This window comes from Schistocerca americana, chromosome 4 (assembly GCF_021461395.2).
Source record: "Schistocerca americana isolate TAMUIC-IGC-003095 chromosome 4, iqSchAmer2.1, whole genome shotgun sequence".
In the NCBI taxonomy this organism is placed as follows: domain Eukaryota; kingdom Metazoa; phylum Arthropoda; class Insecta; order Orthoptera; family Acrididae; genus Schistocerca; species Schistocerca americana.
In genome coordinates, this window is record NC_060122.1 from 760,793,325 (window position 1) to 760,865,413 (window position 72,089).

At 44.3% G+C, this 72,089-nt stretch overlaps 1 protein-coding gene across 1 annotated transcript; it reads right to left on the bottom strand.

Moving 5' to 3' along the window:
• Positions 1-2,112: 2,112 nt before the first annotated feature.
• LOC124612953 (endoglucanase E-4-like) lies at positions 2,113-28,244 on the bottom strand. The gene is made up of 8 exons (XM_047141469.1): positions 28,090-28,244; positions 26,150-26,311; positions 23,103-23,381; positions 19,636-19,813; positions 12,615-12,774; positions 9,096-9,260; positions 5,885-6,024; positions 2,113-2,372 (listed from the first exon to the last, which is right to left on the bottom strand). Exons 1-8 carry the CDS (start codon positions 28,139-28,141, stop codon positions 2,159-2,161), a joined length of 1,350 nt encoding a protein of 449 aa, XP_046997425.1. The 5' UTR covers positions 28,142-28,244; the 3' UTR covers positions 2,113-2,158.
• Between the last annotated feature and the right edge of the window lie 43,845 nt (positions 28,245-72,089).

A 72,089-nucleotide genomic window follows, 5' to 3' on the forward strand; every position in this document is an offset into this window, starting at 1 on the left:
GGTGACTGTATTCGAACCTTGTTTTTCTTCTGAAGTTTTTGCCCCAACACTTCCTTCCATTACCACATTGACAATTCCTTGACGCCTTTTTTTTTTAGTTAATTTTGTCATAAATTTCTTTTTTTTTTCCTAGTTCGATTCAGTACCTCCTCATGAGTTATATGATTATGTAACCGTGTACTTTCCGTTGCACCACATGTCAAAAGCTTCTATCTTCTTCTTGTCTGAGTTGCATATCGCCCACGTTTCACCTGTACACAAACATCTTCAAAAAAGACTTCATAACCCTTAAATTTATATTAGATACTAGCTGAGAATCCAGCGTTGCCCGGATATGTATTTATTGCAGTCTTCTATTAGTCCATGCCCTCCACCCCTTCTCTCTGTCCATCTCCTCCCACCCCTTTCCAACTATATCTTCTCCTAGCACCTCTCGCTGTCCATCTACTAATTTTTCTTTCCTCTGTTCATCACCTCCCCCTCCTTTCTCTGCCTTCTCTCTGCCCATCTGTTCCTCCACCCAGTCTCTGCCCATTTCTTCCTCTTTCATTTCACTATCCGTCTCCTCCTCTCCCCTCTCTCTGTCCTTTTCCCCATACCCTACTCACTCTCTCTGCATCTCCTCTTCCATTCTCTCTCCACATTATCACCCGCACCCCAACAGGAGGCTGGTGGCTCTTATCCTCACAGTATTTCTTTCCATGTCGTAAAAAATATATATATACCAAATTTGACTGAAGTCGTTCCAGGGGTTTATGATGAGTTTTTACCCGTGGCTTTGCCCGCGTGCGCGCATATAAGATATATTTCACATATATTTAACTTACTTCACACCCGTTTGAAAATATAGTTCACATGTATGTTAGCGATTTCTGCTCTGCTGTTCATTTCCACACAGTTCAATGTTTATTGCGTCGTATCTCCTGAGCTATGTGTCGTACAATGATATAATGTTGCAGTTACATCCAGTGGCATATGTGGCTACTGTCTGCGAAATGTGTTGTGAACAGAGTTAGTAGTAAAGAACTAATAAATTAAAACGTCATGCTTGATGCGGCACTTTTACTGCATGAACAGCGAAAATGTAGTAAGCGATAAACTTTTTTTCTTTTCATAGTTTTTTGGGGGTTTCATAGAGGTTTGAAATTATGTGAAAAGTTTGTTTGCAAGTCACTATGTGTTCTTGTTCTCAAATACTAGATGAGTAACGCATGGGTATTCACCCGTTGTGGGCTATGCTGCTTTTTCACCCCTACCCCACCCTCCTTCCGTTGATAGGTAGGTAGTCCTTATCCTCACAGAGATTCTTTCCAGACAATAAGTGATATGTGTATTAAGTTTCGTTGAAATCGGTCGAATGGTTTCGAAGGAGATCGAACATACATACACCCATACGCCTATACATATATATATATATATATATATATATATATATATATATATATATATATATATATATATCCGCCTTTATGATATCTGTGGATTAACAAATTCCAGAAAGGCTTTTCTTGCTATTACCAGTTTGCGTTTTAAATCTTCCTTACTTCGGCGATCATCAGTTATTTTGCTACCCAAATAACACAATTCATATGCCACTTCTTGTGCCTCGTTTCCTAATCTAATTCTCTCATCATCGCCTAAGTTAGTTCGACTTCACTGCATTACCCTTGTTTTTCTTTTATTGATGTTCATCTTAAATCTCTTTTTACAACAGTATCCATTACTTTATGCTGCTCTTCCATGTCCTCAGCCGCCTCTGACAGAATTACAGTGTTATCACCTGCAGTAAATTGCTGCTTTCAGACTTCAATTCATATTGTGCTATTCGTAGCAAGGCATTCTACGAGTCGTATATCTGATGATGGTGCACTGAACATTGAAACCAGTCGTGTATTAATAAAAATACTTCGCCATCGAGAACGAAACTTTTTATAATACTAATAGTTCGGCGATAACTGCAGTGAAAACGTCCCATTTCAAATTAACTTTTTGATTTTAATACGTTTTTATGTGTCAAATGAGGGTGACAAACGCAACCACCAAAACGTTCATCTGTCGGTGCTGGGGAGTGAGGGAACGTGGGGTGTGAGGGAATGAGAACAGCACGACACGTTTGTACGCTAGCAGACTTTTATTGTAGGAAGGGCAGACTTGGTTCTCACAGGTTGTACTTGATGAGGGCGGCCAGGAGACCCTGGAAGGGTGCGTTGTAGTCGAGTGCGACCTCGTTCTTCTGGGCGTCCTGGCGGGTGTCGACGTAGTCGTCGTTGGCGCCGGGGCCACCCACCAGTGCGCCGTTCAGCACGTGCGCGTTCGCCTGGGCGCCGTTGAACGTGTTCCAGTCGCACGTGGCCGGCGCGTCGGGGCACGAGCTGCAGACAAAACGGAAAGACAGGTTACTCCAGTGGGTAAACTCATTCTAGTCACTACAGCCGATAAAAAGAGAAGAAATTGAAAACAATGTATTATATGCGGACAATGCAGTTGTCTCACAGCTCCTGGCTTTCTTTCTTTAAAGCAGAAATCACTGATGGTACTGATTCGCTATAGTCGACATATTTGTGTCGAGAAATTAGCGAGTGTATTGGTATTTAAAACAACTGTAGATTTCTTCAATCTCAGTTGCATACTTTTAATTACATGACATGTTGCGATCTCTGTGGATCATCTTCAGGTACACGTAATCTGATATGAGTTTCTGACGCTCACAATACGGGTTGCTGACGCAACTACTTAGATCTGAAGATGATCCAGAGAGATCGAGACATGTCATGTGATCAAAAATATGCAACTAAGACTGAAGAATGAATGACAATTGTTTTAGGTACTGATTCAGCCGTTGCAATGCATCTCTTTGGACTAATAGCTAACTACACGCATTAGATTCTCGTTAAAGTAGAATCTCTGTTCCCTCAGGTATTTGGGCAACTCCCCCTCCCCCTCAGAAGATAAAAGTAGCTTGTTGTTCAATGTATGCTGCGTGCACGACGATCAAGAGGTTCTAATATTTTCCAAGTGGAGTTAAATCAGCAGGCAACAAAATTTCCACAACGGATGTGTGTGGGAGAGTGTCGTGTACAGTGCTAAGTGAAAAGCTGAACTCATGGGTCAAGTGGGGATTTGTCAGCAGTTCGCGTTTCACATACCAGCCAGCAACGTTCATCTGCTACGATCACTGTTACCGATACACAGAGAAGATTATGCAAGATATAACCTCTTGATTGTATTCCTCAGCAGTTAAAAGACAAGCATTGCCCGCTTCTTAGAGAGATTTTACTCTTTAGCCCTTCTCACCGTTCTGCCAGTTGATATCTGCAGGTAAACTAGGGCGTGTACAACGCATCTGACAACTCACTATGTGACACTCTTAGTACGGGACCATTTGAATATACCTGGAAGTAACAGACACAGTATATTGTATTGCAATATACTAATGTACGTGCACTTCAATTGTTGTCCATAATGTTAACGACATAAGTGAACTATTTGGCCAGCAATGAAACCGATCATTTTTATTGTCTCATCATAGTAGGTGTGATCACTTCTAACAGTGCATCATATCTACATCGCACTGATTTAATAGATTATCGACAAGTTGTCGGCTGTGATGGTCTCGTAAGTTGTCGGCTGTGATGGTCTCGTAGTGAAACTCGTGACTGGTAAATGAGACGATCCTAGTTGAACAATGGGAATTTTTCACTCTGCCTTTAACCTAACTTTCACCACTCAATGATGTGAAGATTCACCAGAAATGTCTCGAGATTCGCATTCCACGTTAAACTGTAGGTCCTCTTTCCCCAGTAGGACTAATAGGGCTGGTTAGGGATACGGAAGTCGCCGAAGTGGCGTCCAGCTGAAAGACTTACAACAGGGCTTTGAACCACACGAAATTATCGTTACTATTATTGACAAGTTCCGCTTGTACTTTTAGCCATTTCTAATAATGAAGAACGTACAGCTCTGGAATTGCACTGAATCAGCCAAATGAGTCCCAGATATGTTCAACTGGGTTCGAGCAAGAGAAAAACGATGCCTATTCCTTCTGCAAAATTGAGTGAGCCTTTAATTGTACCAGCATGAGGTAGAACGAAATATGTAAGGATAGTAGCCCCCATATTTTGAGACTCCAGTGCCGGCAGACTGAGATAATAGTCTGTGGGCTGGTTTTCTTTGATTAATCTGGCTGTACGTTAGTTACATTAACAGTAAAAAAGAGCAGCTTATGGTTGTAGGTTTCTCCTGTTTTCGGACATATTCAGTTAATTCGAAACTATTCGGCTACGACCATGCAGCAAATGGACTATCTGTAACACTGAAACCAAAGTGAGAATGGTAGTGTATAGGGCTGTAGGTTTATACCGTGGATTTCAAGTCTGTCAATTCCGAATCCCCCCCCTCCCCCCCCCCCCCCATTTTTGAAGAAGAACTGTGTGGGAACGTAAAGTTTCAGGAAACAGCCGAGCCATTATGTTCAGCGAATGCAGTCGTCATTTATTTTCGACATTCATATCTGTGTACGCACTAGGGCAGCGACATTTTACTCCACTGAAACAGTTAACAAGTATTTCGCGAGCGTCGACTGCATGAAACCATACTTGCTCTTTGCGTTCACGCAATTGGGAAACTGTAAAAGAGCAAAACTTCATTTGTATCCGTTACAAATGAGAAGCGTTCGATACAGTTTGTCATTGTCGCTTAGTAAACATTCCGTGCCTCTGGAATATCAAACCAGTTCTGCGGCTGGACAAAAATCTCTTACTTTACATCACTCAGCATTTCGTTTTCCACGGAAATACACTGCCAGGACAGAAAACGGTGTCAGTGTAACAGGACTGTGAGTGTACACCACGTGTATAAATTATTTTGTGCATAACATGGCTCGCTCTTTGAGGAACTGGAAGAGCTCCAGATCACCAGCGTCTTGAACAAAAATTTCCTGCTAATTCCAACGAAAACGAAGCAGTATTATGGGCGTAAATAAGCCAAAACAGGGGATATAGTTTGATTATGTCATAATTATTCACGCAGTAGAACAACAACCATCATATATCTACGTTTACCCTCCTGGAATGGTTGAAGGTGGAAGATGTTGGGTTGGTTGGGTTGTTTTGGGGAAGAGACCAAACTGCGAGGTCATCGGTCTCATCGGATTAGGGAAGGACGGGGAAGGAAGTCGGCCGTGCCCTTTCAAAGGAACCATCCCGGCATTTGCCTGGAGCGATTTAGGGAAATCATGGAAAACCTAAATCAGGATGGCCTGACGCGGGATTTAACTGTCGTCCTCCCGAATGCGAGTCCAGTGTGCTAACCACTGCGCCACCTCGCTCGGTGAAGGTGGACGAGCACGTTAGTCTAGACGTGAGGAATGTAGATGACGGATTCGTACAAGGAATCGTGAAGTTAGCGTAATTCACTTTCAAAACTCTCTTCTGGCTAATTCTTGTGTGCCGTTCGGAGCTGTCGGTCCTTTACCAAGTTGAACTAACAGAAGGGCTGTGGGAATCGTCATGGATTTGCGTAGCTAATGTATGAGCTTAGCAGAAATGTTCACGTAATCATAGCGGTGAAGCTACAAGAAAGACTTTGTCTACTAAACAAAGATGTATATACGGACATTTGGTGACTAAATCTGGCAAATACATTTGCTTACTGACCATTCGAGAGGTCTGGTTTCGTACCGAGCACCCATCTCTTCTTCTATGAATCATCTGCTGGCGGTATAGAAAGGGAGAAAACCTTACGGTGGCTAACAGTGCGAAGATGTAAGCAGATGTGTAGATGTAAGAAGTCCTGTATACTTCTACAGACGTCCCTTGTTCTAAAGAGTGTTTACAACTGAGTTTCTTTCTCAGCCGTTGACACTGAAAACTGATGGTCGACTTACCTGGAGCGGTGATGCGGGCTGCGTGGGTAGTTGCTGTCGATGCCGCACACGTAGCTGAAGCCGGTATCTCCCAGGGCGTAGCCCATCTGCTCCTTCACCATACTGCGGTACGCTGTTGGGTTGATTCCACGGTCGGACGCCTGCAGCAGAAGAACAAATCTCACCATGCGCTCTACGTACCGCTATTACATTGCTCTCAGTACACACTCCTCAATAGACGGATGAGCAAAAGATTATGACTAGTTTCCACCAAGAGACTGATTGTTGCCTGGTGGCACTGAGGTAAGTGACGCGTTAAGGAAAGTACACAGTCCAGTCACATTAATTTGACCACTACCTCTGTCCTAGGTCAACGTGCTATAACCAAAGACGGCATGTGGCAACACTCGCAGTGGATGGTATATAAAGCGTGTCAGAGGTGTGTCGAAAAGAGTGCAGTCGTCGTCGTGGTGTTATCTGCTGTCAAAAAGGGCGTGATCATTGACTTTCGCCCAAAGGGCAGCGTTTCCGAAACGGCTACGTTTGTAAGCTGTTTGCATTCCGAACCGGCAGCATAGGTCAACGAAGACAGAAGTACGGCTGTGGGGATGTTTATGGGCAAACAGATGTGCAACTGTTGAACAACTGACCGCCCAGGTGAACCAAGAAGCTACCAACATTGTCTCTCCAACAACTGTTCACCGAACATCGCTTCGTATGGGCCACCGCTACAGACACCTGGTTTATACACCCATATTAACTGCTGTTCTTCGTCGATGATGGTTGGAATCTTCATGCCAGTACCTCAGTTGGACATCTGCTGAGTGGCGACAGGTGGAATTTCCAGATGAGTCATTTTTTATGCTCTATCAGACAGATGGCCGTTGATGAGTATGGTCTTGGAACAATCGTCGGGAAGGTCCACGTCGAAGGAGGGAATGTTATTGTCTGGGGAAAGTTTCTGTGCTATTCCCTAGGTGATCTCGTCATTCTGGGGGCCTAATGGATCAGCGCAAGACTGTATCTATCTTTTGGGACCATGTCCACCTGTATATGCAGTTTCTTTTGTTCTCGATATGATCGCAAATAACAGCACGACAATGCAACATGTGCCACAATTCGCAATCTACATGAGTGGTTTGGAGTTTACCTTAATCTCCTGGTCCAAAAGTCCCCTGATTTAGACCCAGTTGACAGTCAGTGGGACCATCTTGATCGTATTGTACGCGCCATGGATCGCCAACCGAGAAACATAGGGCAGCTGACCATGGCACTAGAGTCTGTTTGTTTCCAAATTCATGTAGGATACATTTCACAACCTCACTGACTGTCTGCCTTCACGTGCGAACTGCAGAAGGCGGTTGTTCACGCTTTTCAGGGTCGCCACATGAATGTGACTGAACCGTATATATAAGCGGAACAGAGACGGTGAGCAGTCATTCTGCGGACATTACGTATTGCGAGTGGGGAAACCCACAGATATAAATGACTTGAACACAGGGCAGATTGTTACGGACGGCGACGAAACGAGCTTCTCGGAAACAGCGAAGCTGTTCAGCTGTTCACTTGTTTCTGTCGTGAGCATCTATGGAAGATGGCTGAGGACCGTGGAATCAACGAGCAGGCGACAAGGTGTTGGACGTTCACGCCTCACCACCGAAAGTGGATCTCGGCAGCTAGCCTGCTCTGTACAGCAGGACAGCGGCGAACTATAGCGAAGCATAATGTTAGTGCAGGAAAAATGCTTTCGGAACACATGGCCTCGTTATTGAACTTGGAACTCCGCAGCAGACGACGCCTAAGTGTGCTGATACAATGACATCGTCATGGAGTATCGTCGTGGAGTATCGCCAAAATTCGATCTTGGATCACTGGAAACGTGTCGCTTGGTCGTCTGAATGACATGTATTGTTACAACAGCTCGATAATCGTGACTGGATGTACCGTCATCCAGATGTACGGCTGCTCGAAATAAGAAACTTGTCACGGACACAGCCACAATGACAGCCGTGGACTACGTGAACATAATTGCGGACCATCCCTTCGTTCTTGATGTCTTCCCCGACTTTTATGTCATCTTCCAGCAGGATAAGTGCCCATGTCACAAGGTCAGAGTCGTTCTAATTGGTTTGGGGATCACGTGTAGTGAAGCCACGTTGCTATCTTTGTCAGAAAATTCGTCTGTTCTGAAACCGATGAAGCACATCTGGGACGCTATCGGAGGCCAACTCCGCGCCCACAAACCACCTTCCTGTAATATACTAGAACTGTATGACCTGTGCGTAGTCACTTCGTGCCAGACACCTCCGGAAACCTACCAAGAACTTGTAGAGCCCTTGCTATTCAGAATCGTTGCTGTGTTGTTTCCCGAGATGGACGAAAACGCTATTAAGGAGATGGTCGTAATGTTCCGGCTTATCAGTATATATTGGCACTATTTTAAAAGCTCTAGCAAACTTAACATCGCAGTTTGAGGCGTAAGTATGCGTCGCGGAAGGGAGCGGAGCTGTTGGGAACCAAGTGCGGAGTGTAGACAACTGTGTGTTACTTACAAACAATACTGGCGTGAGGGAATGGACAACTGGGGTGACTAATTACGACCGTGCATCATGACACCCATAGAGGAAAGTGTTGAATTTCACATGTAGTCATAGTGTTTAGACTTATCGGTGGTGGCAGGCCAGGTGTGTGACAAATTAATATCAACATCGTGTCAGAATGACGATCCTGACTGACCGAGACCTCCGGCGGTTCTCAGCAGTTGTATTTAAAAATTTCTTGCCTTGAGAAACATAAATTGCCATAGGGAGTCTGCAGTTGTCCTTCTTGTCCTATTTTGTTTTCTGCAAAAAGATCACAAGGATATTCACACAAGAAACTCTTGCTCATTTACGTCCACGAAATTTTCCGATTGCACTGGGCGAAAATGACAACACGGGGCTGTGAAGGACTTGGAACGTGTTATGTGATCAGATGAATCAGTGTTCTACCATTATGCGAATGATGCGCACCGTTGTGTTCCTCTAGGATCTCAGGAAGCCTTCCGGGACGACTACGTTCAAGAGAGATGCAGCAGGCACAGTGGCGTCTTGTTGTTGCTATAAAAACATGAAACTGGTTCCTGTGGACCAAGCCACCATGGCGATTGTGGGTCCAGTGTTTCAGTTTATGTCTTCCCAACCTGAGAACACATGATTCACAAGGCTGAAGTCTCTGGTTCTGCGGTACTTACCATCATGCAGATGAACATAGCGCCGGCCATGTTCCTCAGGGAACCCCACTCTCCCAGGAAGATGAGACCCTTGGGTGTCCTCTGCTGGTTGTTCATCAGATTGTCGCAATAGCTCTGCACAGTCGTCTTGTACGTCTGGTCACTCGTGAACCGCGCAATCATAACCTGTACAGAAAATAGTTACACTTAAAAAGAAGCCCTACGAACAAAGCATAAATGACACCAGTTTTTCTTAAATCAGTGCAAAATGTTTTACACTTGCATGATGCAGCAATTTGTTACTCGAGCATCACGTGTACAGCATTTCATTCTTTTTTTTTTTTTTTTAAATTAAATAGCTCATTTTCGCTCCTGTCCATAAATGCATCATCTCTAGACAGACTTTCTTCTTTACCGAATGACGTATCGAAGTGATTAAGACATTGGATACAATTTCCGCAGGAGAGGTCATTGAGACCCCTGTCTGTTCGTTTGGACCTCGGTATTTTTCATTTTGACAGCAATTAACCTCATCATTTCCGCAATTTTGGTCCACAAAATAAGCAAAACTGAGATAAGTATGAGGAAATTTCGCTGAACCTTAGCTTTGTAACAGGGGTCTAAAAATAACTGTATGTAAATAATAAAACAAATAAATAAAAATTCCGATTGCGATGCTTATTTTAGTAAACCCATAGCCTATAGAAATGTTGGAACACGTGAGGCAATACTAACCTTACGACTTATCTTAGAAGAAAGATTAAGAAAAGGCAAACCTACGTTTCTAGCATTTGTAGACTTAGAGAAAGCTTTTGACAATGTTAACTGGAATATTCTCTTTCAAATTCTGAAGGTGGCAGGGGTAAAATACAAAGAGCGAAAGGCTATTTACAATTTGTACAGAAATCAGATGGCAGTTATAAGAGTCGAGGGGCATGAAAGGGAAGCAGAGGTTGGGAAAGGAGTGAGACAGGGTTGTAGCCTCTCCCCGATGTTATTCAATCTGTATATTGAGCAAGCAGTAAAGGAAACAAAAGAAAAATTCGGAGTAGGTATCAAAATTCATGGAGAAGAAATAAAAACTTTGAGGTTCGCCGATGACATTGTAATTCTGTCAGAGACAGCACAGGACTTGGAAGAGCAGTTGAACGGAATGGACAGTGTCTTGAAAGGAGGATATAAGATGAACATCAACAAAAGCAAAACGAGGATAATGGAATGTAGTCAAATTAAATCGGGTGATGCTGAGGGAATTAGATTAGGAAATGAGACACTTAAAGTAGTAAAGGAGTTTTGCTATTTAGGGAGTAAAATAACTGATGATGGTCGAAGTAGAGAGAATATAAAATGTAGACTGGCAATGGCAAGGAAATCATTTCTGAAGAAGAGAAATTTGTTAACATCGAGTATAGATTTAAGTGTCAGGAAGTCGTTTCTAAAAGTATTTGTATGGAGTGTAGCCATGTATGGAAGTGAAACATGGACGATAAATAGTTTGGACAAGAAGAGAATAGAAGCTTTCGAAATGTGGTGCTACAGAAGAATGCTGAAGATAAGGTGGGTAGATCACGTAACTAATGAGGAGGTATTGAATAGGATTGGGGAGAAAAGAAGTTTGTGACACAACTTGACTAGAAGAAGGGATCGGTTGGTAGGACATGTTTTGAGGCATCAAGGGATCACAAATTTAGCATTTGAGGGCAGCATGGAGGGTAAAAATCGTAGAGGGAGACCAAGAGATGAATACACTAAGCAGATTCAGAAGGATGTAGGTTGCAGTAGGTACTGGGAGATGAAGAAGCTTGCAGAGGATAGAGTAGCATGGAGAGCTGCATCAAACCAGTCTCAAGACTGAAGACCACAACAACATAGCCTATACTCTTCTCCAGGCAAGTCTTATCTTACAGAGCACTGCTCCGTCTGTAACGACCACAATGTTGCGACAACACTAAGTTCTAGCCTGCATTTTTCAGTCTTAAGCTTTTATAGCTGGAGCATATCTGTAGCAGTGGTATATTACAGGCCGTATTTCGCTCTATGGACGTCACACAGTAGGAAAATAGGAAAATTACATTTTAACATGACGTTGAATTGATGATCATTCTATCTGAAATCAGGAAGACGTGCTGAAGGGGATCTGTCGTGTGATTCCCAAGATAGTGAAGAAGGCACCGTCAAGGAAGAGAGTGAGCGATTCTGCTCATTTTTATTCAGGATGAGTAGGATTCGATCCCTGCTCTGAACAGTGGACAATCCGCAAAGAGAGACAGATACTCACTACGCACAATGTGCTTGGCGGTTTACAAAAGGACTCGTTTTACCTGCACATGCAAAATCTAGAGTGGTGGGGCAGTGCACAATAGCAAGAGGCAGTGTATCAGTATGACACACCAGTCAAAGTCGTCATTCGTCTGTAGCGTGTGCACTGAGCAGGACGTGCATTGGACATTTAGCATGGATTTTGTTGTTAACGCGTATACAGTATCTGTTGTTTTCTCACTGTAATGTTCATTACTAATGACATAAAGGAAGCGCAACAAGTATTACATGAATAACTGAGAGTGGTAAAGTGCCGCGTAAGTAAATACTGCCGGCCGGGGTGGTCGAGCGGCTCTAGGTGCTAAGTCTGGAACTGCGCAACCGCTACGGTCGCAGGTTCGAATCCTGCTTCGGGCATGGATGTGTGTGATGTCCTTAGGTTAGTTAGGTTTAAGTAGTGCTAAGTTCTAGGGGACTGATGACCTCAGCAGTCAAGTCCCATAGTGCTTAGAGCCATTTTTTTGAAGTAAATATTGTCAGAGACTCTAAAGAAGGAACAAATGCCCAGGCGGAGAACACATCACAGTTGCCAGTTGACAGATGAAAAGACAGTTGGAGAGTCAAGACAATTGTGAACAGACAGTCCAAATAGACGACCGTCGTTTTTACGAATCAGTTGTTTTAAAAGCAAGAATTCCAACAGTCCTTGTCTTGAACAGCAGTATTAATTTTATATGTTACAAACAAAACTTATTAAGTCGGCTACCAATGTTAGAAATACTTGAGGATCAGGATTAACACTTTTCTGCTGTTGTTTTTGCATGTCACCTGACCAAAAGGTATTTTATAAAAAATATTTAGGTTGGTAGAACTGAAAGGGAAGTTGCCCTGTCGGAACCACAAAGGGAGTTTTATTGGAGTTTTGTTGAGAAAGAGATTAGACGTACTTTACGGCTTCAGTTATGACTTTTGTGACGGACTTCAATCCGCTAGGGACATCAACTAGACAGACCTTTCTAGCAAATTATGATGAAATTTCCGCTCGAGATTCCTGCCCATGGTCTTAGATGGGCGAACTGAAGCCTTCTCTTGCTTGGGATGGAAGAAGTTTCATAGTTTCGTGCGAGATATGTGACGCATCGATTCATTGGAGCCCACTGAGAAGGTACTGCAAGTCACTGTACATGTGTTTCCAATGTCGACATGATTAGTCGCTGTCGGCTGCAGTAGACTCGCTTCTAGCAAAGTAAACCTCAACAGTATCGTAGGCGAGGTCCTCACCGTCGCTCCACTGGACTTCTCGTCCCAGCCGTAGCCGCTCCTGTACTGGAGACCTCCTTCATTGTAGAGCTCGATGGCACGGTTGAGGTAGCTCTCGGAGGCCGTGGCGCGGTACAGCCACACCGCTCCCCAGGGCAGCTCGTCGGCGTATCCATTGGAGCTGGAAAAAGAGAGATGGTTCAGCATATTATCCAGTGTCGTGCTGGCGTGAAGCATGTGTTCTGGGTACCATATCGAAGTCATCATGGCGAAAAGGTGAACATAGCTCCCTCACAAGCTGCAAGACGCATTACCCATGTTAGTTACGCTTCAGTAAAATGTAGAAGCGTGCGTTTTAGTTCAAAGTTTCACAGTATCGCCTTTGAAAATGTGGACATGCTTTCGTTTTGCAGCTTTGAGGCGACGAGCAACAGAGACGTATAGTGTGAGTACTTGTACTACAGCTGCTGCTGCCGCTAATAGTGATAACAGTAATAATGATAATAATAATAATGGCAATAATAACAATAAAGATAGTGACAGATATAAAAAGACTTTATATTGTACAAAATAGATGTTTCTGATATAGCAAGTTGTGGGCAGAGGAAATTTAGAGAGACAGTGTAACGGCTCCATGTAAGCCGCTACATGGCTCGACCCCACAACTAAAGACACCTGAGTGCCCTTCCGACACTCAGGGAAGAGCCTGATGATAATTAGTAAGATAGGGTTATTTAAATATAGACGATCATTTTAATATTAGATATGGTAATTGTCTGCAAAGTGTGAATGCGAACGTATGATGAGGTATGCGTGAGATGTCGGCTGTGAGTGTGCTATAGGCATAGTGGAAGTGTAGCCAACCTCGAATCTAGTAGAGCGCGACTGCACTGGACCAGAGAGGCATAAGCTCCACGCGCGTCATTAGCGCTCGTTAGGTTGGCAAATAACCGTGTGCAGTATCTCTGAGTCCTTGCGGCCACGATGTGTGGACCCGGACGAGGGAGACCGTATCGGGGTTGTTGCTGGGAAGACCTGGGTGAGTAAGCACGCTCTGCTCTATCGCTCCGATAGTTAGCGCAGATTTAGAATTCCATGTTCACTTTGAACTTGGAAGCAGCTTCCCTGCTGAGGAAAGCCACTATGGTATTTCCTAGAATCATCTCGGTTAGGAGAGATAGGGAGATGATTTCTTTTGCCAAGCAATTTAATGGAAATTGTGTTCACTGCATTTGGGAGTGAACAGGCGCTCATTGCCGAGTAATACTCAGAATTGCTCAATTTGCATTTCAGTGTGAGTGTGAAGTATATATGCAAAGTGTATTTTATTTAAATGTGTTTATTGACTACTGATTGTGGAGAGATTGGTAACACGTGGTACGCAGACCCCGTGCATTTCTTGGTGAGAAGCTTCAGCTCGACGTAATCACATTTCATGATCGAGCTGGATCTTCTACGTAAATTCACGCGTGTGATTTAATTGTTCCTTCATAATATCCAGTAAAACTCGCGGAGTTAGTTAAACGTGAAGACGGGACTTGCCCGAATTAAAGTTACAGTGGGAACCATGTGCTCTCTCCCAATGTTGTCCCACTTGGTGTATGGGAACCTTCCTCTTTTATCCGTTAGATAAAATGAATAGAGTGAATGTTAGTGTGTGTGTGTGTGTGTGTGTGTGTGTGTGTGGCTAAATGATGATAGAAATGTGCAGGCGGCAGTCATTGTCGATTCACGGCACATGTTAGCCGGATGTTTAACTAAGTTTGCGTAGATATTATACTATTTGTATCACGCCAGCATTCCGTGATAAGTGAGAGGGAATATTTGAGATGATAATGTTTATTGAATAAATGTGATTGTGTTGTTATATAAATACACTCCTGGAAATTGAAATTCATTGTCCCAGGAAGGGGAAACTTTATTGACACATTCCTGGGGTCAGATACATCACATGATCACACTGACAGAACCACAGGCACATAGACACAGGCAACAGAGCATGCACAATGTCGGCACTAGTACAGTGTATATCCACCTTTCGCAGCAATGCAGGCTGCTATTCTCCCATGGAGACGATCGTAGAGATGCTGGATGTAGTCCTGTGGAACGGCTTGCCATGCCATTTCCACCTGGCGCCTCAGTTGGACCAGCGTTCGTGCTGGACGTGCAGACCGCGTGAGACGACGCTTCATCCAGTCCCAAACATGCTCAATGGGGGACAGATCCGGAGATCTTGCTGGCCAGGGTAGTTGACTTACACCTTCTAGAGCACGTTTGGTGGCACGGGATACATGCGGACGTGCATTGTCCTGCTGGAACAGCAAGTTCCCTTGCCGGTCTAGGAATGGTAGAACGATGGGTTCGATGACGGTTTGGATGTACCGTGCACTATTCAGTGTCCCCTCGACGATCACCAGTGGTGTACGGCCAGTGTTGGAGATCGCTCCCCACACCATGATGCCGTGTGTTGGCCCTGTGTGCCTCGGTCGTATGCAGTCCTGATTGTGGCGCTCACCTGCACGGCGCCAAACACGCATACGACCATCATTGGCACCAAGGCAGAAGCGACTCTCATCGCTGAAGACGAAACGTCTCCATTCGTCCCTCCATTCACGCCTGTCGCGACACCACTGGAGGCGGGCTGCACGATGTTGGGGCGTGAGCGGAAGACGGCCTAACGGTGTGCGGGACCGTAGCCCAGCTTCATGGAGACGGTTGCGAATGGTCCTCGCCGATACCCCAGGAGCAACAGTGTCCCTAATTTGCTGGGAAGTGGCGGTGCAGTCCCCTACGGCACTGCATAGGATCCTACGGTCTTGGCGTGCATCCGTGCGTCGCTGCGGTCCGGTCCCAGGTCGACGGGCACGTGCACCTTCCGCCGACCACTGGCGACAACATCGATGTACTGTGGAGACCTCACGCCCCACGTGTTGAGCAATTCGGCGGTACGTCCACCCGCCCTCCCGCATGCCCACTATACGCCCTCGCTCAAAGTCCGTCAACTGCACATACGGTTCACGTCCACGCTGTCGCGGCATGCTACCAGTGTTAAAGACTGCGATGGAGCTCCGTATGCCACGGCAAACTGGCTGACACTGACGGCGGCGGTGCACAAATGCTGCGCAGCTAGCGCCATTCGACGGCCAACACCGCGGTTCCTTGTGTGTCCGCTGTGCCGTGCGTGTGATCATTGCTTGTACAGCCCTCTCGCAGTGTCCGGAGCAAGTATGGTGGGTCTGACACACCGGTGTCAATGTGTTCTTTTTTCCATTTCCAGGAGTGTATGTTACAGTGACTTCTCCCAGCCACACCATATTCCCTTATCATTTCACAGAATATTTGGTATGCGTATTTCAGTTAATCACCTGTCTATGTCCCACTCATGGGCATATATCATTTAATAAACTCTGTAAGGTGGTATTAAAACTTTATTATAATAATATTCTAATTCTAACTTGATCAAAACCACCGAATAAAACTTTAGTTTAGTATTGATGCTCGTTGCTGAAAATGGCCGCCGGCGTCTTCTATAGTACAGGTGCCATTTATAAAATTGAGGAGGCCTGCCGAGGGTGCGGAAAGCAAGTATCATGCAACAGCTCCAGTTAAGAATACTAGGAAATGCGGAAGGTCTGTTTGGAAAGAAGGATGTACAAGGGTAACGAGTGCGAACGGGCACAATGGTAACCATTATTGATGCTTAAGCAGATATGTCATTAATTGTCTTCTAAAGCTGGAGATATTATTTAGTTCCCAAATGTATTGCGGGAGGTTATTCCAGAATCGGGTCCCTGCTAATGAGAAGCACCTCGAGAAAGTGGCTGAACGTTGGACAGAAAGGATTTTGCTCCGATGGGAACGGATGTTTCTGCCCTGTTGTTCAGACAAGAGTGTTAAGGTCGAGGAGTGAGACGTGGGACAGTATACGTTAATAGGACAGTAGAGAAGACAGAGGGCATGGAAATCCCCGCGCTTGTCTGCACGCAGCCAGGATAGCGGTGCATATGACGGTGAAATATGTTCACTGAGTCGAACATCATAGGTATACCGAACCCAGGCATTCGTAACCAGTTCCAGGCACCGTGAGATTTCCTGAGAAAGCTCTTGCAGGATAAGATTGCTGTAACCAATAATTGGAAGTATAAGTGCTTGTAGAAGTTTCTTTTTCAGGTCGAGAGGGAAGATATTTCTTTATTTTTGTAGGGCACGGAGAGAAGCTGATGCCTTCTTGCATATTGCAGCTACGTGCGGAGTACAATTTAGATTTTTATCTGTTATTACTCCTAGAATCTTTCTGAAGGAGAGAAGTTGATATTTGTCCCATTTACTGTTAAGGGGGGCAGGGATTACAGATATTTCAGGGTAATGAGCCTAGAATGACCAACCAGTACAGCATGGGTTTTGGGCGGGTTGATCTTTAACCCTGTATTTCGCACTCATTTTGATAGTGCACATAGGTCGTCACTAGATTCTCGATAGCTGTCTTTAGGTTTATTGGTTTTGCATTTTGGTATAGATCATCAGGGCACGTGTGGTACTTGCTTTAGGACAAAACTGATGACACGTCTTGACTTACAATAAATAGCGTATTATAGGGTTACGAGACGAGAGTTTTTTGCGTCCTTTCATCGCCCACCAACTAGCCCCTTTTGACAAGACAGAGTGCTTTGGAGGTGTGCCTGAACATATAACGTTACTGTGGGTGTCATCAATAGAGAGGATTTAGTTGATATACCGATAAGATCGACCTGACACAGCAGGTTTTATCCTGGTACAGTTATTAACCTATTAGGGATAAATGCTCATATTCAGGAAGAGTGGACTTCAGACCCCCGTCTGGACATTCTGATTTTCTGCAGCGTTGTGGACAGCCGGTAGAGAAAAGAGTGTGTGTTTAGCTTAATCATACGTACGTTCTAACTCATATGTAAGTGAACTGATAAGGAAAGAAATGAGGACCCACTCATCAGAATTGGCGGGGAAGAGAATATTTGGAAAAGTATAAGAAGAGACAGGATGACAGATGATATGTTAAGATATCATAAATTAACTTCCATGGTTTTTGAGGAGTCATAGAGAGCAAATATATAGTAGGAGGCAGAGATTAGGATATACACAGCAAATATTGTAGGACATTGGTGGTAAAAGCCACTTTAATGTGAATTAATTATTACAAGAGAGGAAATTGTGGTGTGCCACATCCAACCAGTCAGAAGACTTATTTCCCAGTACCAAAAGGGTACGTAGGCATATAATATCTGTATATTGCTAACATACTACCAATTTTGATGAATTCCTACTCACGCCATCAAGGAGCCCAACATTTTACTCCAAACGAGCTGATTATTTAGATAAAGGGTAAATTTATAGTACAGTGTTGTACGGGGGACTCCCTAGTATAGTTAGTTTATAACACCTTTCAAATGTTTCAGATGGCTCTGAGCACTATGGGACTTAACATCTGAGGTCATCAGTCCCCTAGAACTTAGAACTACTTAAACCTAACTAACCTATGGACATCGCACACATCCATGCCCGAGGCAGGATTCGAACCTGCGACCGTAGCGGTCGCGCGGTTCCAGACTGAAGTGCCTAGAACCGCTCGGCCACTCCGGCCGGCTTATAACAATTTTGTCAGCCAAGTTTCTTGAGCCTTATATCCACCAGACATGAGGGATATTTCTTATTTGGAAATGACTGCGGTTCACTCAGATTCAGTCCCAAACTCAGTCAAGGGATATTTTGTAATGGGAGGCACTTATGTGACGGTAGTGTCAGTAGTATCGGTACAGACAAACACAAAAATGAATTACAGAATACATAAAGCAAGTAACTTAGACATTTATAGAAATAAGTGCATGTGAGATTACACCATGGATGACCAGAAATGGGCAACTCAAGTTCATCTGGAGCCGGCTGCAGAGTAGGTGGTCGATGAATGACCAGAAATAGGCAAGTTCAAGATCATCAGGGGTCGGCAGCGGAGTCGGTAGTCCATGGTTGTCCCTCTCCATAGCGGCAGTTCCAACAGCAGAGAGTAAGCGATTGAGAGCACGCCACGCTGTCCACTTTCCTAGTCTCTGTCTGCAGCTATGCTCCGCAAGCTTCCTTATGATGTGTGGCGGAGGTTACTTTGTGTACCACTGTCACTTCCTTTCTTTCCTATCTCAGCCACGAACGGTTCGCGAGAAGAACTATTGTCGGTAAGCCTCCTTTTAATGAGGACCAGGAGGGGACTTTTCAAATGGTCAGGGACGATGAGGATCTTCCAAAACTTCTGCTTTCCACATTTTCATTCTCGTTTTGGATCAAGTCGTTCGCAAGATGGTGCTGCTTTTCGTGAAACTTTTCCTGTACCTCGATCTCTGTACACATCGATTGGTGCACAATCATGTAATAGATGGCTAGGTTTGGTGACAAGGTGTACCCTTTCCGTGCTGGCAGCGACCTCAAGATGTATGTCTGGGAGATCGATAGCTACATCAGATGATAAAAAAATGTTCATATGTGTGTGAAATCTTATTGGACTTAACTGCTAAGGTCATCAGTCCCTAATCTTACACACTACTTAACCTAAATTATCCTAAGGACAAACACAGACACCCATGCCCGAGGGAGGACTCGAACCTCCACCGGGACCAGCCGCACAGTGCATGACTGCAGAGCCCTAGACAGCTCGGTTAATCCCGCGCGGCACCAGATGATATATGTTGGTAGGTGGAGTAGGCTGCGGAGAGCCAATAATAAGACTGCAGGTATCACTCAGTGCTGACAAGCGTGGGCAGACCTGTCTAGATTGGGCATACATATTCGGTCACGAAATGCTCTTAAATTTCACGAGTGATGGCCTCATGTACCGCCGATCATCTTCCTTTCTACTAGGGGGCCCTCAACTCACTGCAGTTTTGAGACTTTGGCTTCGGAAGCAGTTTGCGGACAAGAGGCAACGTCGCTTGTGCTTTATCGAACGAATCTTCTTGCAGATACGTAGTATCTGGTAAAGTGCGTTAAATGAGCGCAACGGGCACAGTGCGGAACTTACCCATAGAAACTGGCGGCGGCGGAAACGCTGTCCGAGTACACGCCACGGTAGTTGTCTGCGAAGTTGAAGAGCGCCTTGGCGTGCGACAGCAGTGTGTTGGCGTAGTTGTCGTCAACCCCCTTGAAGACCAGCGAGGCGGCAGCGAAGGCGGCGGCTGTCTCAGCGGCTACGTCAGAACCTGCAGGAAGCGAGGCAGCCGTGACGCCAGTGGGTCGGCGAGAGCTTTGCACAGTGGACAAAATAGTTTGAACATCCATATGACAAGTTGTAAATTACCAATTTTTAATTGCAACCGGTTAAGCATTAGACAGTGTGTCTGTGCTTCTGAATGGATCGAACACGAGGCATCGGTTCCGAAATGAGCATAATCTAAATGGCAGTAATACGTCTCTCGACCTTCTGATGCTACAGTCAATAAATAATCAATGTTAGCTGTGCAGATCACTTTAAGACTTCCAGTGCCCACACCTTATTTTACTGTAAAGAAACTGAATAATGAATAATAATGTGGTTGCCATTACACTAACAGCGATTTACAATGTAGCAATCAGTTGGTTATCTGACAATCTCGATATGCACGAAAGACAACATTCCATCGACTACACATAAGGAGCTCTTAGAGAGGTTCTCTTTAGAGCAGACTGTTGTCCGTATAGAAAGACCGCTCTATAGCGGTTGGCTTGAAGATACTCTACTCCTAGAAGTTACAATGTGCAGTCTAAGGAAAAAAGACGGACCACGGAGCATTATGCAGTGGGACGGAAATCGGTAGATATGATGTAAATGTACACACTAAGAGAGATTATAATTTCAGAAAAATTGGATCATTTATTCAAGAGAAAGAGCTTCAGAAATTGAGCAAGTCAGTAACGAGTTGTTTCACCTCTAGTCCTTATGAAAGCAGTTATTCGACCTCACATTGGCCTGATACAGGTAGTGGATGTCCTCCTGAGGGATGTCGTGCCCAATTCTGTTCAATTGGAGCGTTAGTTCGTCAAAATCCCGAAATGGTTGGAAAGCCTTTTCCATAATTCTCCAAACGTTCTCAATTGGGAGACATCCGGCGACATTGCTGATCAAGTCAGGGTTTGGAAAGCACGAAGACAGGCAGCAGAAACTCTCTCCGTGTGGGCGGGCATTATCTTGCTGAAATGTAAGCCCAAGATGGCTTGTCATGGAGTGCAACAAAACGGGGCGTAAAGTATCGTCGACGTACCACTGTTCCCTGAGGGCGCTGCGGTATCCAAGGGGTTCTGCTATGAAAAGAATTAGCACTCCAGAACTTCACACCAGGCTGTCGGGCCCTAAGCCGCGCGACAGTCAGGTTGATATCCCACTGCCGTCCGGAGGGTCTCCGGACACGTCCTTGCTACTCATAGGGCTCAGTTCGAAGCGGAACTTATCACTGAGGACAATCGTCTAAGTTGGTGTTCAGAGCGTTAGTGAAAAGTTTACATCACACCGTTTACGCGGAATAATATCTGAGAAAAGTAGAAAACGAACATTTTCGATGTGAAGATATAGAAAATATAAGAGCGGCTTTAGATCTGTGGCTACGTGGAATTGAAACAAGGGAATAATTAGGACATGTAAACTTACCAAATATAAAAGGCAAAATGACACCACTAATGCAGCAAAAACAAAAGCTGCTTTTTTCTGCAAACGAATATTTGTATAAATGCCGCGCACAATGTCCAACTAAGTAACCACAAATGTTCCGTTTATACGGTTCTGGCCCACTGTTCACATCCATACTGTGTTCTTTAGCAGCCTATCAAACGTAGAAGTTACTTTGATAGAAGCATAATTGATAGAGACAATTGCAAAGGACATTGCTGCTGCAGTTCTGGAGAGGAAAGCAAAGTCTTCCACGAACTAGGAGCACTGAAATTTTCTCATAATCATGGATAGTTGCATTTTAGATCGGCCATTCTATTCTGTTTTTGTTCAATGTTTTTTTTTTCAGTCGAAAGAAACAACTGAATGAAACTAGTCTCTGCGACCATGTCAGCTGTATGAACGTTTTTACTCAGGCTCCGGGTTTGAGTGATTTCACATATGTACTTTTTCAGACTTTTCGGCTATACATAAACCATGAGTAGGGTTGCCAACTTTTTTCAGAGACAAGTAACATATCAAGAAGAGGCGAATAAAAAGTGTATTTTTAAAAATGAAACATTTTTAGGAATTCATATTTTTATTTGCTTAAATACAAATTTGTAGTATTTCAGGTATTAAATATGGATTTTTGTCGGTTTCAAAATTTTAGTATCTGGTGCGACATTAAAAACATATATTTAAATGAATTAACAATTTCTTTTTTATTTAAATTTATTGAAGCTCTGTCTCCCTTTTGCCGCTGGTTTGCACACATTAACGATTTTTTTTTATTTCGGTTACTGCTGTGATTACGTGAATAGAAACACAAGATAAATTGTTTTCTATTGCTTGGTGGCTTAATCACTCGTTTTTAAACATATACTCTCACTTGTCGGAAGTACTTTTTTGAGAGAAGTATCTGTCATAATCTGTTAATTTTCTAGGAATTCCATTAATTAATATAGTTTCAAATATGAATAAGCTTTGCAGATACTGAACACCCCATCGAATTTATCTTGAAAATCACTTTTTATCCAGTCAGATAATTTCTTCCATACTCACACCACTGGGCATTTCGGCATTATGTTTCAGATACAACGTATCCTAGTCAGAAAATGTCTATTCATAAATGCAGAGTGACTGACATCTAGTTAACTTCTAGAAAACTAAGTATGTATTCTTTGAGACAAAATATGAGAGAGAACATTAATAGTGAAGATAGGTAGATAAAATACTTCCCCAATTTCCCCGGTACCGAAAATTTCTTCTCCAAAAATTTCCTTTCCCCCAAAAGTTCCCCCAGAAAAATATTTTTCCCCAAAATTACGAAAAAAGCCCAATCTGGAGCCGGTATGCTGGGTGATAACAGAGTTCAGTCAACAAGAATGATTTAACACTGGCAAAACGATCGAGTATTTCTACTGCGAACTGAATGCCACGGACTGCGTCGACTATTTTCCTTCGGCTGCTCCCATAGACTGGTTTCACTTGAAAGAATAAAGGAGCAATTCAACTGATAGGTAAAATTACAACCTAAAGGGTCGACTGCTTCCAGCAAACGACTGAAGTGACTGTTGTCATTCGGTTGCTCCCACCACTAAAAATGCATTCATGAACTTGTACAAGAATTTACGGTTGCAGAAGGTGGCATTCTCAGGATTGAAAAGGTGCATGTTAGGAAGCTATTACACAGGAAAGCTTGTTGGATCTTTTTCCGATATGGTGGGTCGTTTATGGATGACTGACGTCTCCTGAACCTACGCTGGAAGACTGTAACGCTAAAAATCATTTCAAAGAGGAATGAAAAGAAAAGGGACCTTAGCGTACAGCCGTTGCGCTTTGTATTAGAGAGGACGGCCTATACGTACCTGGCGCACTGGTGGTGATCTTGTACGAGGGCCTGTCCATGGTCATGTCCTCGGGGCGGCCCCAGTAGTTGTGGTCGGCTGTGCCGTCGCCCACCTGGACGTAGAGCTCGTTGTCGGAGATGTGCGCCTTGATGAGGTAGTCCATGCCCCAGCGGATGCAGTTGCGTGCCTCGTCCATAACCCCGGCGCTCGTGTAGCCGTCGCCCCAGTCCAGGATACCCCAAGCCAGCGTCGTCATGGCGAACGCCATAGGGAAGCCGAACTTGACGTGGTCGCCCGCTGCGCAAAAGTAGACGGCCTCATTTTTTAGCACGTCCTCAATTCTCGCTCAGGTACGAGATAACTAAAAGCCTAAACTCACACTTGTTAGTTTTATTCACTGGTTATCGGTTTCAGTTACTTAACCATCATTAGTCCATTAGCATGCTGCCAACATGGAGGGAATGTGGGTTAGTACATTGGTAGGTAAACGTCGCTTGCGTGGTGGTGGACGTTTAGTTACCTCGTATCTGCTGAAGTGAAATTATCATTTGGGGTTGTTCGTCCACCTGGTGCAAGACTTTCTACTTGCCGCCGCTTCGGCAACTTGCCCGTTGATAAAGACAAGATAAAATAATTAGGACAACACAAACTAGTTCCCGAGCGAAGAATGTCTTCGAACAAAAACAAATCGAACCCATGACTCCAGGATCTAGAGCCACCGACGGTAACCACTTTTTCTTTTCAAACATATAATTTTATTAACAAATGGTTATTATGTGCAAGAAAAATCTCAATAAAATGTATGTCTTAAATAATTTAAATAAAGAAAAAAATGTAACAATAACAGAAACTTATTGAGTGGTTGTTGTAAAACTTAAATTTGTTATTGTTAAGTGTGTTGTTCTCATCTCTCTACACTGGACTCGCATTCGGGAGGACGACGTTTCTATCCCGCGTCCGGCCATCCTGATTTAGGATTCCCGTGATTTCCCTAAATCGCTCCAGGCAAATGCTGGGATGGTTCTTTTGAAAGGGCACGGCCGACTTCCTTCCCCATCCTCTCCTAATCCGATGAGACCTATGACCTCGCTGTTTGGTCTCTTCCCCCAAACAACCAACCAACCAACCAACCAACTCATCTCTCTCTTGCTTCAATCCTCTAATAGATTCTCCAATTCTAAGACTGTCAAATGATATTTCAAGAAAGTGGCCAAATAATCTTTCTGTGTTGCGGATACTTTTGGTTTTCCTAGATCATTTCCATGTGGCTAATGAAGTTGGTAAAGTTCTCGCATCCTCTTACGTTAATTATGTAACTCTTATGTTAATTATGTATTTTTTGTGATGGGATGCGGTTTGGATGCGGGCCGAAGTAGGATTTTGTCGCGTAGTTGGTTTCGGAGCTCCTTGTTAGCAGGGCAAGTCTATTCCTGATCCATCTCCAGTTGCATAAATGACCACAGCAAGTGAAACGGTGAAGAAGAGAATCAAGTAACCCACATGAGTGCTACTAAGTCCGTTTCTATGGAGCTTTTCGTTAGTTGCAGTGTTAACGACTGTGTATCAAGTGGTTGTAACGTCAGATATTAAGTATTTTAATGGTATGTTCGTCCACGCAGTCTCCTGGTCGGTGGCCAGTTGCCTATACATTGTTAACTTTTTCGTCCTTCTTCCATTCACACAGGAAATCTCTTATTGTGAGGTGGATCCTCTTTAGAAGACTAGCATCTATCTGGAGGTAGAATTCTCTACTATGTTTTAACTTGTAGTTAATTTTGCTTGCTTAGATGGGAGAAAGCGTACTAGCTGGGCGCACGGTTTGAAAAAGCTTTGTCTTGATATTGCCTGGACTTCTAGCAGTGTTGTTATTCTCTTGAGGAACAACTCTGTTGCTTCTCTGTTAGTGTGGAAAACTTCAAGCCCACCAGATTCCCTCGATTTGGCTAGCGTATCATAAGACAGCTTGAATATGCTTTCCTTCCATATGCATCTGCCAGGTAGACGCTATATCCTGGTGCCCTGGATTTTTGAATCGAAACGAACTGCTCCCATAGACCATGAGCTGCTGACCTCTTATCTGATGGTGTGGTATGGTATGGTATTGTATTGGTGTCTCAGCAAGCTTGTGGAAGCTGTATGCCGTCCCGTTAGGACGCGAACATTTCAAGCTTACACTGTGTCGTCAAAAGTCGTGGGAAGGGACTGTGACACTAGTCAGTTGTTGGTACTGAAGCGTACCCCTGTATTTGTCTCGTTACAGCCGTAGTGGAAATGGGTTCCTGACGACCCACATTCAAATCTACGCGAGCGCCTAGAATAGCTCTGCAGAGGCATGTGACGTTCGTTCGTCAAACACTTGCGATCGTCCTGTCTGGCGTGGAAACTTTGTCTCTCCGATAGTGAAGATTCGTCCAAGGCTCTGTTGGACTCAGAAACACAAATGCTTGTATTATCTTCTATATGCTATGCCCATGGGTCTTGCACCGATCATCATCCCAAGCTCAAAGTCGGTTAACTTGCTCTACACCGAGCAGTACGCAACATCTAACCACAACGTTCGGGCGTCGTGCAAAATGGGATAATCTACTGACCTCTGACCTCTCAGTTTGTTAACATCTGTGTTTTAATAAAACGACGTTGATATGCTGTGGGTGTAATGTTCACTGTACTTCTTTTAATGGAGCACGGCATTACCATTTCTGTATCCCATTTCATAAATTTCTGATTCTGGCTGACCAGTGGGAAACTCGCTCACCCCACCTTGGAACATGGGAAGGGAACGGACCCTCTCCCCCTCTAACGTGAAGTCATGTGTCCCCTCCTACTAGCACTGCCCTGAGCACGCTCTTGCTCCATAGTCTATCGGTTTTGAAAAGACTGAGCTGTATTGCGAATTACAAAGTCCGCTACGCAGGAGAATCTCTGTCGCCCCTACTTCATCAAAAGAAAGGCTGTAAAACTGTCCTGCAAAGTCAAAATAACGATTAAGATTTAAGGCTGTTCTCAGCTTTGGGAGCTGCGGTAGCCTGACGTGTGAGCGTGCTCAGCAATCGCTCTCTACTCACCATCGTAGTATCCTCCAGTGAGGTCCTCTCCGTTCTGGCCCTTGTCGTTGAGCGCGGAGTCTCCCCTCCAGTAGAGGGAGCTGTCCATGCCCGACAGCTTGCCAGACCGCTGCGCCTGGTAGAACAGCAGCGACTTCTGCAGCGCGTCCTTGTAGTCATAGGCTGCAACACCGGAAAAAAAGCGTCTCCGTTAGTCAACTGTCCACTGAGACTGATGCTGGGTATCGCAAATAAACTCCAGGCAGACAGCTTGCACACACCATGTTACACTGTTTCGCGGAGAAAAACATTCCAAATACGGGGTCTAATTTTCGAATCAAATAACATCCAATTCTAATCAGAAAGAGCTTGCTTAGTGCCGTCATCACCTTCCGTTTCACGTACACAGTCATGATAAAATCTTGGTGGATAATGGAAACGTTTGAGATTCGGTTTTATAGTACAATGCGAAAAACGAAGTGGACTGACAAGAACCGCAGGGTTCTCAACAGAATCGACGACGAGGGGAGGAATGTATGGAGAATGGCTAGCAAAAGGAATAGGAAAATCAGAAACGTGTTAAGAAATAAAACTTCCATTGTACTAAAGGGCAAAACTTGTTGAGGAAGTCAAAGTTAAATGCACGGTAATGAAGAGGAGTTAAAACAGGCGATCCGTAGGAAATAGATTAGGAAATAAGATACACAACATTTCTGGAGAGATCTGTCATTTAAACGGCAAAATAGCTGATGGTGGCTGAAACAGGACATAAAATGCAGTCTGGCAACAGCAAGTGAAAAAGGGAAATATTTTACACCTAATTTAAAGTTTTAGGAAGACACAAAGGAATTACAGACATTTGCTTCGACTGGGCATTGATATAAATCAATGGGGAAGGTTGAAAGTTATTGCCGGACTGGGATTCAACCCGGTGTCTCCTGCTTAGTAGGCGGAATCGCTGACTGCAACGTCTTACGGACGCAGTGGTCATCGCAACTGCACGTACTACCGTAGCACGATTCCCGTCAGACCCAAATTCTCACACTATCCACCCACTGTTGATGTAGTGCCCCTTGTCCATTATCCTCATTACTCGCAGCATTTCGCCTATTCCCGTAACAGTTCGAAAAAAGTTTTTGTCTCTGGCGTAAATTTGTATGGAAATGACTCGTAGACGACAAGAAACGAACAGAAATTTTTGAAATGTGGTGATGCAGAAGAAAGTTGAAAATCAGATGAAATAACTTATTAAGAGTTAGTCTGTGGATCTGGAGAGGAATAAATGTATGGCACCATTAAAAGATCGGTTGATAGGAGAGATCCTCATGCATAAACGAATCGTGACTCTTGTTATAGAGAAGAGTGTGTCTTGTAAATATTGTAGAGGGAGACCAAAGCATGACTACAGTAGCAGGTGCACGTGGATGTAGGTTTTATTAGCTGTATCTAGATGAAGAGACTTGCACAGGATGTTCTGACATGGAAAGCGAGAGGTCGCAAACGATAACAAGAGATGGGGCATGTTGTGGTGGTCTTGGGTAACACATAAGGGCTGGATTAATAAGACGTGGTCTGAAGTTGATCAAGTAGCGGAAACAACATCCCACAATGTGTTGCCACGTTATGGCTGGAAATAAGTACTTATTTTTATTGATGCAGACAACTCTCGCTTTACAGGAACAGCTTAGGCTAACAGCAACTCTCTAAGTAATGATAGCCAATCTCACTGCGTGAGTTTCAACATAATCCATTGACTGAGCTGAATTCTGGGTTTAAAAGTAACTGAACTCATTGTCTGCAAACGGTGTTTATGGTATAAGTTCTGCTCCACAAGCACTCCCAGGCCGTCTTCTTCAAATTGCTCAGAGAAAAAGAGAGATCAGAACTCATACTGCAAAGGAAGCGACAGCCGAGCCTCAGTAACAGACAGCAGAGCTCATAGTTCGTAGAAATGCACCTACCTTGGCTCGAGGCCAAGAGGCCGAGTAAAAAGAACACGCCGATCCGCCCCATCGTGCACAGCTGGCGTCCGGATACGCCTTCGGCTTATATAGGCGCGAAACGAGTTATTTTTGCGGTTGATTACACAAGTGTTATTTGCGACGATGGTGGCCAAGATACGAGTGGCACTTGCCTCTATTGAGAGTTTTCCGCGATAAAGGAGCAGCACGAGAAACAAGATGGCATGAGAAAGAGCAACTGATTAGAGGGCTCGTCTGGGTGTGTCGTAGCTTTTCGAGTGGGAAACGTAATTACCCGGCATTCAGGCCGTACCATGGGAACTGCACGATAACAGAGCTAAGTGATTTGTGCCAACAGCTTCTCGAAGCTTTTCACGTGGCCCAAGCATGGCCACGGGCGCCCGCAGAAATTTATGCAAGAGGGGGCTAGTCTCTAAAATTTCCGTTTTTTATACCAGAAAACTGAGCAATTTTTATTGAGTATTAGCGAAAATAACCAGCAAAACTGCCTCTGATTGTCACACCCGGAAGAGAAGAAAGAGGAAATAAACATTGAAGACGTTTATTAAGTTTAGCAACCTTTTCTTACTTACACAATTCCACATTTTATCATCTTAATGCATTTATTACAAAATTTTCATCCCTTTAATTGTTTTTGATATTGACTGACATAATTGAGGTTTAATATAAAGTTTTCTGAAAGCTTCGTTTTAAGTTTGTTTGCTTAAAGTGTGACAAGGCAAATGTGGAAAACCTCCCAAAACATTCATAAATTCCCCAGCACAAACTACTCTTAATGGCCTAGGATTGAAGCAAGATGATCTTTGCCCTTTTTTTTATCATCAGTCTTCTGACTAGTTTGATGCGGCCCACCACGAATTCTTCTCCGACGACAACGTCCACATCTTAAAGTAGCACTTGCAACCTACGCCCTCAATTATTTGCCGGATGTATTCCAATTTCTGTCTTCCTCTACAGTTTTCACCCTCTACAGCTCCGTCTAGTACCATGGACGTTATTGCATGATGTCTTAAACAGATGTCCTACCATCCTTTCCCTTCGTCTTTTCAGCGTTTTCGACATATTCGTTTACTAGTCGATTCTGCAGAGAACTTCCTCAGTCCTTACCTTATCAGTCCATCTAGTTTTCAACATTCTTCTGTGTCACCACATCTCAAATGCTTCTGTTCTCTTCTTTCCAGGTTTTCCCACAGTCCGTGTTTCGCTGCCATACAATACTGTGCTCCTAACGTGATGATGATGATGATGATGGTGATGAGGTCCCATACTCCGAGGAGCGTAGGGGACGATGCGGGAGACCCGCACCGCTCTACTAGGCAAGGTCCTAGTGGAGTTGATTTGCCATTGCCTACCTCCGACCGTGATGGGGATGAATGATGATGATGAAGACGACACAACAACACCCAGTCATCACGAGGCAGGAAAAATCCCTGACCCCGCCGGGAATCGAACCCGGGACCCCGTGCGCGGGAAGCGAGAACGCCAGGCCAGGCCACGAGATGCGGACGCTCCTAACGTTGATTCTCAGAAACTCCTTCCTCAGACTAGCGCCTATGTTTGATAATAGTAGACTTCTCTTGGCTGGGAATGCCCTCTTTGTTACTGCTAGTCTGCTTTTGATGTCCTCCTTGCTCCGTCCGTCATTGGTTCTTTTGCTCCCTAGGTAGCAGAATTCTTTAACTTCTGCTACTTCTTGTTCGTTTATTCTGATGTTAAGTTTCACGCTGTTCTCATTTCTGCTACTGCTCATCACTTTCGCCTTTCTTCGATTTACTCTCAATCCATATCCTGTACTCATTAGACCATTCCATTCATCAGATCCTGTAATTCTTGTTCACTTTCACTGAGAATAACAATGTCATCAGCAAATCTTATCATTATTATCCTTTCACCCTAAATTTTAATTCAACTCTTGAACCTTTCTTTTATTTTAATCATTGCTTCTTCGACGTACAGACTGAACAGTAGGGACGAAAGACTGCGTCTCTTCTGTCTTATACCTTTTTTAATGCGAACACTTCGTTCTTGGTCTTCCACTCTTATTGTTCCCTCTTTGCTCTTGTGCATATTGTCCCGTAACTAGTGCTAAATAACAACTGGACTACTGGTTTCGTAGCTTTGTGGATACTGGAGGTGGAGAAGGTTCCATTTCTTGAAATAAAGATCTTTTCGACCTTGACGTTTTCTCAGATTTTCCCCTCTCTTCTAGCGCAGAAAGTGGTCTTTTTTCTAATTCCAATTGATGCATTTCGAGCCATAAATGAGTTAAAAATGTACACAGCAAAAGGTGGCAAGACTATAATGTTCAGCGGTTACTGAAATCACTCTGTGATTGTATAACTGGATGTGGCATCAGCATGATTGTATAACTGGATGTGGCATCAACAAGGCGTGACGGGTCTTCCTTGACCACACGTAAACATTAAACTACTGTTGTGATGAAGTCATGCAGTAGTACATGGGGTCATATTTGTGGGAATTTGGGGAGAATGTTTGACAGGGATACTGCAACCATATTAATTTCAAGCTGCTAATAGGCACCGGAATTTGCGCGACAGCGTGTTGGAATGTTGTCTTTCTGCAGTCATATAAAGAGTATACTAGGAAGAGGCAGGAAGGGACGGAACAGTTTTGGGTTTTGGCAATGTTCTGTGGATCTCCATAGCCACCTTGAACGCAGGACAACGCTGAATTCGCCGCCCCAAAGAACAGCCTATGTGAGAATTTTGTGTCCCAGATTCCAAGAAGGGTGAAGTGCCCCCTCTTGCCCCCCCCCCCCCCACCCCCCTCTTGCCGACGCCTACGAACACCGTGCTTACCCGTGGGGACCAATGCTCCGATATACGCATTTTGGAGATTTAGCGCTGGGGTACCTTAAGGGTGTAATAAACTTATCTTACGGAGAGATTTAACAAATTTCCATCCATGTGACGAGTTCCTGATGTGTATGCTTTATTGCTCCGAGCATTTCAAGCGACAAAATAGAAATTCTTTCTGATGTGTTTGTTTCGTTTTACGACACTGTTAGTTTTGATTTTAACGAAAGGCTAATGTGAAATGACCATAAGAATACGACGCGACTAACTTAAGTAGCTTTACTGGGGATACTCCTACACGAAATGGTAAGTTTTTGTCAAGCTCAGACCGGATTGCTGGCTTACCCAGACGTCTGTACGGTATTACCAGATCTCACCGACAAACTTTGAGGAACAACAGGCCACAGCTACAGATTCAATTTTTATTCCTGAATGTATTTATGTTAATCCATCGTTTATAAACCCGCAGGATTCTGAAAATGAAGAACAGTAAGCGTATCCTCGCGAAAGGCAAAGTTCTGCGTTTTGTCCCCTGTCCAGCACACATTTTTAAACCGCCAGGAAGATTCGAAATAGATGAATGAAGGATTCGCTGTAAAAACGATCTCCTAGGCTGCGGGTGAGCCATTTTTCCACCATATCTTTTCTTCCAGTACTGCTACTATCGCAAGTTTGCAGGAGAATTGTGAAGTTTGGAAAGTAAGAGAGATGTGGTGGCCCGTGTGAAGCTCTGAGAGTGGGTCTTGAGTCGTGCTTGGATAGCTGGACCAGTAAGAGAATGCCCGTGATAGGTAAGGTCCCGGGTTCGGCGCACAGTTTTAATCTGCCGACAAGTTTCAAAACAGCAATCAGTGCGTTGCAGAGTGACATTTACTCTAGAAACAGTATTGTACAGAAATTTCCTTAGTGGCATGTTTCATTGAATTAACAAGAGTTGGAACGGTTTCCATAAGCCTCATTACGTGATTAGCAGCAGTGATCATACACCTGTGTCACGCACGGCAGGATCCTGTAGTTTCGTATTGTAAAGTCTAACACAATTGCTTTTATTTTCACAAAACACTTTATTTTGTTTCTGTATGCATATAGAGAGGGAAAATTAGCTTCTAAACGACCATTAAAATTCATGATGAAAAACTACAGTTGTTTTTTATTTTGCACAGTGACATTTCTTTCGGTCATAGACAATTTTCAAGCTTAGTGTAAACGAGGAAATACAAAACGTTAGAGATTGTACAAGCTGAGAAGTTAGTGTGACGCTATAAACATCATACTTACAGAAGTAAATGCAGATTCGTTCTGTCATTTCCATGTTTCTTCGTACTTCATATTTCCACGTTCTCCCCTGGTTGGCTTCCATCCGTCCTTCCAAACTCCCCCCACCCCCCTCCTCCCTCTTTCACACCAACCGCAACTTCCCGTGGTACTACAGTGTTCCTTCCCTTTACATTTCCTGTTTCATACAATGTTACATTCAGTGTATATTATTGCCACACTATTATACTCTTGTAAGAAACTTGATGATTCTGAAGTAAAGTTGTTCAAATATAGTCTCAGTGGGCAGTTTGTTGTATTGTGCTGTTCAGTGTAGATACTATATACTCCAGTACTGGAAATGCTCTTGTGGATCAAAGAGTGTTTTTCAATAGGATTTTAATATGCAACATGATCCTTAAGCAAAATATTTGCAAGTATGTTTTGTAAAGTTTGATAAGCTATGTGTGGTTCCAATTTTAATACTTTGATACATTTTCATTTCTCTCATTTTCATTATTCTGCTACTACATTCTATTATTTTTCCTCTGTAGTGTCACTTTTCCTTTCTTCCCTCTTCTCCCCCCCTCCCCCCTGCCCCCATTCCTCTTCAATGTTATATTGTATTTTGGCTTTTTGTATACCAAAACCTACTCCTAATATAATTTTTGGTACACAATTTTTACTTATAAAGAAACAATTTTTGTGAGAGATTTTTTCTTCAGTGTGAAATATAACCTTGGTGACTTCCCTGTAAATAATGTTACGCTGTATAATCTCCTTAATTCACGGAGAAACTGGAGCTTTTTCCTAGTTTTGTTTCTCTATGATAAAAAAGTTCTTAAGCGTAAAAATTATTTTCGTGTAAGCTTTTAAAATATTATGTAAGCTATGGGCTGTCATCTTGCGTTTTGTTAGTACAGTTTCTTCTCCTCCTTTCCTTGTTTCTTCTAACTTATATTCGTACCTTCTCCCCTGGCTGGCCTCCGCCACTCCTTACAGTCCCCCGCCATCCTTTTATTCGTTCTCTGCTTTGTACGTTAGATACATTGACTCGATCAATAATTTTATTCATGGGTTCTCATCCTCCCTTCTACCACTCTTACCCCCCACCCCCCAATCCCCCGTGACTGTTAATGTCCCTTGTGCACCTTTGTTGGTTTTCATATGTTTTCTTCTCCCCTCCCCAACCCCTTCCCCCTTGATACCCTTCTACCCTCTTTCCCTGTTAAGTTTTCTTTTTTTCTACATTGTCCTACGTTTATAGTCGATCATCAAAATATCACTGTAAAGAAGTGGGTCAACCGCCTCGTCTTTGGTTATACTGGTTACAATTAGGCTACTTTCCTAAGCTCTCAGTTCAGTTGATTGTGCTTCATAGTAAAAATAAATTTATTACTAAGCTTTTTGATCGGTTTGACTTTCTTTGTTTATATTTAAGTTGTACACTTAATATTACGAACTGTTTGACAGATGTAAGTTGTTTACTTTCAGCTAAAGACTTCATTGTACCATTCTGTTTGTTAGGTTATAGCTTCACTTGATAGTATTTTCTGTATTGTTTTTATCTTTAACATGGCATCATCTTTGCCTGTTTCTCAAGTATTGTTTGATCTGTTTTAGTCTGTTACTTTGATATTGACTTTCGATGTGAATAAGCCTTGTAGTGACAATTGCTCTGTACAGTTATCACATTTATGACAACTGTATTGACTATGGTTGGGCTGCAACAGCAATTTATAATCGTTTACGTGATGGTATAGCATTCGTACTATACCTGTAAGTACGATGTTTATAACCTTGTACTAATTGTCAAATTGTACAATCTCTAACGTTTTGTATTTCCTCGTCTAGGATCAGCTTGAAAATGATCTATGACCGAAACTAGTAGCAACGTGCAAAATAAAAAACAGCTGAAGATTTGCATCATGAAGTTCTACGATTCGGTTTTTGGCAGTTGTTAGACTAATTGCAGTTTCCCTTCGCAGAACGTATTCTGAACCAATTAACATCTTTTCATGAGAGTTGTAGGATGAAAATGAAAACAATAACTTGCTCATTATGTTAAAATCACAGGACTTAATTCCTGTGTGTTAATTATAACTTTGAATAAAACTGAGTATTGGCAGGTTGACTCTTACATGAATATATTACTATTCTTTATCACCGTATCAGGAACATTACGCAGGCAGAATCAAGCAATTCATGCTGTAGTGTCAGTTGGCAAGTAGGATCCATGCAGTGACAATGGCTCCGACTGATCGTTAGTGCACTCAGAAACAAAGTTCTACGTGATCTCCCTGCAGACATCGAAGTGCTTTATTTCAAGCATGACAGCAAAGTGTACCCTTCCTGAACATTCTGCAAAAATTGATTCGTATGTGTCCTTACAAGTGACTGGCCACCAGCGATTCTTCATCTTGAGAATTTTTTGTCAGCTACTTTTGCTGCTGTTGTGTGAGGCCCAGTTTTCCGACGCTATCAGAAACGTACGTTGGCCAAGAATGTTCCTTTCTAAAACCATTTCTCATTAATCATGAGTCATATTTAGTTTATTTTATACTAGTAAACTTCGTGTCCTGTTGAGTAATAAATATTATTAGGTCTCTTCGACTGCCTCCACCATTGCACAACTGTCGTACTGACCTGCAGACAAAGACACTTAGGGGGCACCTGTCCATTACGTCCAGCTACTGCAATAGGACCAGAGAGTTTCATTGCCTTCAGTTTCGCTGTCTGTCACCAGGTGGCATGGGGTTCTCTCTTACAGATCAATACAATATCAATTCTGTCTTGGGTAGTGTGTCAAGTCTGCATGGCTACATTGCTGCCACTTTTGTTTTCATGCTTGTGGCATTTGTAAGGTCTGGATGCAAGATCTGGGACTTGAATTTTACCAAGAATACATCACTTGTAGTACAGGAATCCTTTAGAAGATGCAATCTTTACGACTGGGCATGCTGTGAGTTTTTGAATCCGAAAGAAAGCTGCCCTTAACAATGTTAGGATCCGTACGAGAAGCGAACGCGCCAAGTTCTAATTACCTTATTCAACTGCGTCAGCAAGAATAATAATCACAAACATATGAAGAAAACTAACACGAACTACTGATTACTTATAGCAGAAGAACGGATTCTGAAATACAAACGAATAATAATGGGTGACAATGGATGAAGCTGGCTTTCGTCCAAACCGATCGATAATAGATCACATTTTCACACTAAAACAATTATTTGAAAAACATTGTGTGTGGTGGTCTTCAGTCCTGAGACTGGTTTGATGTAGCTCTCCATGCTAATCTATCCTGTGCAAGCTCCTTCATCTCCCAGTACCTACTGCAACCTACATCCTTCTGAATCTGCTAAGTGTATTCATCTCTTGGTCTCCCTCTACGATTTTTACCCTCCGCGCTGGCCTCCAATGCTAAATTTGTGATCCCTTGATGCCTCAGGACATGTCCTACCAACCGATCCCTTCTTCTAGTCAAGCTGTGCCACAAACTTCTCTTCTCCCCAATCCTATTCAATACCTCCTCATTAGTTACGTGATCTACCCACCTAACCTTCAACATTCTTCTGTAGCACCACATTTTAACCATACAGTAAAGCTGCATGCCCTCGGGAAAAATTACGGCTGTAGTTTCCCCTTGCTTTCAGCCGTTCTCAATACCACAACAGGAAGGCCGTTTTGGTTAATGTTACAAGGCCAGATCAGTCAATCATCCAGACTGTTGCCCCTGCAACTACTGAAAAGGCTGCTGCCCCTCTTCAGGAACCACACGTTTGTCTGGCCTCTCAACAGATACCCCTCCGTTGTGGTTGCACCTACGGTACGGCTATCTGTATCGTTGAGGCACGCAAGCCTCCCCACCAACGGCAAGGTCCATGGTTCATGGGGGGGTGAAAAACATTTGGAATATGATAAAGATATCTACAGCCTGTTCGTCGATTTTCAACGTGCATATGACAGCATCCACAGGAATAGCCTATACAATGCAATGCGGGACTTCAGAATCCCTGAGAAGCTAGTGAGAATGGTGCAAGCTTGTACGGAAGGGTCAAAGGCAGCAGTACAGTTCGGAGGAGACACATCAGAAACATTCGAGATTGAGACAGGCCTCAGACAAGAGGATGCTCTCTCATGTGTTCTGTTCAATGATAAAATCTTAGAGAAAGTAATAAAAGAGTGTAGGCAACAGGAGTGGGCTGGAGTAGAGATGGACGGTAACTTCAATTGTCTCGCATATGCAGATGACATAGTACTATTAAGTGAATCAAAGCACGAGTTGAAAAAAATGTACCAGAAAATGGACAATTATGGGCAGAAGGTAAGGCTCAAAGTGAATCGAGACAAAACAGAGTTCATGCAATTAGGAAGAATACAAGAGCAGGTAGATTTTCTTGACATAGATGGCAAGAGGTTCAAGAGAGTAGACCAGTTCAAATACTTGGGATCTTGGTTTACCACAGACAGCAACATAAAAATGGACATCAAGGAAAGAATAGCAGTGGGAACGAAATGCATGCATTCCCTCAGAGAGACGCTTGGCTCTAAATCGATCTCAGTGAACATTAAGATGAAAATCTACATCACGATGATATGCCCAGCAGTAATGTACGGTTCAGAAACATGAAGCATGACTAAGCGAGAAAGGGAAAAACTATTAATATTTGAAAGAAGAGTAATGAGGACGATATGGGAACCAGTTTTAGATAATGGAGAATGGAGGAGGAGGAAAAACTAGGAAATCTACCTTCTGATGCGACAACCAACTTCCTACAGAAGATAAAGAGCAACACAGTACAATGGGTGGGGCATGTAGCCCGTATGGCAGATGGAAGACAGGCGAAGATGGCACTAGCGGGGCAACCAAACACCAAACGCCCCATTAGACGACCAAGGCAGCGCTTGATGGATGACCTGGCGAAGGACCTAGCAGCCCTGGGAATTGAAGACACCTGTAGGAACCGGGCACAAAACAGGAAGGAATGGAGGCAGTTTGTGGAAGCTGCGCGTGGTCTGCAGGGCCTGTGATCGTTGAATATCTATCTATCTAATGGATGATAATAAAAAACTTACTATAAACTATGTAACCATTTTATTGTACATATACGGTGTTTTTGAGTATTCAGTTCGAAACACTCTTCTATAGACAGGGCGGGCTTAGAATTAAGTTGTTGCGTTATTATTAAAAAAAACAGTGTCACATGCTTTACTTTGTACTAGATACGTTTTTCATAATGTTTTCAGAACAGGACTGGTTATCTGTCAAGCGTGTGCCCAGCGAGAGGCAGCGGGGTGGAGCTGACACCCTCAGAAAAAAAAATTGCAAAGTAGCATCCTGCTCCGCTAAACAGAAGCATCAGTTAGTGAGTTTGAAGAAAGTAATATGTAATGCATACCGACTAGTAGAAAGTGTACACACAGTTGTAATTCAGAAATGTTTTTGTCACTCACGACGAGTGTAACACGGCTTGTCACGCCGTGCGTAGCTCAGGGACTTCGAATGTGGACTAGTTGTTGGACGTCACTTGAGTAAAGAATCGATCGGGGATTCTTCAACCCTTCTAAAGCTACCTATATCGACTGTTGGTCTTGTGATTGTGAAGTCGAAACGTGAAGGCACAACCGCAACTAAGCCAAGACCAGGTAGACCTCTTATGGGCTACCGTCGGACAGGAATCGCTAAACATTGCGAAGGTGGTTGTAAAAAATTGTATGAAATCAGCGGAAGGAATCAGTGGTGAGTTTTAGAACTCAGTAGTCCACCTAGCACACTTACTGTGCATAGGGAGTTAAAAAGATTGGTGTACAGTGGTCGAGTACCTCCTCATAAGCCACATATTACTGTAGTCAGTGCAAAGCGACGCTTTGACGCCACTACACAGAGGATGACCGGAACCGAGTGATTTGTGGTGATGAGTAACGCTACAATCTATGGCAAATATATGGAAGGGTTTGGGTTGGGGCGAATACATGGAGAACGTTACCTGGCATCATGTGTTGCGCCAACAATGAAGTACTGAGGAAGCGATGTAACGGTAGGCGGTTGTTTATCGTGGTTAGGTTGTGATCCTCTTATTAAGAGAAGGAAATGCTTAATGCGATAGGATATGAACACATTTTACGGCATTCTGTTCGGGGACGATGACTGTGTCAACATGACAATGCAATTTGCCATAAAATAGCATGGTACTTAGACAATAACATTCCTGAAACGGACAGGCCTACCAAGAATCCAGACCTGAACCGTATGGAACACCTTTGGGACGAGGTAGATACGGCTTCGCCCAGATCCCAGTGGCCAGCATCACTGCGTTATCTAGCCTCAGTTCATAATGGAATAATGGGCTGCCATTACTCTACAGACACTTACTCACCTCATTGACAGTGTTCCCAGCAGAATTCAAACCGCCATGAAGGAGGACACGCTCCTTATTACTGTCCACTAATAGAATCAGATAGTGTATTTATTTATTCGCCTAGTTATGGTGGTCACATAGGTAATACGATACAAGCAACTATGCGACATTACTTGAGGATAACTCAGATCTACAGCCAGCGAGAAGTATTACAGAGGCTACGCGTTGGAGCCATTATAAACGATTCGGTGGCTGAATCTCTCTGATGTGTGGTGTATGGTTAACAAGCTTCCTTATCGTTATGGGAATTGACTACATACAAAGTTGGACTAATGGGTTTTACAATAACACCGTAATACATGACTTAAAAAAAAAATCCGTTCCTACCTCCATTGAACTGAAGGGTTCAAAATGGTTCAGATGGCTCTAAGCACTATGGGACTTACCATCTAAGGTCATCAGTCCCCTAAACTTAGAACTACTTAAACCTAACTAACCTAAGGACATCACACATATCCATGGCCGAGGCAGGATTCGAACCTGCGATTATAGCAGCCGCTTGGTTCCGGACTGAAGCGCCTAGAGCCGCTCGGCCACAGCAGCCGGCGAACTGAAGGGTTTTGCTCTGTCAGCTTAGAGTGTTTTTTATGCCGTAAAAAAAGTAATCTGTTTCCAACACAATATGTCGTTATAGTCAGGATATTTCTGTAAGCCGTTTGATACTTTTTTAAGTTGGCCGAATTACGTCATGGAGACGGCCTTCTGAAATCTCCTGACGACGACGAAGGAGGATGTCATCGAAAGCTTGAGACTGAATACAAATCTGACGCGGCAAGAACTCCGTGAAGCATTTATTCAAGAACACTGTGGCGAGAAAACTACGTTGTCCTACGACTCATCTGCATGTGATGAAAAATATTCCAGTTCAAATTAGTTCAGGAGGTTACGGCGTACAAATGTGAGAACAGTCTGGGGAACGCTGGTGAACTATTTCAGACCACAGCTACAATGTGAACATCGCAGCGGTCGATAAGCGAGAGGTTTGAATTCAATACCACATCGACAACCTTTAAGCAATACGTTTTTAAGGAATATCTAATCAGGTCTGCCTCTGATTTGAAAAATTATTAACAGATAGAATGCAGAAAGTCATCGTGGACGGAGAGTCGTCTACAGACACTGAAATAATATATGGTGTTCTCCAGTGGAGTGTAATAAGACCGTAGCTGTGTCATGCTATACATTCGTGGCTTAACGGGTAATATTATTAGGAAACTCAAACTTTTCGCAGACGATGCATTTGTTTATGAGGAACTTCTATGCAGTAATAATTTCATTAATATCCAGTTAGATATTCAAAAAGTGGCAGACTGGTGCAAAGATACGAGCATGTAATGATTGTAGTAGAGAAGGCGAATGACTGACTTTTTAGAAAAGCGTTGTTCTTCTGTAAAGGGGACCGCATATAACACACTAGTGCGACCTATTCCTGGGTACTGCTCAAGTGTTTGGGATACACACCAGGTCGGATTAAAGAAAGATATAGAAGCAACTCAGAATCGTGCTAGATCAATACACCAGTACTAAGGAAATACTTTGTAAATTCGAATGAGAATCTTTGGGAAAAAAACGACGTTCTTTTCCCGAAACACTATGGAAAAATTTGGAGAACGGACATTTATGGCTGAATGCAGCACGAGTCTGCTGCAGTCGACGTACATTTCGCGTAAGGACCGCGAGGACAATGTAAGAGAAATTAGGAATTACGGACAGTCGTTATTCCCTCGCGCCATTTGCGTGTGAAACAGGAAAGCGAATGGCTAGTGGTGCCGCGTGGGACTCTCCACGATGGTGGTTTGTGACGTATGTGTGTAGGTAGATGTAGATGTAGAAGAGAGATGCGAATGGTGGCCACTTGTTTTACTCGTGTGAGAGTGTAAAAGGTATGTTGAAAAAGCTTTACAGGCTGGCTCCACAAGGAAGGCATCATATACTTTTCGAGAACCTGTTTAAAAAACTTCAGCAAGGGTCTTTCGGGACAGAAACTATGAGTATTCTTCTGCCACCTACGTATCTATCACACAGGTAAAAATTACATAACAGCCCTTACAGAGGCGTAGGAGCAGTCGTTCTTCACACATTTCGTTCTTGAATGGCTGGCTCTGAGCATTATGGGCCTTAACGTCTGAGGTCATCAGTCCCCTAGAACTTAGAACTACTTAAGCCTAACTAACCTAAGGACATCACACACATCCATGCCCGAGGCAGGATTCGAACCTGCGACCGTAGCGTTCGTGAATGGAATGGCAGGAAAATGAATTATCTGATGTAACAAAAAGCATCCTCCAGCATACTCTTCGTAGTGATATACAGAGTATAGATGTAGATGTTGAGTCTCATGAATGTTATGCCTAGGGTATTTAGTCTCAATCCCGTGAATTTTGCTGACCGCTTCTTCAGATGGCATCTCTGTTTAGCATCCTCATACTGCTTACTCATTGTTTCTCCGACTATGCTGTTATACATTTATGGGGTCATAAATGGTCTTGGGTCCTGATTCAGGGCGTCACCAATTGTGTACAGCTTTATCTGGCTTCTTCATCCATTTCAAGAAACAATGTGATAAACAGGGTGTGGACAAAAATATGGAAGTCGAAAAATACATCACATTACTATGCCTAACACTGGGTCGGAAACCCGTTAGCACTCAAAACAGCTTGCAGTCATCTCGGAATGCATAAGTATCTGTCCTTTATGATTTTCAAGGGAATCTTATACTATTCTTCCTTCATAATAGTGGCAAGTTAAGGTAACGATGACGTAGGTGCATAGCGATCAGGCACTCTTTCTCCAAATTATATCCCAAGGGCTCAACAATATTAAGGTCAGGTGACCGTGTTGAATGAATGAATGTCGTGTGACTAGGGCCTCCCGTAGGGTAGACCGTACGCCAGGTGCAAGTCTTTCGATTTGACGCCACTTCGGCGACTTGAGCGTCGATAGGGAGGAAACGATGCTGATTAGGACAACACAACACCCAGTCCCTGAGCGGAGAAAATCTCCGACCCAGCCGGGAATCTAACCCAGGCCCTTAGGATTGACATTCTGTCGCACTGACCACTCAGCTACCGGGGGCGGATGGTGACTGTGGTGCCCAGGAAAGATGCGACAACTCATCCTCGTACTCACAAAAACCAGTCCTGTACGAAGCGAGCTGTGTGAATAAAGTCATGTTGTCCTGGAACACAGCATGATCATGGGGAACAGACATTGTACCATGGATGGACCCGATTAACCAAAATGTTGAGTACGATCCTAGTGCAGTGTTGCGGAGTAACCATGGAGCCCATGGAATACCTCAATATGGCTGCCGAATTCATCACCGATACTCCCCCCCCCCCCCCGGGCCATTTTTTTCACTCCTGGGATGTAAACACAGCCAGAACCTGGAAACAGTATGAAACAAGACTTGTTGAACTCTGTTGCTCCATTGCCCAGGTTTTATGGCTTCAGCACCACGTTTTCCTGCTACAAACGTTTGCGTCACTGATGAGTGGTTCTGAAATTCCAGCCGCTCTGCAGTTCCCTGCTTCTGGATCTCCTTTCGTGTTGTTTTGCTGTTGACAGTATTCGCGACTGCAACATTGAGTTCTGCACTGACTTTTGCAGTTGTCGTCCACTTAATTTTAGTCACAGTTTTCTTCAAAGACGTCCGCCACAATCACTCAGTACAAACTTTTATCCTCGTTTTGACTTACCGGATGATATTTCTCCGCTTTCCCTGTGGGCGGTATAAATCGTCGATACGCTGCCTCTTGAAATACCAAACACTTCCTCTACCTTGGTTACGGAAGCAACCACCATACCAATAATTTGCCCACTTTCGAATTCATTTAGCTCCGACATAACGCAGTCACAACTACAGAGAACTCTGTTCTGGCCACGTTTGGCACATGCAATTGATTGAAGACTTTGCAGAGGTGCCGTTTGCGGTCAAATACAAGAGTGTAAACGTGTAAACTGCAGGCTCAGCTGGAAACTGCGTTTATGTGATGCAAGATGCAGAGCGGTATCTAAAATGGTGACCGGTTTCAGGCTACGGCCATTCTAAACCAATCAGTGTTTGCCATTTAAAATGTCTGTCCAAAATACTAGTAAATAATGCGGGTACATTTGTGCATGGTTCTCACTAATGTTCGTTAGTGAACCATGAGTATCATTCGTTAATGAAGACTGATTGGGACCATGCACATTTGGATCCACTTTATTTATGGCTATTTTGAATGGAAATTTTACTTGGCAAACATCGGTTGGTTTGCGAATGGGCATAGCTCGAAACCGGTCACCGACTAAATAAACATCCATTTTAGCTGCAACTCTAGCTGTCTTTTTTTTTGCATGACAGTCTAAAATACACTCGTGGAAATGGAAAAAAGAACACATTGACACCGGTGTGTCAGACCCACCATACTTGCTCCGGACACTGCGAGAGGGCTGTACAAGCAATGATCACACGCACGGCACAGCGGACACACCAGGAACCGCGGTGTTGGCCGTCGAATGGCGCTAGCTGCGCAGCATTTGTGCACCGCCGCCGTCAGTGTCAGCCAGTTTGCCGTCGCATACGGAGCTCCAGCGCAGTCTTTAACACTGGTAGCATGCCGCGACAGCGTGGTCGTGAACCGTATGAGCAGTTGACGGACTTTGAGCGAGGGTGTATAGTGGGCATGCGGGAGGCCGGGTGGACGTACCGCCAAATTGCTCAACACGTGGGGCGTGAGGTCTCCACAGTACATCGATGTTGTCGCCAGTGGTCGGCGGAAGGTGCACGTGCCCGTCGACCTGGGACCGGACCGCAGCGATGCACGGATGCACGCCAAGACCGTAGGATCCTACGCAGTACCGTAGGGGACCGCACCGCCACTTCCCAGCAAATTAGGGACACTGTTGCTCCTGGGGTATCGGCGAGGACCATTCCCAACCGTCTCCATGAAGCTGGGCTACAGTCCCGCACACCGTTAGGCCGTCTTCTGCTCACGCCCCAACATCGTGCAGCCCGCCTCCAGTGGTGTCGCGACAGGCGTGAATGGAGGGACGAATGGAGACGTGTCGTCTTCAGCGATGATAGTCGCTTCTGCCTTGGTGCCAATGATGGTCGTATGTGTGTTTGGCGCCGTGCAGGTGAGCGCCACAATCAGGACTGCATACAACCGAGGCACACAGGGCCAACACCCGGCATCATGGTGTGGGGAGCGATCTCCTACACTGGCCATACACCACTGGTGATCGTCGAGGGGACACTGAATAGTGCACGGTACATCCAAACCGTCATTGAACCCATCGTTCTACCATTCCTAGACCGGCAAGGGAACTTGCTGTTCCAACAGGACAATGCACGTCCGCATGTATCCCGTGCCACCCAACGTGCTCTAGAAGGTGTAAGTCAACTACCCTGGCCAGCAAGATCTCCGGATCTGTCCCCCATTGAGCATGTTTGGGACTGGATGAAGCGTCGTCTCACGCGGTCTGCACGTCCAGCACGAACGCTGGTCCAACTGAGGCGCCAGGTGGAAATGGCATGGCAAGCCGTTCCACAGGACTACATCCAGCATCTCTACGATCGTCTCCATGGGAGAATAGCAGCCTGCATTGCTGCGAAAGGTGGATATACACTGTACTAGTGCCGACATTGTGCATGCTCTGTTGCCTGTGTCTATGTGCCTGTGGTTCTGTCAGTGTGACCATGTGATGTATCTGACCCCAGGAATGTGTCAATAGAGTTTCCCCTTCCTGGGACAATGAATTCACGGTGTTCTTATTTCAATTTCCAGGAGTGTATGTTGCTGTCCTACACTACCCAGCACACCGGAGTTACGCAAAAAAATCTACGTTTATGTTTAAGCATGTATTTCTTGTGGTATTTCCATTTTGTTTGCCCAACCTCCGCATTAACCTGCTATCAGTTTTTAAAACTTTCTGTAACTCCTACAGCTCTGTCCTATAGTATAAGAGTTGTGGTTTAAAGTACAATAATTGTTCATCTGCTCCATTAGATTTTCTTTTTCTTTTTGAGTCATTAGTATTTTCCTTGATTGATACTGTCCGCCGTCTCTTCTTGTTTTGTGCTAGTATTTTCAGCTTTGATCTTTTCCTAAACCTGGTTTAGTCATCACAGTTCCCACTAACTTACTCAGTTTTCTGGTAAGGACTTTCAGCAGTATTTGCTTGTCACACATACCTTCTAGTACTTCAATGTATACTTTTTTGTCCTCTTTTTGTAGAACTTCATCTTTCATTCATTACTTCTAATTTTCAGCCATCATATCTTCTTGTTTTATTTGTATGATGTCAGTTAAGACTCACTCAGTTATGGTCCTCACGGTTCCACCTGGAATACGAGTAAATGCACAATTCTAGCAAAAAAGAGTGAGTTAATTGGAGAGTTATGGAACGATCAAAAAAAGTTTTGTGTGTACGGGATAAGTATCAAGTTTATGACATAAAAAATGAAATGACTACGAGATACTATTTGCCTAATCTGAAGAACATTAAGGAAAACTTATTCGAGATTCACATAAAGAACTGTTACTCATAACTTGCTACCTTGTTATTTACCTTGCTTTTACGTTAAAAGCATTTTTAGTTTCAGAAACTTTAGATGGCCTACGATGAGATATCCAAAATCGAAATCAAGTACATCATGCTTCAATGATATGTGTATTGTATTTGTAAATCCGTGGTAGTTTAATCCACCTGTAGTTAACTGCCTTGTTGTTGCAGTCTGTAGGCACTGATGTGCAGAAATGTAGAGCTGCGATGAGTAGTTGGAGTTGAGCGTCTCGCCAGCAACCATACTGACAAACTGAAGTAGTAAATTAAAAAAAAAAATTTGAGTGGAGAAAATTATGTTTTACGGTTTCATCATGAAATCATGTCTTTCTTGTTACTGGAAATGGTAACTGTGAGTCGTAGAAACAAATCGATGTGCGGTGCTTCATTCCCTCTCATCTCTGTATGCAGGCTGTTATATTGATCGGAAATACACGTAGCTGCTGGAAGCTGACTGCTTTGAACGCAAGGAAGGTATGAGCGCGGTCGCCATGCATCTGTGTACACAAATGTCCCATGCAGACCGCGTATTTATCTCTAAGCTGTACACCTGAGCTCACAACAGCCTAGGCGGAAAAAATACCGCCACAGCTTATGACCGTGGCACACTTGCGGAGCGTGGAGCTTCATACGTGCCTCCACTCTGGATAATGCCTCCTCTAGTGTAAATCAACGGACGCGATGTTGAACAAACTAAGCAAAATTAATAAGCATAGTCTAATATTTTCCAGTCTCACTGTTCAATATTGTATTATTTCTTCTGCTTTGAAGAAAGAAAGATTATGTTTAAACTTCGTTTCAGATAAAGCACAGTTTAATCTGAGTTTGGCCGGCCGCTGTGGCCCAGCGGTTCTAGGCGCTTCAGTCCGGAACCGCGCTGCTGCTACGGTCGCAGGTTCGAATCCTACCTCGAGCATGGATGTGTGTGCTGTCCTTAGGTCTGTTAGGCTTAAGTAGTTCTAAGTCTAAGGGACTGATGACCTCTGATGTTAAGTCCCATAGTGTTAGACCCATTTAATCAGAGTTTAAAACGTTTCTTGGTAGGCAATTCCTTCTACTCTACATCTATATCTACATCCATACTCCGCAAGCCACCTGACGGTGTGTGGCGGAGGGTACCTTGAGTACCTCTATCGGTTCTCCCTTCTATTCCAGTCTCGTATTTTTCGTGGAAAGAAGGATTGACGGTATGCCTCTGTGTGGGCTCTAATCTCTCTGATTTTATCCTCATGGTCTCTTCGCGAGATATACGTAGGAGGGAGCAATATACTGCTTGACTCTTCGGTGAAGGTATGTTCTCGAAACTTGAACAAAAGCCCGTTCCGAGCTACTGAGCGCCTCTCCTGCAGAGTCTTCCACTGGAGTTTATCTATCATCCTCTTAACGCTTTCGCGATTACTAAATGATCCTGTAACGAAGCGCGCGCTGCTCTCCGTTGGGTCTTCTCTATCTCTTCTGTCAACCCTATCTGGTACGGATCCCACACTACTGAGCAGTATTCAAGCAGCGGGCGAACAAGCGTACTGTAACCTACTTCCTTTGTTTTCGGATTGCATTTCCTTAGGAATCTTCCAATTAATCTCAGTCTGGCATCTGCTTTACCGACGATCAACTTTATATGGTCATTCCATTTTAAATCACTCCTAATGCGTACTCCCAGATAATTTATGGAATTAACTGGTTCCAGTTGCTGACCTGCTATATTGTAGCTAAATGATAAGCGATCATTCTTTCTATGTATTCGCAGCACATTACACTTGTCTACATTGAGATTCAATTGCCATTCCCTGCATCATGCGTCAATTCGCTACAGATCCTCCTGCATTTCAGTATAATTTTCCATTGTTACAACCTCTCGATATACCACAGCATCATCAGCAAAAAGCCTCAGTGAATTTCGGATGTCATCCACAAGGTCATTTATGTATATTGTGAATAGCAACGGTCCTACGACACTCCCCTGTGGCACATTGAGAATGACACGCTGCGTTCTGTTATCTAGGAACTGATAGTCCATATGCTCTTACTTTGTTCATCAAACGACTGTGGGGAACTGTATCGAACGCCTTGCGGAAGTCAAGAAACACGGCATCTACCTGTGAACCCGTGTCTATGGCCCTCTGAGTCTCGTGGACGAATAGCGAGAACTGGGTTTCACACGACCGTCTTTTTCGAAACCCATGCTGATTCCTACAGAGTAGATTTCTAGTCTCCAGAAAAGTCATTATACTCGGACAAAATACGTGTTCCAAAATTCTACAACTGATCGACGTTAGAGATATAGGTCTATAGTTCTGCACATCTGTTCGACGTCCCTTTTTGAAAACTGGACTGACCTGTGCCCTTTTCCAATCCTTTGGAACGCTACGCTCTTCTAGAGACCTACGGTACACCGCTGCAAGAAGGGGGGCAAGTTCCTTCGCTTACTGTGTGTAAAATCGAACTGGTATCCCATCAGGTCCAGCGGCCTTTCCTCTTTTGAACGATTTTAATTGTCTCTCTATCCCTCTGTCGTCTATTTCGATATCTACCACTTTATCATCTGTGCGACAATCTAGAGAAGGAACTACAGTGCAGTCTTCCTCTGTGAAACAGCTTTGGAAAAAGACATTTAGTATTTCGGCCTTTAGTCAGTCATCCTCTGTTTCAATACCATTTTGGTCACAGAGTGTCTGGACATTTTGTTTTGATCCACCTACCGCTTTGACATAAGACCAAAATTTCTTAGGATTTTCTGCCAAGTCAGTACATAGAACTTTACTTTCGAATTCATTGAACGCCTCTCGCATAGCCCTCCTCGCACTACATTTCGCTGCCGGCCGAAGTGGCCGTGCGGTTCTAGACGCTGCAGTCTGGAACCGCGAGACCGCTACGGTCGCAGGTTCGAATCCTGCCTCGGGCAAGGATGTGTGTGATGTCCTTAGGTTAGTTAGTTCTAGGGGACTAATGACCTCAGAAGTTGAGTCCCATAGTGCTCAGAGCCATTTGAACCATTTGAACTACATTTCGCTTCGCGTAATTTTTGTTTGTCTGCAAGGCTTTGGCTATGTTTATGTTTGCTGTGAAGTTCCCTTTGCTTCCGCAGCAGTTTTCTCAGTCGATTGTTGTACCACGGTGGCTCTTTTCCATCTCTTACGATCTTGCTTGGCACATACTCATCTAACGCATATTGTACGATGGTTTTGAACTTTGTCCACTGATACTCAACACTATCTGTACTTGAGACAAAATTTTTGTGTTGAGCCGTCAGGTACTCTGAAATCTGCTTTTTGTCACTTTTGCTAAACAGAAAAATCTTCCTACCTTTTTTACGGCTGAAATCATTGATGCAGTAACCGCTTTATGATCGCTGATTCCCTGTTCTGCGTTAACTGTTTCAAATAGTTCGGGTCTGCTTGTCACCAGAAGGTCTAATATGTTATCGCCACGAGTCGGTTCTCTGTTTAACTGCTATTTTCAGATAAAGCACTTAAAAAAATTTCACTGGATTCTTTGTCTCTGCCACTTATGAACGCTTGAGTCTCCCAGTCTATCTCCGGGAAATTAAAATCTCCACCCAGAACTATAACATGGTGGGGAAATCTACTCGAAATATTTTCCAAATTATCCTTCAGGTGTTCGGCCACAATAGCTGCTGAGCCAGGGGGCCTATAGAGACATCCAGTTACCATGTCTGGGCCTGATTTAACCGTGACCTTCACACAGATTATTTCACAGTTCGGATCTCCGTCAATTTCCTTCGATACTATTGCACTTCTTATCGCTATAAACACGCCTCCCTCTTCATTGTCCAGTCTGCCTCTGCGGTATACATTCCCATCTGAGTTTAGGATTTCGTTACTGTTTACGTCTGGTTTCAGCCGACTTTCTGTCCCTAGTACTAAGTGGGCATTGTGACCGTTTATTAATGAGAGCAGTTCTGGGACCTTTCTACAGACGCTCCTGCAGTTTACTATTAGCACATTAATATTGTTATTCCCCGTTGCATTTTGCCTAGTCCTACCTTGCCGCGTGTCAGGAGGCGTCTTGTCGGGCCTAGGGAGGGAATTCTCTAACCTAAAAAACCCCCATGTGCACTCCACACGTACTCCGCTACCCTTGTAGCCGCTTCCGGCGTGTAGTGCACGCCTGACCAGGGGGACCCTACATTTCTTCACCCTATAGCGGAGGTCGAGAAATTTGCACCCCAGATCTCCGCAGAATCGTCCGAGCCTCTGGTTTAGGCCTGCTACTCGGCTCCAAACCAGAGGACCGCGATCGGTTCTGGGAACGATACTACAAATAGCTAGCTCAGATTCCATCCCGCGAGCGAGGCTTTCCGCCTTCACCAACTCCTCTGTAGATGAATACCTTAACAGGGGCTGTTAGACCAGCTTAGGTGGAAAGTCTGTCAAATTTCAATTTTGACAGCATATGCTCACAACATTCAAGATTAAGTATTCTGTATATGATAAATTTATTAAAAGTTCACAACTATGTTTCATTCTGACAGACTATTAATTCTGTGAATATTAGCAGTTCCACTTTACTGTAATGTATTCACATATTTTGAAAATCCCCTAACAAATGATCAGGAAGTGAGCGCTATATTCAGATGTTCTATGTCTTTTATGGTATACGATTCACTCCCTCGGGGATAATCTCACTTTTAGGTCTATGGAACGAAAACTGAATCTAGTCTAATCCAATCTAATCTCTCTAATCTAATGTCCCGTCCACAGCGAGGTCGTTAGCAGCGAAGCACAATTCGGGTAACGGAAGGTTGGAGAACCGACCATATCTTCTTCAGAGGAAACATCCTGAATTTACCTTAAAGGAATTAGGAGGATGAACGGGAATTTGAACTGTTGTCTCCCCCCCCCCCCCCTCCCAAACACGAGGCCAGTGTCTTAACCACTGCATCATTTCATTCGATGCTTTTTGTTTTGAGTCATCAGTCTTCAGGCTAGTTTGATGCAGCCCACCACGAATTCTTCTCCTGTGCTAACCTCTTCATCTCAGAATAGCAGTTGCAACCCATGTCCTCAATTATTTGTTGGATGTATTCCAGTCTCTGTCTTCCTCTACAGCTTTTGTCCTCTACAGCTCCCTCTAGTACCTTGGAAGTCACTTCCTCTTTTCTTAACAGATGTCATATCATCCTGTCCCTTCTCCTTGTCAGTGTTTTCCATATATTCCTTTTCTCACCGGTTCTGCGGAGAACCACCTCATTCCTTAACTTATCGCCGGCCGCGGTGGTCTCGCGGTTCTAGGCGCGCAGTCCGGAACCGCGCGACTGCTACGGTCGCAGGTTCGAATCCTGCCTCGGGCATGGATGTCTGTGATGTCCTTAGGTTAGTTAGGTTTAAGTAGTTCTAAGTTCTAGGGAACTGATGACCACAGCTGTTAGGTCCCATAGTGCTCAGAGCCATTTTGAACCTTAACTTATCAGTCCCTCTAATTTTCAACATTATTCTGTAGCACCACATCTCAAATGCTTCGATTCTCTTCTGTTCCGGTTTTCCCACAGTCCATGTTTCACTACCATACAATGCTGTACCCCAGATGTACATACTCAGAAATTTCTTCCTTAAATTAAGGCCTTTGTTTGATACTAGTAGCGTCCTCTTGGCTGGGAATGCCCTTTTTGCCAGTGCTGGTCTGATTCTGATATCCTGCTTGCTCCGACCGTCATGGGTTAGTTTGCTGCCTAGGCAGCAGAATTCCTTAACTTCATTGACTTCGTGACCATCAATCCTGTTGTTACGTTTCTCGCTACTACTCATTACTTTCGTCTTTCTTCGATTTACTCTCAATCCATACTCTGTACTCATTAGACTGTTCTTTCCATTCATCACATCCTGTAATTCTTCTTCACTTTCACTGAGGATAACCCTGTCATCAGCGAATCGTATCGCTGATATCCTTTCACCTTCAATTTTAATGCCGGCCGTTGTGGCCGTGCGGTACTAGGATCTTCAGTCCCGAACCGCGCTGCTGCTACGGTCGCAGGTTAGAATCCTGCCTCGGGCATGGATGTGTGTGATGTCTTTAGGTTAGTTAGGTTTAAGTAGTTCTAAGTTCCAGGGGACTGATGACCTGAGATGTTAAGTCCCATAGTGCTTAGAACCATTTTTCAATATTAAATCCACTCCTGAACATTTCTTTTATTTCCATCATTGTTACTTCGATGTGTAGAATGAACAGTAGGGGCGAAATACTACATCCCAGTCTTACGCAGTTTTTAATCCGAGCACTTTGTTATTGGTCGTCCACTCTTATTATTTCATCTTGGCTCTTGTACATATTGTATATTACCTGGTTCTATCTGTAGCTTACCCCTATTTTTCTAAAAATTTCGAACATCGTACACCATTTTAAATTGTCGAACATTTTTTCCAGATCGACGAATCCTTTGAACGTGTGTTGATTTTTCTTAAGTCTTGCGTCCATTATCTATCGCAACGTCTGAATTGCCTCTCTGGTGCCTTTACATTTCCTAGAGCCAAACTGTTCGTCCTCTAACACATCCTCAATTTTCTTTTTGACTCTTCTATATATTATCCTTGTCAGTAACTTTGATGTATGAGCTGTTAGGCTGATCGTGTGATAATTCTCGCAATTTTCAGCTCCTGCAGTCATCGGAATTGTGTGGATGATATTTTTCCGAAAGTCAGATGTAATGCCGCCAGACTCATGCGTTCTACACACCAAGGTGAATAGTCATTTTGTTGCCACTTACCCTCAAAGATTTGAGATATTCTGATGGAATGTTACCAATCAATGTTACCTATCCCTTCTACCTTAATTGATCGTACGTCCTTCAAAGCTCTCTTAAATTTTGATTCTAATACTGCATCCCTTTTCTCTTCTGAATCGACTCCTGTTTCTTCTTTTATGACGTCAGACAAATTTTCCCCCTCACAGAGTCCTTCAACCTACTCTTTCCACCTGTCTGCTCTTTCCTCTGCATTTAACGGTAGAATTCCCGTTGCACTCTTAATGCTACCACCCTTTGTTTTTATTTTACCAATTGTTGTTTTGACTTTCCTGTATGCGTGAATCAATCCTTCCGATAATCATTTCTTTTTCGATTTCTTCACATTTTTCATTCAGCCATTTCGTCTTAGCTTCCCTACATTTCCTATTTATTTCATTCCTCAGCGACTTGTATTTCTGTGTTTCTGAATATCCCTGGACCTTTTTGTACTTTCTTCTTTCGTCGCTCAACTGAAGTATTTCTTCCGTTACCCACGGTTTCTTCGCAGTTATCTTATTTGTACGAATGTTTTTTTTTTTCCAACTTCTGTGATAGCACTTTTTAGTGGTGTTCATTCTGCTGCAACTGTACTGCCTACTGAGATATTTCTTATTGCTGTATCTATAGCCTTAGAGAACTACAAGCGTATGTCGTCATTCCTTAGTACTTTCGTGTCCCACTTCTTTGCGTATTGATTCATCCTGACTAATGTCTTAAACTTCAGCCTACTCTTCATCACTACTACATTGTGATCTGAGTCTGTATCTGCTTCTGGGTACGTCTTACAATCCAGTATCTGATTACGGAATCCCTGTCTGTAATGTAACTGAAATCTTCCCGTATCACCTGGCGTTTTCCAAATATACTTCCTACTCTTGTGATTCTTGAACGGAGTATTCGCTATTACTAGTTGAAGTTTATTACAGAACTTAATTAGTCTTTCTCCTCTCTCATTCCGTGTTCTAAGCCCATATTCTCCTGTAACCGTTTCTTCTAGACCTTCCCCTACAACTGCATTCCAGTACCGTATCACTATTATATTTATATCTCCCTTTATGTACTGTATTACCCTTTCAATATCCTCATATGCTCTCTTTATCTCTTCATCTTCAACTTGGGACGTCGGCATGTATACGTAAAACTACCATTGTCGGTGTTGGTTGGCTGTCGGTTCTGATAAGAACAACCGTATCACTGAACTGTTCACAGTAACGCGCTTTCTGCCTCACCTTCCTATTCGTAACGAATCCTACTCCCGTTATACCATTTTCTGCTGCTGTTGATATTACCCTGTACACATCCGAAGAGAAATGTTTGTCATCTTTCCACTTAACTTCTCTGACCCCTACTATATCTAGATTGGGCCTTTGCATTTCCATTTACAGATTTTCTGGCTTCCCTACCACGTTCAAGCTTCTGACATCCCGCTCCCACGACTCGTAGAACGTTATCCTTTTGTTGGGTATTCGAACTTTTTCTCATAGTCACCTCCCCCTTGGCAGTCCCCTTCCGGATAACCGCGTGGAGGACTATTCTGGCCTCCTTTTCCAATGGAGAGATCATCATGACACTTTCAGCTACAGGCCACATGTCCTGTGGATACACGTTACGTGTCTTTAATGCAGTGGTTTCCATTGCCTTTTGCATCCTGATGCCGTTGATCATTGCTGATTCTTCCGTCTTTAGAGACAGTTTCCCACCCCAAGGACGAGTGCCCTGAATCTCTGTCCGCTGCTCCGCCCTCTCTGACAAGGCTGTTGACAGAATGAGGGTGACTTCTTATGCCGGAAGTCTTCAGTCTCCAATGCTGATTATTAATCAAGATTCAAGCGGCGATGGGTTCCCAACTCGGGACCGAGAACGTTTTGATTACTAATCAGAGACGCTACGACTAGACCACGGGTGACACTATTTTCTATTGATATACTACTGGACTTCCGGAAGGCGTTCGATACAGTTCCGCACTGTCGCCTGATAAAAAAGTAAGAGCCTACGGAATATCAGACCAGCTGTGTGGCTGGATTGAAGAGTTTTTAGCAAACAGAACACAGCATGTTGTTCTCAATGGAGAGACGTCTACAGCCGTTAAAGTAACCTCTGGCGTGCCACTGGGGAGTGTTATGGGACCATTGCTTTTCACAATATATATATAAATGACCTAATAGATAGTGTCGGAAGTTCCATGCGGCTTTTCGCGGATGATGCTGTAGTATACAGAGAAGTTGCAGCATTAGAAAATTGTAGCGAAATGCAGGAAGATCTGCAGCGAATAGGCACTTGGTGCAGGGAGTGGCAACTGACCCTTAACATAGACAAATGTTATGTATTGCGAATACATAGAAAGAAGGATCCTTTATTGTATGATTATATGATAGCGGAACTGACACTGGAAGCACTTACTTCTGCAAAATATCTGGGAGTATGCGTGCGGAACGATTTGAAGTGGAATGATCATATAAAATTAATTGTTCGTAAGGCGGGTACCAGGTTGAGATTCATTGGGAGAGTGCTTAGAAAATGTAGTCCATTAACAAAGGAGGTGGCTTACAAAACACTCGTTCGACCTATACTTGAGTATTGCTCCTCAGTGTGGGATCCGTACCAGATCGGTTTGACGGAGGAGATAGAGAAGATCCACAGAAGTGCGGCGCGTTTCGTCACAGGGTTATTTGGTAAGCGTGATAGCGTTACGGAGATGTTTAACAAACTCAAGTGGCAGACTCTGCAAGAGAGGCGCTCGGCATCGCGGTGTAGGTTGCTCGCCAGGTTTCGAGAGGGTTCGTTTCTGGATGAGGTATCGAATATATTGCTTCCCCCTACTTATACCTCCCGAGGAGATCACGAATGTAAAATTAGAGAGACTAGAGCGCGCACGGAGGCTTTCAGACAGTCGTTCTTCCCGCGAACCATACGCGACTGGAACAGGAAAGGGAGGTAATGACAGTGGCACGTAAAGTGCCCTCCGCCACACACCGTTGGGTGGCTTGCGGAGTATAAATGTAGATGTAGATGTAGATGTAGACGTGCCATCGCGGATCCTAGACACAAACGACAAAGGTAATCCTATACTGTAGTGACGCAGCGTCTGACGCAATACCAATACGAATTTTGCAGACTCCACAATATTCCAGGAAGTATGATGTGTAACCTTTTCTTATTCATTTTTTTTAATTTTGTGTTATTAATTGTTATTTAAGAAAGATTACAAAATATTTATTGGTATTTTTTGTTCTATGCTTGACGCGGAGACATGGTGTAAGCAGATGAATCTTCTGGGAGCGGTAATATGTTCCGAGGTGCAGTATCATATTATCTCGAAGCCGACAACCGTCTCTCAAGTATTCTCTAGAATTCCATTTTGTTACCGCATTTAATTCGTGGTCTAGGAGTTGCATTTTTGGTTAGCAGTGAAAATATCATGGGTCCTGAACCAACACAGCCACTTCTTAAATTTTTAACAAAAATTATCAGGAATGGCGACCGAAGACTTCCGCCATGAGAAGTCGCCCTCGCTCTGCCAAAGAACTTGTCAAAGAGGGCAGAGGAGCGGATAGACTTCACTGTCTTGCCCTTGGGGTGGGAAAGTGCCCGTAAAAAGCAAAAGAATCAGCACTGGTGAACGACATGAGGATGCAGAAGGCAATGGTAACTGCTACACTAAAGACACTTAATGTACATCGACAGGACAGGTAGCCTGTAATTGAAAGAGTGTCATGATGATCTCTCCATTTGCAAAAGATTCATGACTAGTCCCCATTCGGATCTCCGGGAGGAGACTGCCAAGGGAGAGATGACCATGAGAAAAAGATTGAATAACCAACGAAAGATTATAGTTCTACGTGTTGGGACGTGGTATTCAGCATGTTGAACGTAGTAGGAAAGCTAGAAAACCTGGAAAGGGAAATGCAAAGGCTCAATCTAGATAAAGCGAGAGTCATTGAAATGAAATGGAAAGGAGATGATGATTTCCGGTCAGACGAGTGTAGGGTAATATCAACAGCCGCAGAAAATGGTATAACGGGAGACAGGATTCATTAGAGATAAGAAAGTAGAGCAGGAAATGAGTTAAGGTGAACGAACACTTCAGTTAAAGGGTTGTTCTCATGAGATTCGACAGCAAACCAACGCCGATGACGATAGTTCAGGTATATATGCTGACGTCGCATGCAGAAGAGGAAGAAATAGAGAAAGTACAGTTATATGAAGATATTGAGTGAATAATTCAGTATGTAAGTGGAGATGATAATTTAATAATCATCGGGGATTGGAACGCGGTTGTAGGTGAAGGAACAGAAGAAAGGGTTATGCGAGAACATGGGACAGGCAGTAGGAATGAGATAGGAGAAAGACTGAGTTCTACAATAAATTTGGTATGGTGATAGCGAATACTCTGATCAAGAGAATATGGGACAGGCAGTAGCAATGAGATAGGAGAAAGACTGAGTTCTACAATAAATTTGGTATGGTGATTGCGTATACTCTGATCAAGAATGGCAAGAGGAGGGCTACACTTGGAGAAGACCTGGAGGCACTGGAAGATTGCAGCTGGATTGTATCATGTCAGACAATGATTCCGAAATCGGATATTGGATTGTAGGGATAACCAAGGAGCACATACAGACTTACATCATAATTTAATAACGATAAAGAGTAGAATGAAGTTTAAGAGAATCACATAGAAAAATCAGAGTGGAAGGAAGTGGGTAGCTGAACCATTGAGGAAGAGTGTGACGCGACTGAAGTTTGCTAAGGATGTGGATATTGCAATAAGGAATTTCGCAGTAGGCAATTAAGTTGGAGGGGATTGGACATCTCTAAAAAGGGAAATCACAAATTTTGGTGAATCAAACGTTGGTACGAGGACGGTAGCTGCGAGAAAACCTTAGGTAACAGACGAAATACTTCACCTGTTCGACGGGAGAAGGAAGTACAAAAATGTTAAGGAGGGACAGGAATACAGCAATCACTTAGGAATGAAATAAATGGGAAGTTGAGGGAAGCCAAGGCTAAGTGCCTTCAGGAGAAATGCGAAGAAACCGAAAAAGAAATGATCGTCAGAAGGATTGACTCAGCATGTAGGAAAGTAAAAACAACTTTCTGTGAAATTATAAGCAAGGGTGGTAAATTAGGAGAGCAATGGAAATTCCACTTTTCACCGAAAAGAGCAGATAGATGGAAAGAGGACAATGAAATCCTCTATGAGAAGGGTGATTCGTCTGATGACTTGACAGAAGAAGAAACTGAAATCGATTTGGAAGACAAATGAGGACCAATATTAGAGTCGCTATCACTATATTAAATTTATTGTATAACTCAGTCTTTCTCCTATCTCATTCCTACTGTCTATCGCGTATTCTCGCATAACTTGAGATCAAATACAGCAGAAGAGACTGATAACATTCCACTGAAATTTCTAGAATCCTTGGGGGAAGTGGCAACAAAACGACTATTCAAATTGGTGGGTAAAATGTATGAGACTGGCGACGTTCCACCAGAATTTCCGGAAATATATCGTCCACACAAGTCCGAAGATAGCAAGGGCAGATAGGTGTGAAAACTATCGCACAGTCAGCTTAACATCTCATCCGTCTAAGCTGCTGACAAGAATAATATACAGGAGAAAGGAAAAGAAAATTGTTAGACGACGATTAGTTTTACTTTAGGAAAGGTAGAGGCGTGACAGAAACAGTTCTGACCTTGTGCGTGATTATGGAAGCAAGACTATAGAAAAATCAAGATACGCACATAGGATTTCTCGACATAGAAAAAGTGTACGAGATTGTGAAATGGTACTAGATGTTCGAAAATCTGAGGGAAACTGTAGCAAGCTACAGGGAAATTGGGGTGATATACAATATGCACAAGAACCAAGAGTGAACAATAACTTTGAAAGTCCATGAAGGAAGCGGTCTGATTAACGAAATGGTCGGATTAAAAAGCAGTATAAGGCATGGGTGCAGTTTTACGTGCTCAATCTGTACATCGAAAAAGCAATGACGGAAATAAAAGGAAAGTTGAAGTGAAGGTATAAAATTAAGTGTGAAAGGATATCAATCATAAGATTCTCTGTTGACTTTGCCATCCTCAGAAAATGTGAAGAATTACAGGATCTGTTGAATGGAATGGTCTAATGAATACAGAATATGTTTTGAGAGTGAATCGGAAAAAGAGAAAAGTAATGAAAAATAGCAGAAACGAGAATAACGAGAAACTTAACGTTAAAATTTGTGGTCACGAAGTTGATGAAGTTAAAGAATTTTGTTACCTTGAAACAAAATAGCCCATGACGGACAAAGCATGAAGGACATAAAAAGCAGACTGGAAGAGGCAAGGAGGACGTTCCTCGCCAGTAGAAGTATATGTCAGGCACAGGCTTTAATTTGAGAAAGAAATTTCTGAGAATGTATGTTTGGTGCACAACGCTGTATGGTAGCGAATCATGGACGTTGGGAAAACCAGAACGGAAGAGAATCGAAGGATTTGAGATGTGGTGCTACAGAAGAATCTTAAAAATTAGGTGGAGCGGTATGATTAGGAATCAGGAGGTTCTCCGATGAACCGGTGAAAAAAGGAATACATGGGAAACAATGGCAATAATGACAGGAAGAAGGAACAGGATGACAGAACATATGTTTAAGGCATCAGGGAATACCTTCATGGTACTACATGGAACTGTTGAGTGTAAAAACTGTAGTGGAAGGCAGAGACTGGAACATATTGAACACATTATTGAGTACGCAGCGTACAAATGCTACTCTGAAATGAAGAGATCGTCGCAGGAGAGAAATTGTTGGCGGGCAGCATCAAACTCCTCAGAAGACTAACGTGGAATATAAAATACGTTTCTGTGATGTATTTGAAAGGAAGTTTTTTGCACTACGAATGATACTGAGATAAACAGAAAATCCCAATAAAAACTGAAATGCAGACACTAAGTAGAACTAACGGGATATGTCATCTCTGACTGCTTGACTTTGGTGAAACGAATCTATAATAGAGTGCTTTAATATGAGAGAACCCAAGCGATCGTTCATTTTTATCTTGATGTTCTTCCCGATATAGCTATGGAATCACATCGCTTCTCGTGAGACAGTGCCAATTAAGTTGTTCAAGTTATGTGGCCCTGACCACTGTATAATGAGTAGGTCTCAGTTAAATTTCTATTAATGCTGCCTTTGGCTATGAGTTTATTAACTACGAAAGAAAAATCAAGGGATAAAATATATTCATAATTTATTCCATAACTGGCATATTAACTATTCAACGAATTAAACATTCATTTTTATTTTGAGCCAAATAGTACATTTTTTCAGTTAACAGCTTTCTGACTGCCCTGATGCAGCCCGCCACGAATTCCTCCCCTTTCTTTTCGTCTCACTGTAGCACTTGCAACCTACATCCTCAATTATGTGCTCTATGTATCCCAATCTCTGTCTTCCTCTACAGTTTTTATCCTCTACAGCTTATTCCCTCATATCTTAACAGATGTGTGTGTGAAATCTTATGGGACTTAACTGCTAAGGTCATCAGTCCCTAAGCTTACACATTATTTTACCTATATTATCCTACGAACAAACACACACACCCATTCCCGAGGGAGGACTCGAACTTCCACCGGAACCAGCCGCACAGTCCATGACTGCAGCGCCTCAGACCGCTCGGCTAATCTCACGCGGCTACCTTAACAGATGTTCTGTCATCCTGTTTCTTCTCCTTGTCTGTATTTTACATTTATTCCCCTCCTCGTCTATTCTCCGGAAGACCTCCCCATTCCTTACCTTATCAATCAATTTAATTTTCAACATTCTTCTGTAGCACCGCATCTCAAATGTTTCAATTCTCTTCTTTTCCGGTCCATGTTTCACTACCATAAAATGCTATGCTCCAAACGTACATTCTCAGAGATTTCTTCCTCAAATTAATGCCCATGTTTGATTCTGGTATACTTCTGTTGGCCAGGAATGCCTTTTCCGCCAGTGCTAAACTGATTTTTACGTCCTCCTCGCTCCGTTCGTCATGCATTATTTTGCTGCCTAGTTAGCAGAATTTCTCACCTTCATCTACTTCGTGATCACCAATCCTGATGTTAACTTCCTCGCTATTCTCATTTCTGCTACTTCTCATTACTTTCGTCTTTATTCGATGTACTCTCAATTCATATTTTGTATTCATTACACTGTTCGTTCCAGTCGACAGATCCTTCTACACTTTCACTCAGGATAGCAAAGTTATCAGCGAATCTCAACGCTGATATCCTTTCACCTTGAATATGAATCACAATCTTGAGCCTTTCTTTTAGTTCCGTCATTGCTTCTTAGCGTTACGGAGATGTTTAATAAACTCAAGTGGCAGACTCTGCAAGAGAGGCGCTCTACATCGCGGTGTAGCTTGCTCGCCAGGTTTCGAGAGGGTGCGTTTCTGGATGAGGTATCGAATATATTGCTTCCCCCTACTTATACCTCTCGAGGAGATCACGAATGTAAAATTAGAGAGATTAGAGCGCGCACGGAGGCTTTCAGACAGTCGTTCTTCCCGCGAACCATACGCGACTGGAACAGGAAAGGGAGGTAATGACAGTGGCACGTAAAGTGCCCTCCGCCACACACCGTTGGGTGACTTGCGGAGTATAAATGTAGATGTAGATGTAGACGTACAGATTGAGCAGCAGGGGCGAAAGACTACATCGCTGTCTTACACCCTTCTTAATCCAGGCACTTCGTTCTTGGTCTTCCACTCTTTTTCTTCTCTTTATGTTCTTGTACATATTGTATATTATCCGTCTTTCCTTATAGATTACGCCTATTTTTCTCAGGATTTCGAACATCTTGCACCATTTTACATTGACGAACGCTTTTTCCAGATCGGCTAATCTTATGAACGCGTCTTGATTTTTCTTCAGTCTTGATTCCATTATCAATTGCAACGTCAGAATCGCCTCTCTGGTGCCTTTACTTCGTTAAAGCCAAACTGATCGTCATCTAACATATCCTCAATTTTCTTTTCCATTCTTCTGGATGTTATTCTAGTCAGTAACTTTGATGCATCAGCTGTTAAGCTGATTGTACGATAATCCTCGCACTTCACAGCCTTTGCAACCTTTGGAATTGTGTGTATGATGTTTTTCTTAAAGCCTGATGATATATCGCCAGTCTCATATGTTCTACACATAACTGTGAATAATCGTTATGCTGCCACTTCCCCCTTAGATTTTAGAGATTCCGGTAGAATCTTATCCCTCCTACCTTATTTGATTTTAAATCTTCCAAAGCTCTTCTAAATTCTGATTCTGGTACTAGATCCTCTATCTCTAACCTACAGACTCCTGTTTATTTTTCTATCGCGTCATCATATAAGTCCTCAATGTACTTTTTCTACCAATCCGCTCTATCCTCTGCGGTCAACAGTGAAATTCCCATTGCACTCTTAATATTACCGTCCTTGATTTCATAGAAAGTTTTTTTATTTTTCTATATGCTGAGTTTGTCCTTCCGACCAACATTTCTTGCTCGAGTTTATCACGTTTTCCATGTAGTCATTTCCTCTTCGCTTCCTTGCACTTCCTGTTTATTTAATTCCTAAGTGACTCGTATTTCTGTATCTCTGAATTTCCGTGAACATTTGGGCACTTCCTTCTGACGTTGATCAGTTGAAGTATTTCTTCTGTTATCCATGGTTTCTTCGCAATTAGCTTCCATGTACCAACGTTTATCTCTTCAGCTTCTGTGACTGTTCTTATTAAAGATGTAATTTCCTCTTGGTATGAACAGTCTACTGAGGTATTCAATGTCGCAGCACCTATAGCCTCAGAGAACTTCAAGCGTATCTCATCGGGGCATAGCAACCAATCGTGGACTGACTACTTCCATAAAGCCAAAGAATTAACACGCCTATTCTAACAAATTAATATATCTTGCTGAGTCAGAGACCAGATTCTAATTTATATCGTTAAAAAGGATTAGCATCGATTCTGTGATTTCATCTTTTAATATCTTTTTAAAATAACTGAGGCACATTAAGTCTCCTTGTTAATTTCTGTCTCGTCTTCATGTAAGGATGCATTTCCTTATTCTTTGTCATTTTGCTTTTAACAGTAAGTTTATCGAAGTTCATTTATGTTTTTATTTAGAAGCAACTGTTCCACGTTATAAGGGTCTATTTAAAAGTTACCGTTCGAAAGCGGTGCAGTCCAGAATCGGTAAGCTAATCAGGCAAAATCGCCATGAGCATTGAGGCAAGCATCGCACCAACGCACCAGGTTGAAGACAACCGTTTGGAAAGACACCGTGTCCTGTTGTGCGAAGAAGTCTATAACTGCCTGCTGCACTTCCTCCTCCGACTGGACGTCACTTCGAGGCCTATTTTAAGGGATCAGAGGCATGTTAATCGCTTGGGGAGAGATCAGGACTAAAGGGCGGGTGCTCGAATGTTTCCCAATTGAGTTGGTGTAACTTCCGAGTTACGTCATTTGCGATATTGGGAGGTGGATTTGCATGAAGCAGCAGCACCACTTGGCACACCAATCCACAACGGTGGATTTCGACAGACATGCTGCCCCATACACATTCTTCAACCTGCGGTGGATGTCTACCGGTTGTTGTCCTTCGGCAGCCAAGAAAAGAATAACAACACATTGGTCCTGTTTGTATGCATCTGGTAATAACGTTCATGTTTCCGCATTTACCCCACACTCTTCGGACACTAAACCTTTGCCCCACACTAATCCCTTGCCCAGATGTCGACTCTTGTATACCCGCACAGGAGTCACGCTCCATTGCATATACGCGACAACAGTGCCCTCAAACAGAAACTTTTTCATCGTCCCTAATAAATTGGGAACAGTAATGTTACGAGTGATTTGAAAACACATAAAAATAGCCTTTTTCCTCACATTATTTTCCATTTTTGTAAACAACTTTCCATCTGTAATAGCGAGCACGTCTATAAGACTTTAACCGCTATTACTACCTCCGTAAACGCTTACTGAAATAGTTCTCCAGAGAAGTCAGGTCGATTATCGGTTGAGAACAATACTATCGTAAGAGTCCGTTTAATATTCTTGTAACTAAGTTCCCATGTCACGGGTTTGTCTCATCTTTTCTTATCTAACCTTGACAGAAGTATAATGCTGTTTTATGTTAGTACAGTAGTCGAGAAAAAAGAAAAAAGGAAAAAAAAGAAACCAAAAGGAAACTGACAGATCTGCTCCAAGTGAAATGACCTTACTTTTGGGTGGAAAATTGGTTACAGATTATTACTTTGCAGAATTAGCTCTGAAACCAGCTAGTAACAGCTGCCATGTTGAACTCAGCAAGAGACATGCGCCGCCGATCTGGTACCTGAAGACTTGTTTACTTCAGAACGTCTCTCTCTAACAGGACGAAAGATAGCACCTGAAGTGTTCCTGTCGACTTTAAATGCTTCAGAGTTCACGGCAATAACTGTTAAGTATCTGAAGAGGCAGCAGTCCGACAGCTTGCTTGTTTGTGTTTTTGTATAACTTTTCAGAGGAAGTCATTATCGCCGTGTTACGTAACTTATCAGCAATTAATTTTGGTAGCTGGGAATGAAATATAACACGACGATATAATTCTGATATCTGGCGTAGAGGCAAACTTGCTCCGCTTACTGTGATTCGATACAGTACATTTTCTCATATACCTATAATATGCAATTTTTTTGTAAGGTTTTGGCTGAGTAAAAAGACACAAGCTGTAAATAGTATTAGAAAATTATCGAGTTATAAAATGTGAAAACTAATACGAATCTCCGTTAAAAAAATCAAATTAAACCATAGAAAATATACAGAAACCATAGAAATTAGTTAGGGTTTTAGACAAGAATGTGATCTATAGCCGACATCATTTATTATTCGTGTAACCGAAATAGCCCAGGAATGTAAAGATGTAAATACGGTTATGCACAAATTGTACATTAGTTGGAGACCAGCAGACACGCATAACTGAAAACGAATACTGCGTGCGGACTTCCAAACTTTCTAGCCAAGTATAATATGAAAATTTCGGATACAAAAACAAGGGCAATAACTGTAACCGAAAAAAAGGGTAGAAATTTCGGTCAGCAATAAAAGAAAAGTGTAGGTAGCATGCTTTACATTTGGGTATCAATGTGTCGAAATTTTTAAACCAGACGATAGAGAACAATTCACCAAAGTTGATGAAATCTTCTCAGTTTATCAGTCGAATCGTGACGTCCTGTTGTCACAATGTTCCGACGAGTTTCGTACCCCTCACTTTCAGGCAACGTGTCGAATTCATTTCCATTCCGTTTCTTTATAGCCGCTGGACCACAGACGTTTCTACCTGGGACTCAGTGTGTGGGCCAGTCGCGTGCATCCAGAAGAGATGTTGCTGCCAGTATTTATGATGATTGGCGCTATTACGAATCCCATGGCATCTCCCACTATTTATAGAACTTTTCACGACAGTGGAAGTAGGTAATTGTGAACGCGTTTCGCATTAGTTTCGCATGTCGTTGTCGAATTGACTTTTTGGTAGTAGCGTGAAATCTTATAGCGGTATCTCTGTGATGGGAGACATCGACAGTAATGATTAAAGGACTACCATCAATTTTGCTGGATGGGAGCTCGACGAGGCGACAAAATCCATACTGTCAAAAGGTCTGAAATTTACACCAGTTCCACGAACATTAGATAAACGGCCTCCCTCCCCAGCCGCAACTTCTCTGCCAGAGGCATGCAACGGCTCACCCTCTGGGTCCCAGGCATAGGAGTCTGCGGTCCAGTGACTATAAAGAAAGGAACTGAACGTGAAACCGATACTTGCCAGCGTGCTGGCCGACACATTAGTGACCAACTTCATGCTGGTGACCAACACTGTATTTAAGATTCACATGCGCCAGATCGAAGAACAGCTGCCGATCTTCCCGGCAGCTATGGCAGAGAAAGACATTTAACCGATCACAGAGGAAGAAGTAGCTGTACAACTTCAGTCTCTGGACGCCAAGAGGACAGGAGGCTGCGATGAAGTCGACAACCACGTGCTGAAACAACCTCCCACCGGGTGTCCATCGGCCACGAACCGATATCTTCAATCAGATACTTCAGAAACGTGTGGAAGTGGTGACTACCTCCAAAACCAACGAGGAGCAGGTCAGGATCATCAACTTGCTCCATCCCTGTCGAAGGTGTGAGACATTCATCACGTCAATCAAGAGACAGTCTGGATTTCGGAGCGGCCACTCGACCTCCCACCAGTTGCTGAAAATGGTCGAGCCGGTGATGAGGACGGTGCAAACAAGGAAAAATTTTGGGGCAGCGCTTCTGACGTATCCAGAGCACTTGATTCTGTTTCGCACGACGGTCTCACGTGCAAACTCTTTGAAATTGGGGTACAGACCTTGCACGAAGTCTTTCTTCGGTCCTACCTCGCTGGAGGGAGAACTTTCCATGTGAGGGCAACGTCGATGCTCGGCGCCTTGCTGTACTCCCTGTACGCTGCCGATACGCGACAGGTGGCATGTGTAGAACTGGCGCTTTATGCCGACCATGTAGCGCTGTTCACACACAGCATGAATGTCCGCACAATGAGACGCCGCTTATAACTTGGGTGCGTCTCACTGGGATCATGAATGGCAAAGTGGCGACATAAATTCAACCCGAAGGAGGCTGCAGCCAGATCTGCTACCTGTCAACATCATGAGAGGTCCCATCGCAGGCACGAAGACCACGAAGTGCCTCGGGGTGATCCGCGACCAGAGGCTCACATGAGCCGAGCATGCACTTGACGTCGGAAGCAGAGCAGTGAGAGGTCTTCACGCCCTGTACCCTCTGCTTAATCCCTGGAAGTCGCTACCTCATCACGGCACTATGCTCTACCAAACACTAGTCAGAACAGTGCTGGGATACATCACCATGGTGTAGGGAAAGTCCGGTGACTTGCACATCGCAAAGCTGCAAAGTGTGCACAACCGAGGTCTGAAACTCGCTCTGCCCCTCTCGGATCTGTTTCCAACTTGTCTCCGACAGGGAGAGAATCCGGCAGAATGCTCGTGCCTTCTGCAGCAGCCAGAGCAATCCCGCAATCGACTTGTCCTGGAACTGGGCCTCCACCAATACCGCATGAGAAAAAGTTTCTCCACATCACCTGAGGCCAGTCCATTAAATCAGGTTATCGTACACCACAACGATAGATTTAGCAGGAATAACTTTGCAGTGTTTAAACTGTACACATGCCGAGCAAGGAATGCTCGCCAAATAAGCGACAAGCAAATGAAACTGACACGTCGCCTGAAGATGGTGAATATGAAACTCATCGAAACGTTATGACAACACAACATATGACTCGACCGAGATCCCGAGAAAATTTCATCATATTCGCCGAGAAAGCTTGCGTTTTTGTACATCTTAAGAAAGTGTAATATATGAGGCAAAATATTAAAATGAAGTGTCGGTACAATGTCATATGAACACCGAACTTTATGTCTGAAAATGAATATTGCACACTTCCTCAAAATGGAAATGAGCGTTTGGCGTTGTTGCCCTGGAGGCCCCTTACGGGGCAGGTCCGGCCGCCTTGGTGCAGGTCTTATTACATTCGTCGCCACACTGGGCGACCTGCGCGCTGGATAGGGAAGAAATGATGATGAAAACAACACAACACCCAGTCCCTTAGCGGAGAAATTCCCCGACCCAGCCGGGACCCTTTCTTTTTTTTTTTTTTAATAATATGTATTGATCAAACTAAAAGTACATATACACTCCTGGAAATGGAAAAAAGAACACATTGGCACCGGTGTGTCAGACCCACCATACTTGCTCCGGACACTGCGAGAGGGCTGTACAAGCAATGATCACACGCACGGCACAGCGGACACACCAGGAACCGCGGTGTTGGCCGTCGAATGGCGCTAGCTGCGCAGCATTTGTGCACCGCCGCCGTCAGTGTCAGCCAGTTTGCCGTGGCATACGGAGCTCCATCGCAGTCTTTAACACTGGTAGCATGCCGCGACAGCGTGGACGTGAACCGTATGTGCAGTTGACGGACTTTGAGCGAGGGCGTATAGTGGGCATGCGGGAGGCCGGGTGGACGTACCGCCGAATTGCTCAACACGTGGGGCGTGAGGTCTCCACAGTACATCGATGTTATCGCCAGTGGTCGGCGGAAGGTGCACGTGCCCGTCGACCTGGGACCGGACCGCAGCGACGCACGGATGCACGCCAAGACCGTAGGATCCTACGCAGTGCCGTAGGGGACCGCACCGCCACTTCCCAGCAAATTAGGGACACTGTTGCTCCTGGGGTATCGGCGAGGACCATTCGCAACCGTCTCCATGAAGCTGGGCTACGATCCCGCACACCGTTAGGCCGTCTTTCGCTCACGCCCCAACATCGTGCAGCCCGCCTCCAGTGTTGTCGCGACAGGCGTGAATGGAGGGACGAATGGAGACGTGTCGTCTTCAGCGATGAGAGTCGCTTCTGCCTTGGTGCCAATGATGGTCGTATGCGTGTTTGGCGCCGTGCAGGTGAGCGCCACAATCAGGACTGCATACGACTGAGGCACACAGGGCCAACACCCGGCATCATGGTGTGGGGAGCGATCTCCTACACTGGCCGTACACCACTGGTGATCGTCGAGGGGACACTGAATAGTGCACGGTACATCCAAACCGTCATCGAACCCATCGTTCTACCATTCCTAGACCGGCAAGGGAACTTGCTGTTCCAACAGGACAATGCACGTCCGCATGTATCCCGTGCCACCCAACGTGCTCTAGAAGGTGTAAGTCAACTACCCTGGCCAGCAAGATCTCCGGATCTGTCCCCCATTGAGCATGTTTGGGACTGGATGAAGCGTCGTCTCACGCGGTCTGCACGTCCAGCACGAACGCTGGTCCAACTGAGGCGCCAGGTGGAAATGGCATGGCAAGCCGTTCCACAGGACTACATCCAGCATCTCTACGATCGTCTCCATGGGAGAATAGCAGCCTGAATTGCTGCGAAAGGTGGATATACACTGTACTAGTGCCGACATTGTGCATGCTCTGTTGCCTGTGTCTATGTGCCTGTGGTTCTGTCAGTGTGATCATGTGATGTATCTGACCCCAGGAATGTGTCAATAAAGTTTCCCCTTCCTGGGACAATGAATTCACGGTGTTCTTATTTCAATTTCCAGGAGTGTATATTCACTATGCAAGAGTTCTTCAAGGTACCATTTAAACATATAAAAATGACTGTTAGTTAAAAAAAATTAAAAGAAAAACATTAAATACAACAAAATATAACATAATCTGTCTTCTTCCTTTTTTTTTTTTTGTTGATGCATGAGAACGTGGATAAGGGTGTTGCATCATTTGACAGGTAGGCATGGTACACCCCAACTTTGAGGGGGATCAAGGAAGACGCTGCGGAGATAACCGGCAAAAGTTTGTCGGTAAGATGGTTTTCGGGTGAGGGTGCTATGCGCGATCACAACTTTGTACCAGAAGTCACGGACTGTATGCGGACCACTCTGAAAGGGGTATTCTAAAGCCTGTCCTCGAAACCAGATTAGGGTATGGTGCTTAGCAAGAAGGTAGTGAAATGTCTGGGGCAACAACAGGAAATCCGGGTTTACCGTCGTTGGCGGGGCACGGAGGTAAAAGCCCACGATTCGTTGGATGAGAAGCCATACGTTTTGATTCAGGGGGCACGTAAGACGGTGCTCGTCGGTGTCTTCGGGCTGACAGTCAGGGCAGAGTGGGGATGTGGCCAGTCCTAAGCGATAAAGTCGACTATTAGTCGGGAATTTTCAATAGACTAAAACATACCAGAGTGCAGACACAGACGACGGTAAAAAGGGTGCATGCACACACCCCCAAACCGTGCGCCAGTGAATGTCAGGATGCTGTAGCACCATGGGGTCGCAAGGGTTGGACGGCATAAACAAACGATAATAATCTTTTGTACGGGGAGGACGGGTGACTGGGAGATCGGCCCGAATGTAGCTGAGTTCTATGAAACAATTGGCGACGTGGTACAATAATGGAGAAATAGGTGCCACATTGATCGGTGGATCGAGAGAAGCTGGTCGGAGGATAACTAAGAGACTGCGTGTTAAGGACGGGACCGGCCCCCGCCAGCGCCGCAACATAGAATGGACAAAGAGTGCAGAAGGTCGTGCCCGCACGTTGACGAGTCCGAGGCCACCTTTTGCAGGAGGCAGTGTTAGAGTGTTGTAGCGGACTTTGAAAAGTGCCCCTGCTGACACGAAATATCCAAAGGCTGATTGGATGCGGCGGCCAAGGAGTAACGGCATTGGGAGGATCTGGGCGACGTGTACCAGTTTAGGGGCGACATACATGTTGACATAGGAGACACGCTAGAGTTGGTTTAAGTTACGGTGCACTTGACCGCGGACATGGTGCCGAATCGACTGCAAAAGCCGCCGGTAAGCCAGGGCCACTGTGCGGTGTGTGGAGCTCGTAAATTCGATACCCAAGTAACGAAGGTTGGCACTGACTGGGAGTGGGGTCGGCACCATAGCCGGGAGGCCGCGCCCAATGTGCATCATAGTCGATTTACGGACATTAAGAATGCTACCAGAAAGACGTCCATACTGGTGGATCCATTGGATGGCGTCATTGAGTTCCGTGGAGGAGCAGGTGAGAAAGAGGATATCGTCCGCATAAGCCCTACAGTGAAAGGTGTAGTCACGCAAAGTGAGGCCCTGCAGTCTAGAGGCAAGTCCAGTGATGAGGGGCTCAAGTGCAATGGCATATAGTAAAGTAGACATAGGGCATCCTTGACGCACAGAGCGGCGTATAGGAATCGGTCCTACAAGTCTCCCATTGACTTGTACCATCGAGACCGCGGGAAGTAGTAACCGGCGAATGGCATCGACAAAAAGTAATGGGAACCCCATACATGTCGCCACCATGAGGAGGAATGGGTGTCGAACGCGATCAAAGGCACTCGTGAAATCGACGGATACCAGTGCTGCACGAAGGCGACAAACCGACGCCAGTGCAACGAGGCCATGGCATTCTCCTAGGGCTGTTTGTAAGGTGGCCCCAACCACGTGCAGTCTGCTCAGGTGAAAGGACCGTATGTAAGACGGTGTGTATGCGCGCTCTAAGAGGCGTGCATAGATTTTATAGTCTGCATTCAGTAGTGTAAGGGGGCGATATGCAGAGACATGAGACCCTCCCTTCGGTTTAGGCACAGGTAGAAGAATGCCAATGACGAATTCAGGTTGAATTGGGAAGGACGGAGTAAAGAGTTCCTGAATCATTTCCGTCCAGCGAGGAAGCATTAACGTGGTGAACGCCCGGTAAAACTCCACTGGGAGACCATCTGGTCCGGGTGATTTGTTCTTGGCCCCTTTGTTGATCGCATCTACTACCTCTTCTGCGGTGATTGCAGACATCATGGACGTTGACTGCGCTACGGTGAGGGTCCGATCAGGGGAAGGACGGAGATCATCAGGAGTGGGCGTCGCCATCGGTTCATCATCATAAAATTGGCCATAATGTTCAGCAAAAGCAGACACCACCGCCGCCTGTCTTGTGTGGTGAACACCATCGGAGATCGTGATGTTGGGGACGAAAAGTCGACGCCGACGACTATGATCGGATGCGGCATGGATTGTGGATGGGGTTTCGTCGTGGAGGAGGTCTTGTCGTCGGGAACGCACCACGACACCATGCAGTCGTGCACGTTGAAGAGAGGGGAGACGAGCTTTAGTACGCTGTCGTTCCCTATGGGTGTCAGGTGATGGAGGGAGCGCATCGAGCTCACGGAGGACGGCGTAGTGAAAATTTGTGGTGTCTCGATGCCATGCTGCTGCTTCCTTGCCACATTGTATGAAGGCCTTTCTGATCGCAGGATTGGCACATTTGAGCCACCAATGGAAAGTGGATGTGTACTGCGGAGGGCGTCTTTCGCAAGACGCCCATGTCGTGGCAATACATTGTCGGCAGTGTGGATCATTAAGGAGGGAGGTATTAAGCTTCCAGTAACCTCTGCTGCGCCACACTGACTGAAGTGGCAGAGCCAGGGAGCAAATGACGGTGCAGTGGTCCGAAAATGCAAGGGGCCATCGTTCAGCTTGGGCGACTTCATTGCAAAGGTGGGCAGAGACATAAAACCGGTCCAGTCTGCTCGCAGAATGTGCTGCATAATGGGTAAAACCGGGGGTATTGCCATGAATTTTCTCCCAAACGTCCACTAGATGAATATCTTCGATTAAGGTGAGCAGCGCAGGGCATGGCGAATAACCAGGCATTTGGTCCTGCGGATGGAGGACACAGTTGAAATCGTCTCTCACGATAAGGCGATCATAGCGTTCAGAAAACAGGGGCGCCACGTCATGTCCGAAGAAAGTGGACCGCTGCCGACGGTTCGTGGAGCCAGACGGAGCGTAGATATTGATGACGCGTGTGTCGAAGATGGTAACAGCCATGCCTCTTCCACAGGGAAGGATTGTCGTGTCCTTGAGTGGGATTCCTTCGCGTATGTAGAAAGCCACTCCACGCCCTGATTGATCACATGTGGACGTGTATGAGTCGTAGCTGTAGACTGGTGGTAGTGTGGCAACGCGTACATCCTGAAGAAGGGCGACATCGACGTCAGAGGCCCGAAGCATGTCACAGAGGAGTTGCAGCTTGGGTGCAGTGCCGGTACGTTTGTTTCAGTGGTGGTGGACGCGCATCTACCATCACCAAGGGAAGTAAGAGGAGGGCACCGACAGGAAGTCGCGTCCCATCAGCTGCAGTGCCTCGCTTTTGATGTTTACAGGCAGCCTTGTCCGGCGGAGGTAACTCATCCGGAGGACGGGGCGTATCTTCCTCAATGTCGTCGGCCCATGCTCCTGTGCCGTGGGCCTGTCCAATGTCCATGGGAATTGCGTCGTGGTGAGAGAGATCTGGAGTTGTCGGCGGGGAGACAGGCGTCTCTACCGGCGCACCGATCGTCACATTGTGCATGGCGACCTCCATAGTGGTCCCGTCCTGCGAAACGTCTTGTTCATCGTGAAAGTTGTCCGCCGACCTCTGCGTGGAAATGTCGGCTGGTTGGGTGTCCTCTTGGTCGTCGCGGGTGGCGACGCTTTGAGAGCCCGTGGGTGAACGGCGACGGCGTTTGCGCCTACGTGGCGAGCGTTGTTTGCGCACGTGTTCCTCAGTGTCGGACGACGGCAAGGAGGAGCGTCGACCTGGTTCGAAGGCGTCGGTGGGTACAATGAA

Coding starts and splice junctions, on each gene's coding strand:
- LOC124612953 (XM_047141469.1), bottom strand. CDS start 28,141: ATGGGGCGGATCGGCGTGTTCTTTTTACTCGGCCTCTTGGCCTCGAGC. Junction 12,775..19,635: donor GCCGCCGCCAGTTTCTATGG/GTAAGTTCCGCA, acceptor CTCTTTTTCCAG/CTCCAATGGATACGCCGACG. Junction 9,261..12,614: donor AGAAGTCCAGTGGAGCGACG/GTGAGGACCTCG, acceptor TTTTCTGTACAG/GTTATGATTGCGCGGTTCAC.